Genomic DNA, 72,089 nt, shown 5'->3' on the forward strand with positions numbered 1-72,089 from the left:
AAAACGAGCACGAATAAGAAGTGCTTGTCCCAATTTAAAACAGGCAGGAGAAGAAAGTGCATGGAACAAGTGCCCTCGGAACAAATCTGATAAGAAGAAAACAAAGAAAAGCAAATGCTGTGTGAGATTGTTAGCTCGTAATACAACACATGGGGAGTGCACAGAACAGGCGCCCTCGGAACACACAGAGAAATGCAAATGCCCTGTATGTTAGCTTGAAAGCTAAACGTCAACAAAAAAAAGTGCCCACAAGTTATCATACATAAAATGATGAGTACAAGCACAAGTAACAAGGGCAATCCTCATGGGAGGTTACAAGTCCAAAAGGAGAGACTACTAAGTCTATTTACCAATCAAAAGCTGGCATTTACAAATGACAGCAAGAGGAACCAATGGAAAAGTTAGGCAGTTGTTGAAGCCCATATTCTAGATACAGCATGTCTCGAAGAGAGAGCACATGCACTACCTAGGGGAGAAATAAAAAGGATGTCAATTTTCAGAACTGGGGAGCTGATGTTTGGAGAAAAAATATATATTTAAAGCTGACAAACAGTAAGAGGAATTTAAAATTAAAACTGGCAGCTCTTTTTAGCACATTATTGCTGGTGACTTGGCCTTAAGTACTGAGGTACATTTCAGATTCATATACAGACGCTGTGTTAAATTTTGGATGGTTTTGCTAATTTGCATATCTTTGTGTACTGAAATTTGCTACATTTTGTATGAGGCACAATGTGCAGGCCACTTAATGATGAGGAATGGTAAAAGGAGGGGACAGTATATATATATATATGTATATATATATATAAATGTTAACGAAACGATGCTTCAGCTCTACGTACTCTCATCTTTAAGTACTGGTATGTATATGTATAAAGTTCCACACACTAGTCAATCAGTCAGACTTTGTTTTGCTATATTTCATAGCATAATATCTACAAAAAATTCATCAAATATATTTTCCAATGCATATGATATTAATAAAACCAATACAATTCTGTTCTAAATAGGAGCAGAGCAATTAATGGGCACATATAAAATCTTAGCATCATATTAAAAAACTGTCCAATACTTAAATCATGTCATTGGGTCCATATCCACAATAACTCCTGAAATAACGGTCAGGCTGTTGGGAAACTGCCTTTACTCCAAAGTTTTTACTTCTTAGTACATTTTCCACGCATTTTTTAGATAGTAAAGACTGTTGGCACGAAAGTCTTTACAATGCAAGACAAAACCACGCATTTGAGGATAATTAAAAAAAGAGTGCGGGGGGGATCTCCCCCAAAAAAGGGCGGGGTGGGGCGTCTCCCCCCAAAAATGTAAAGTTAAATTACTAACAAATGAGTAAAGGAACAAGCATTTTCAATGCAATAGGTCTCGCATTTACTAGAGTTTGAGCTATTGGCATTGTAAATGACAATGCCTTTTATTTACTTGTTGATTTTTAACACATAAATAAAATGCATTGTTATTTACAATGTCAATAGCTTAAACTCTCACAAATGCGAGACCTATTGCATTGCAAATGCTTGTTTTGGGGGTAGGCACGGGGAGATTAAGTGATTTGCCCAGAATCACAGGATGTGGAGTCGACCCGAGGTTCGAAACTTGGTTTTCTAGCTCCAAAGTCCAAAGCCTAGCGTGACACCACATTCTTGTCTCCCCAAATGCTATCCATTTCCCAGTGATTAATCAAACAGCATTTGTAGAGCACTGCACTGTCAACCCCAGGGGTATCTGGGCGCTGTGTCTCCATCAAAGAGCCAGGTCTTGAGCACCCTCTGAAGTCTGCCAGCGAGGGTGTTGTACGGATCTGGAAGGGAAGGTCGTTCCAGGTCTTGGCAGTGATGTAGAAGGAGTTGCCACAGGGCTGGAAGGGATGCAGGGGTATGTGCAAGGGCGAGTGAAGAGGAGCGCAGGTGTCTGGTGGGTTGGTGGAAGTTCAGTGGATGGATGAGATAGGCAGGTCCTAGGTCGGAGGGCTTTGCAGGCGTGTGTAAGGAGTTTGCACTGGCATGTTTCCTGGATGGGGAGTAATTAATCTTGAATTTGGAAATAAGGTCTCCTGTCTATCTTCGGTTGGGTGACATATCCTATATCCTTGTGGTCAGGCATCTGTGTGTTTAGCACCTGGTTTACCGGGTTAATTAAGTGGAAGGCAGTAGTGATAAACCAGAGGTATCTGACAAAAAATAGCAGAATCCTAGAAAGGTTCATATCTCTCCCTCGAAGTTCCTGGCGGGCACAAAGGCTGTCTGTCCATTGACTTGGAGCTGTGAGCTCACCAATGGGCCGAGCAGTCAGACTACACTTGCTGGCAACTAAGCAAAACTCCTAGTAAGGTAAACGCTATTGTATGTTACTGTGGTGTTTCCATAGTGCTCGTCTTCCACCGATAGGGTCTTCAAGCGCTAAATAATTCGATGTCTGGAAACCTGCACCACCTTGAAAACAAGTGATTTCCGGCCACGCAGAAGTATTTCCGGATGAATAACTCTAGTCTGCCCCAATAATGCACAGGGAACCGGGGGGAGTTTATTGTCTTGGAACATTGCTGGCCTGAATTCCAAACTGGAATCAGCAGATTGGATTGGTTTTGTTAACAATCATGACCTTTGTATTTTTCAGGAGACATGGTCATGTGAACCTTGTTTTGTTCAGGGATTTTTGAACTACTCTGTGCCGGCTTCTAAGGGCCCTAGGGGCAGACCCATGGGAGGATTAACAATATGGGTTCGCCAGTGTCTTAGGCTGGTTATTAAAGTTATTGACACTAAGAACCAAGATATTCAATTGATCAGACTGGCAACAGATAAATCAGGTATACTGGATATTTACAACGTTTATGTCCGGAGCAATAAGGGGAGAAGGTCTGATATCTTAGGTGCGTTAAGTAGTTTAATAGATACTAACTCTCCAAACAACAATATCATTATTGCGGGTGACTTTAATAGAACATTCAAACCCCTATTGAATAACGATGACTTATTTGATGATGAAGAGGATCGGCAATGGGGTGTTCCTAAATTAGAGCTCCCACCAGTTTTGCGATGGACGGCAGATATTATAGCCCTAAACACTTTATGCTACGAAAAGGGCCTTAGAGCTCTAAATGGCAGGACCATTGGCGACAGGAATGGGTCAAGCACATTTGATAATGGCCGGCATAACACTAGAATTGATTATGTGATCTGTAGTCTAAAATTATGGCCTTTGATCTGTGACATGGAGGTTGTAAAGAGGATCGAGAGTGATCACAATCCCCTGTGTGCTACTCACAAATGGTGGCTCTATACCACTTTATCGTCTTGCCTCTCTGTGACTGCTCCTCCCCGGGTCATCCCCACAAATAACATGCGGAGATTAAGGTGGGAAAAGGTAGCTACTAACCACCAGGCCGTTGCCGAGATTAATTCTCGGGTGGACACTGCAATATCAGATATAAAACTCCTTAATTCACTTGGGACTGGCTTAGGTGAGGTTGAAGGATTACACAATTCTCTCTTTTGTAAAATTAAGGAGTATTTCTTCAAACCTGTAAAAAATAAAGATAATAGAGTTCCTAAGCCAGCCAATTGGTATAACGAACAATGCAGAAAATCACGATTAACCCTGGGTGAAGCTATCAAGGGGGGGCAATCTATTCTAATTCAAGCCGCTAGAAAGAATTATAAAATAAGTACATCTAAGGCTAAAAAAGATTGGGATGAAGAACACTGGTCTGAGCTAAAGGCAGCCAGTGATAGTAGGGACTCCCGGTTATTTTGGCATATTGTTAGATGGGGTAAAACTGGTTCTCCAGGGTCCCCAAATAACAATGTGCCTGAAGAGGAATGGATAAAAAAATTTAAAAATCAGTATGCTGCCCCAAATAATAATGATAGCACGGCTCAGGAGCTTAGGTTAGACCTTCCCAAAGTGAACCTCTTCGACATAGCTGAAATCATGTCTGCCCTGAACACGGTTGCCTGTGGTCGTGCGCCTGGTCTCGATGGTGTCCCAGCAGATTTATTTGTAAATGATAAGGACCGTTGGTGCCAGTATATTCTTCTCCTCATTAATGCTATTGCTCTGGGTGCTGCGGTCCCAAAATCCTGGCAGGGTGCAGTCATTATTCCTATTTTCAAGAAAGGCGATCGATCCCTGCCAGGCAACTACAGGCCAATAAGCCTTATTGATACCATCCAAAAGGTCGTGGGACGTGTGATCGTCAATAGGCTCCTGGAAGGGGCGGATGAGACCAACGCTCTCTCACCATTCCAGGCTGGCTTCCGACGGTCCACAAGTACGGTGGACCAGGCATTCCGCTTTACCCTAATACAATGGAAGACGGTGACGTTGGGCAAAGGCAGCTTGTATGCGGCCTTTGTCGATCTACGGGCCGCTTTCGACCTTGTTCCCCGTTCCAAGCTCTGGATGGTTCTAAACAAGCAGGGCCTTCCTAGCGATTTACTGTCTTTGATTATGAGGTTGCATGAATCTAATTACGCCAGAATCCAGTGGGGAAGACTCGGTTCGGTAACCACGGACTTCCCTGTTGAAAGGGGAGTGCGGCAGGGATGCTCGATGGCTCCTGTTCTTTTCACCCTATATATTAATGATGCTGTTGCCCGCATGACCTCTGCTCAAGTGGACGCTCCTTTTTTAGCTGGGATTAAAATCCCCATTTTAATGTTTGCTGATGACACGCTCATCCTATCTAAAACTCCGAGTGGACTTCAGCGTGCCTTATCTATCTTTGACCAATTCTGTAGGGAGTATGGATTAGAAATTAACACTGCCAAAACAAAGTTAATGATATTCAATCCTCACTGTAGCTTTAAATCAAAAATTATTTTGAATGATCGCCCGCTAGAAGTAGTGAACACCTTTACGTACTTGGGCATGCATATCTCTAGCGAGCAAAACTGGCGGCATCACACTGATATTGCTACACTTAGGCATAGGCAATTGGCAGGCGCTATTTCCTCAGAGCATAGAAAATCATTGACCAAACCTATAAAACCGGTTCTACAGGTGTACGAAGCCAAAGCTATAGGCTCCGCCTTATATGGTGCTGAGCTCTGGGGCTTTGAGAAGGTTGCTGCTCTTCAAATCTCAGAAAATAAATTTTTAAGGGCAATAACAGGTCTACCTAAAAGCACCCCATTGTTGCCCCTTAAATATGACCTGGGCAGAAAAGCAATCTCAGATTTGGTACAACTGCGCCCTATTTTGTATTGGCGCAGGATATGGACAACTCCTGCCCTTTCTCACTATGTAGATGGTTTTTTAGATATTATAAGGTCTGATGCTTTCCATAAAATAGAATGGTTAAAGGCACTTAGGACATCTCTGTTTAAACTTGGTTTGCGCACACTTTGGGATGACCCGGCGAGAGCCAGCTTTCCATCTAAAAGCACCTTAAAGAACATTTATTGGGAGTCGGTTGCTAGACGGAACTGGAACAGCTTGTGTGCTGGTTCCATGACTGCAGACTTTATGGAGGTTAAGATGTATCCTTGTCTGGAACCATATTGGGATATCATAACAAGGCCCTTGGAAAGAAAGCTCCTTTTCCAACTGAGAGTAGGTGCTCTTCCCCTCAAATCTTTGACATCTAAGTGGGAAGGGGGTTCGTGTGATGGATGTCCTGTATGTGGTCCAGACAAGGAAACTATTGGACACTTTTTATTTGTCTGCAAGTTTTACGCGGCCCCAAGGCGTAACTGGTTGTCTCCGATGTGCAAAAATTTAGGAACAACCAGTGGCATAGTGGCCCTGCGTATAATACGTACTAATACTTTGCCATGGATTACAGTAGCCACTGCAAAATATCTAGGCTGGGCGTGGACAATCAGACAGAGATTGCTAGTCATTTGACTACTCTCATGATCTAGGAGAGACTGCTAGTCCTTTGATTATTCTCTCTTATGTTTTATGTTTTTTAAAACTACTTTTTAACTCTTTACCGCCTAAGAAAAACATGTTATATGGTCATGTATAAGATATGTGTATGCTTTGTATATATCGATCTTAATTTAATTCCTTTTTAACCATGTATGAAATTGTTATTGTAAAATGTTTCTTGCTTTTATGAATAATATTCGAATAAAACATACTTTGACTGACTTGACTGAATAACTCTAGTTAGAGTTCAGTTGCGGATGGGGACACGCCTTTCTGTGTGCGCACCTGCACTTTGCTTATGAGGGGTGAAAGCACGTTTCCACTGGATAATCGTAATTACGTTAGATTGTTTGGAACGCAAGTGTTAAATCATGAGAAACAGTGAAACTTTGAGCGAATGCCCTTCAATTGTATCTTAAAAAGGAGCCCAGCCCATTACTTTTCACACAAACACATTTTGAAAGTTCACCCCACATATGCCAAACACAACCTTCGTCTTACTGGGAAGTGATGGCTTTATTAGTGCCTTTTTAAGGCCTAGGAAAGATGGCTGCTACTTGGCATGGTGTTGTTTTCATACCCCCACCAATGTATGGGGGCAGATAGGTAGTGTTCCACTTCCCATCCCAGAAAGCAATTTTCTGTGGTTCTTGAAAGAAGTAAATCTACTATTTCAAAGTTGCCTTTCATTAGTACCTGAATTTAGCAGTCAGGAACTGAAAGGTCACTTGTCAGCCTTTGGAAGGGGCCTCCCACTGCGAGGGCCCACATTAATGTGCTTTTTAGTGACATTTCAACTGTTTGTGCTAGAAAAATTTTTATGAACCCTGCAAAGTAAGCAGAACATTATGGGTTATCCATAATTATGCGGAAAATGACACAACTGCGTGACTAGCATAATTCCAGCGACTATATATATTCAGGTTGACTTGTATGCCAGTAATTGTATATATTCTGTGAGTTAACAGCGGGCAACAGGGGGATGTGTATGCAGCTTTCATGCCCTAAATTCAAATATGGTTGGCTGACTTCTTGGCCGTTAATCCTTCCAAGCCCGAGATGGATATATTGAGAACCTTCTGCTATCCCAGTGCTGCAGAATCTTGTAAGGCCTTATTTCGGTACATCTAGGAACTTTTTTACTAGACACTGTGCTATTCTGGACTAAAATAATTACGGACTCAGTGATCTGAACGCTCGCCGCTGACAAATGTGGTGATCTGGAGGTCAAGAGTATGAATTCTGGCCAGGCACGCATCCTTTCAAGATGGTATATTGAGTACAATTAATGTGTAATATTCACAGCTGATATTTAGAGCGGTTTGAAACGGCAGAACAGCACTAACTGGCGCTATGAGATCTAGAAACACAACACTAACAATTATTTTTTAAGGCATGTATCATTAAAGCCATTATGAAATGTGGCAGGTGGTGTTTCGCTGTCAGGGTCCATAATATAGATTGTGTTTCTTCCATCTCTCTCTTCACACAAAATAGAACACGTCACTCCATTTCTCATTCGCTCTCTGTCGCCCCCTGTCTCTTGTAATTCTCTCAAAAACCTCTGTAGGTAAGGCTCTCTTCGTCTGGGAACAGTCGATTTGATGTATTAATTTCTCCTCCGCAATTCCCTGGTACCATGAAGCCTTGCTTGGATGTGACTTTAAAAATATATATATATATATAATCGCAGTCGCTTAAAATCGATCATGTTTGTCGGGCACCCAGTGTTCACTGATGCCGTTTGCCCACCTCAAGGCACTAGATGGATGCCTGCACTGCTCCGTGTTTACCACTAGTGCCATCTAGGAGTCGGTGACTCATATTCCAAGGCCGCGCAAGCTGTACACAGTGTTATTGATATTTTCTTCTGCCTCGTTTGAAGTAACCGGACAGCTACACTTGTAAATAACTCATTTTATGGTCTTCCATCGCTTCTTGGTAAATATCGGTTTAACGGCATTAATTTTCAATGAACTTTAGGCATCGAATTATCGATAAGGCGCTGGTATATATATATATATATATATATATATATATATATATATGAGCTGCCAATATGGAGATCTGTACAGTCCTAAACGGGAGGATTGGAGCAGCTAATTTAAGACCTTGAAATGAGGGCAATAAATGTGGTTATATGTTTATTGACCATCTCTGGGCCTGCTCGTTCTGTGGGAAGAGGTCTGGACCTTTGATCTTCAGATTATGCCAGCACAGATGCCAGGCGCACCGAAGCAGTACACATCTGAAAGGGGGGCCTCGGAGTTGAAAGCTTGTTGAAATGCGGCACCGATGGCCTCCAGACCAGTTCTCTGTCTTTCTAATGAGAGCAAGAAGCACAGATCAGATCCTATCAGACTTCTGAAAAACTACTAGATTAACTGCAGCAGGAATCGTTTGCAAGCAATGTGTGTCCATAAAATAGATACAACATAACTGGGAGCCGCGGATTAAGACCCCATAATACCCTCGAGTGGATGAGAAATCATTCACTAAGTCAAAAGTACACATCGTACTAAAGTGCCTCTATATAGAATTTACGTTCCCGACGAGGCGCTAGAGTGCTTTAACAAATCTTATCGAGAGTTCAAATGGGAACGAGATAAGTGCTACTCGCGCCGCTGCCTTTACTGTGGCACACAAACTCGACTGGTCATGCACAAGGACATTTTGGCCCATTCTGAAATGTTTGTTGTCCACAACATGTTGTTTGGGTTTTGCCTCAACTTTGCAGCGACACACTCCACGAGGCGAATTTTTCACATGCTTGCAAACCGAGTACATTTAGATGCACACAAGCGTGAGAAGCGAAGTTATGAGGCGCGTGTAAAAGAAACCAAGTATGTGAGGTGCAAAGCGAGATGCACGGTGTGTGTGGGAGAACCTTACAAATGCGAAAAGCTTGCAGCGTGCCAGATGCTAGGATGCGCGCGCGTGTGATACAGGTACACGCGCGAGAAGCCCGATGTGGAGCGGGAAATGCATACGGATGATGAGCGGTTAGATGTACAGTACGAGATGGATGTGTGTGGGTGGTACTCAGAAGTGTGGTGTTTGTGATAAACACAACACGAGAGACCGAGGGAGATACTTGCAAATGAGTACGCTGCACGCGGTCACAAAAGAGCAGTGTATGAGATGCGCGCAAGCACAACAAACAACAAGCTGTCGCCATTGTGAGGGAAGTGGGATAAGGGAGGGGGTGGCAAATGGTGAGCACTTTCCGGCCGCTTTGATGTTCTCATCAAAGCGGCCGCGAAATGAGCTTTTGTAAACGGGGGATTTGAAATTGCAAACTAGTGCTTTCAGGCTGCCAAATGGTGTGCGCGCCCGGCGCACATGCACTGTATTTGGAGGCCTGAAAAGCACTAGTTTGCACTTTCAGATCCCCCTTTTACAAAAGCTCTCGCGAGAGCAGCGCTAAAGCGCTGGCTCAGGCGAGACCTAAAAAAGGGATTATGGAGGAGATATCGAATTAAAGGTTTAAATGCGCATATCAGCTCTGTGGAGTAAAAAAACACAATTCGCCTGTTTCCCACGGTGGGTTATAGTAGCGCGCCTTTCAACCAGGGATGTGTGTTTGTTTTTGCAAGATGACGTGTTTAAATAAAAGCCAGGCTGGTCTCTTCGCCCAGCTTCACCTCTTCTCCCCAGGGCTCGCACCTTCTTTCCAAAAGCCATTGCTCTGCGTGAATAGTGAGCAGGAGGATGGCTGGAAGGTAATACAGCCAAAATGCTCTCCTGACACATTTCAAAGAGAAGATGCGCTGCGAAAAGAAACACCTTTTCCGAGGTTGGCACTTCAGCCAAATGACCCCTAATTAACCGTAACGAGATGTCTGATTTCAAGCCTTCTGCTCCCACCGTCGAACGGGGTGTTTGATGTGAAGTGTGGAGCCTGTCCCTTTAACTCATGCAACCACCCTCCCCCACCCCCCCACCTCACTCCGACTTTTCAACGGGCAGGAAACATTCCCCAGGAACAATAAGGCGCAACAAAAATAGACCCTTCCGTCCTCAAAAGGCATCGCAGTTTGGTGTGCTGCCTGCAGGGACCTAGCCGTTTGCTTCTGGGGTCGTCCAACTATTTAGTCGCAGAGACGGGGCATGTGGGGTTCACAGGGTGTCACAGCAATCCCTGTACCCTGCAAGGTAAAGAGTAGAAAGAGATAGTTTGTGCGGCATTACACTTTTAACCAACATTCCCCCTCACAAACGGGGGTCGTTTCGTCTGAAGCTTGTGATATGTCACAATTTTGTATAGTTTCTGCTTCGTAAGATACCCGTCTAACGATTCAAGTAAATGAACAAATAATTGATGACACCATTTCTGCAGTGAAACTAGCAGCTCGTGAGCTCCCCGAAATTGGCATTCACCCTTCTTGGCACTGTGAGGTATGTCTTAGCTTCTGTGTCAGGACAAGACCTATATACACTTTGTGGGCTCATTCATGGAGGGAGAGGTGCAGACAAAGAGCATTGGTAAATGTTGGCAGAGTGTCTCTCAAAGGCGCCAGTTATGTTGTAAGAACAACTCCTGAAATGTTTTGAGAATAAAAGTATAAAATAAAATGACGGCTTTCTTGTATTATCTCTTGGATTCATCTCTTCAGTGTCCCTGGCCTGGTAACTTGGTCGCGTGTAAAGCACTCTGTTGCCCTGTGTGTCTGGGCGGCGCTATAGAAAACTGTTGATAAATACAGCTAATCTCTAGCACAGAGGCAGCAGTCCCACGCAAGACAACGTGAGAGAAAATGCGGATGCTGTCTGCCGTGCTGTGTTTTTAACATCAAAGCGGAAGTGAAAGCAAATGGTGTGCAGGCTGCCAAATGGTGCGCGCGCCCGGCACACATGCACTGTATTTGGAGGCCTGAAAGCACTCGTTTGCACTTCTGGATCCCCCATTTACAAAAGCTCTCGCGAGAGCAACGCTAAAGCGCTAGCTCAGGCGAGACCTAAAAATGAAATTTAAAAATGTATTGAGTTTATGTATACATTTTGAACACTAGGTGGCAGTGTTACACTGCGATAGATTTTTTCAGAGGCAGTAAGTGTAGTAAAAGTATGCGTGGTAGTGGAATACGTGAAGGTGTTTGTAATGTGAATTAATGTAAATGGGTGGTAGTGGTATGTGTTGCGAAATGTGCGATGTAAAGACGTGCGTGATGAAGGAAGGCGTGGCCATACAACGTCATACAACCTCGAATTAGTTGGGCTCTCCTGTCCTTCATTGCAGCCCAAAAGAATTAAGTTAAAGAGAAATAAACTAAAGGATCCTTTGGAGACAATAAAGGGCAGGGTGGCAACGTCTACATTTTTATTTTTTTCAGGATTGGAATTATAAAAACTGGCTTCACGAGACCAATCCATCATAACACCCATTCTTGAAAAATGTGTGCAGTTTGACATTAGCTGTCAGTCATGCTGGCGTTTAAGGCCCTCTTTGGGTGTAGTGACTCAGATATGGACTGCCCCCCCAATTTCCCCGGAGTTTAGACAGCGAGTCAGGGGGCAGATACCCACGGATAACAACAGCCTTGATCGGCAGACTCGAACCAAGCCGCGCCATCGTCAGCTTCAGAGACAGACGACGAGAATACCGAACAGATGCTGCGGTGCTCGCATCCCACTAAGATCTGCACGGATATACGCGAGCGACAACTGGAGGCTCTCTAGACATGCGAGAATGACCCGGTGTCCAGCCAGCATAGGTGCCAGTTTCCCTGAATTTAGGAATTGTGAAGGTGCTTTCGAGTTCCTAGCCTGCCTTATTTGACCCCGCTGATACATCATACTGTATTGCAACAGGTTCTCCATTTGGAGGCCAAGAATAATCAGCAGCAGCAGGTACCACGTAACAAGTGCGAACACAGGCATATCACTTTCAGGGGGTTTCTTTTTTTCCGCTCTCGTGTGTTGTGTCAGCGTAGTTATTGACACAACAGATTGGCGATGAGTGCTCAATCCCTAAGCCAAAGATCAAGGCATCAGCCTGAACTGTATACTGTTACGGTAATTGCATCGTCAACAATAATGTGAAGCGTGGCTACTGTTTCTGCTACTTTTGACTTTAATCGCTGCATCAGCCTTTATGCTATAGGTGCGCGGTAATTAAGGTGTACAACCATTTGAAGCCACGAGTGCCAACCATTATATTTGAAAAGCCTGACGAATACCTATTGGGAAAACGTCACTAACTCAAACCTCTGCGCACATCACCATTCCTTTGTTCGAGCGCCTAGCAGCTCTATCTTCTTTGCGCCTTGTGCTGCAGCGCGAGCATACCTGGCAGCGCGTCTTGAATGTCCACGCTCTTGGAATTGAAGGCAGGACATAAACATACGATGCACTCTTAGTACAGCCAAATTGGCTCAGTCTCATTGTTTAATTTATCGCATCGGAGTTCGCCTGCGGTGACACGCACACCTATTGGTAAACACGTGTTGTATGGCATATTACTTTGTTGAGCAACAAGAGTAATTACAAAGGATTCTGCAGCGATATGCACATTTCTTGCGTTACCTAGATTTCAGAAATTAGTGACACGAACACCTACTGTGAAAAATATGGTATCTATTTCCTTAGAATGGTACATATTGGTTTAATGCACACATTGATTTCTGGATAGGTTCCTTACATCTAATTGAGGTAATATTAGTAAATACTAGTGTGAATTTAACTTTTCGCATTTATATCGAGGTCTATTATTAAACACTATATAACAGTAGTGTTTTTAACTTTAGATTGGACCACCATTTATATATACATCGTAAAAAGGAAGTGCAATCTACTATCCTGATTGATCTATAACCATTATATCCTGGTTGGATCGACTCATAGCTAATAAGGTATAGATCACAATACTTTAGATGGTTGAACTACGAATTATTGGATTAAAATTATCATTCATATAAACATATGTTCTATATCATTAGGTTTCCATCCCTTGGGGACATTTTAAGTTTACCGAACTCTTAGCAATTCCACTCTGGAGCACAGGTACATATATAGAGAACAGGTTTTAGATCACTTATCACCGACGGCTTGGGAAGAATCATCGTGGGTCGCTTGGTATCTGCTATCTCACTCTTTTCCTCTTTTCTACTCCCACCTCTATCTGATGAAGTAGTCAACCCTGTTCTTTTCAAATGTATCTATAAATGTATTTGCATGCTTCTTTACTCCTTTATTTTAGGATACATCTAGTAAATGTTCTTTCTGAAGAATGGTATAAGCACTCCTATAAATATGTAATGAATACATACCATAAATTAGTTAAAAATATGTCAGTCAAATAGCTAGAATGTAATATTAGAAATATGTTTTGAAGTGTGGCTTACGACTTTTTTAATTACAGAAAATTGTGGCTTTTTCCTGACGAAGGCGTAATTCACGCCAAAACGCGTGTCGAAAAGCAGTCTTGCCACAGAATGGTCTACTTTTTTATATAAATATTAATTTTTATGATCGTAATGATTTTATTGTATATTTGTGTAGAATAATTGCTTTAATTTTTCCTGCTAGTCACATTTAACAAGTGAATAAATTAATAAAAAAATACATGTTTTATATTTTATATCTCACTAGTTGATTTAAGGTATTTTGATTGAGACAGATTTAGCAATTGCTTTTATTCTTGATGATTGCCTAGGTTGTTACTTTTCAATGTATATTACCCTGCCCTAGGAATCGGAATTACCAGGGGGTCCTTGTTATTTTGGAATACATATTGGTTTAATGTTCCGACAGTGCTTGGTGGCTTAACAGTGATACGCACACATCCTGTAGTGTGCTACTGAGATTTCAGTAGATTTTCACCTTTCGTCCAGCACCACATCAGTAAAATTACAGGACAATATACATTTCTGTTTTTCTCCAACTTTCTTCAATCAACCTGCGCTTTGATAGGTCAATAAAGGCGCTACCTACCCCAGCATAGTCCCAGCACTTGGCCCGACCCACGAGGTCAAACACACTCGAAAGGTCCACGTAAGTTGTAGTGAGCCTGCAGGAGCAGGTTAAGGACTGCTCCACTATGCTCAGGCCCAGTCGAAACTTTAACTGCACATTGGATAAAAACCCTTTTCTTCTTCTAGTTATTGAAGAATCACCCTACCAAGGATTTTTGAGTCAGCAAGGGAGCCCAAATGTTTTGCCTAAAAACATCAATTGGGACCGCGTCTGGGTCCAGTGCCCTAACAGGGGCACTCTTGAAAAGGAAATGACCAGTGAGAGACAAAAGTTAAATTTTTTCTTGGGAGAAACAAGAGAAATATCTCTAGCTTAGGGGGTAATGGGAAGGCCAGGGGGGATATTGGATGACCTATCCTCAGAGTGAATAAATGGGACAGCCAGACTTCATATGAGACATAGCAATCTTCAAAATGTTCTCATCTGAGGAAAATAAGTTGTATATCGCACTCCAAAAGGCTTTAGCATACCAGAATTTTACAGCAGCAAGTAATTACTCCAAAGCCTTCTCTCTAATTTCCCTCCTCGGCTTGCCAATATCTGCAATGTTTCTGGGAATAGTGTTAATAGCAGTTTAAAATAATTAGAGGAGACCGAGCAGGCGTGATTAAGCCATCAATGGGTAGAAAGTTCAATGCAAGTTTTCTTTAGAGGTCATCAAGCTAGACATTGATTACCACAAATTATTAAAACAGCCCAGAAGTAATTGTTGCTCAGCTAACCCCGAAAGTCAATACATCACATCCTATCTCCCATCAATTACATGGTCAGTGAAAAACTTTTCTGGATCTGAATCTTTCCATTTCATACATATTTTGTTTTTGCTATGTTGTAAGATGGCAGGGCAGACTGTAGTGGGCAATTCGATAAATTCCCCCCCTTCCAATTATTTAAGCCATAAACACTGTCTCCCAGTAGAGGACATTTTGATATATTAAAATCTCCCAACCAGATGATAGTCACCCTCAGGGGAACTCTTAAGAAACCATAAATATATTTAAGGCTCCGTTTTTATTGACTTTTACAGATACAGAAAGCCATTTCTTTTCTCGTCTGTATTTTTTTTTTTTTTAATGTGGATGAAAACCGAAATTGGGAGCCTTTGAAGTGACTCTAAATAACTTTACCATGACTGCCAGGCCAATAACGATGTGGATAGGCAAGTGGGGGAAAAAAATCATTTTACTAAAGAGGCCTAAACAGAAGTAGATATGCACAGGGCTGATACTGAAATGTGCAAATTTTCATACAAATACATTGATTTATCTTCTGCAGGCGTTTGTAAGGCATTCAAGCATGACCGCATATTTACTGGTTAGTGAAATGTGAAAATATTCCAGTTTCAGCTTTATTTTTTTAATGATAAATATGGATAAATACAGATAAAGTTGACAAAAAAATAAACATGGATACAGATGGAAATGTCAAAAAAATAAATGCTATAAAACCGGGAGCCCTATATTTATTCCATTTGATCCGGTAGTTGCCCCGATGGAAATAATGGGCGATAGAAAAAGAAACCGTGGGGGTTTACAAATTTTAGCCAGGCCAGTAACTAGATAAGTGATAGACGGTATCACCGAGTTAGCAAACAGTAACAACATTGAGAGAACGAATTGATGAAAAAATTAGATCTAACAGATTGGCTTGGTGCGATTCAACAGAGTACAGCCCTTTTGGGGGGGTAGAAAACTCCCCATAAAAAAAAATGCGGATTGGTTAACCAAAACCAAGATCGATTAGTCACCTGTAAAATAGAGGAACCGGTTGGACATAAAACAGACATGATACATTGCATGGAACCAAAAGTTAATCTCAAAGCAGGGGAAGGTTTGAAGGTGAAAAAGGAAGACTGGTTAAGAAGGGGGAAATTAAGTAACCATTTGGCATGCTGAAAAGTGCGATTATGGGAAGATGGGAAATTTTATGTAGAACCTAGATAGATGCATTATCCCACAGGCCTGGACAATTATAGACCCTTCCATAGGACATCATCTGATTTAGGAATGTGTGGGTGAGAAATGGAGGTGTGACGGGGGGGCGTTTACTAACAGCACAGGAGGTTAACAGGTCAGGTAGAATAACAATGAAGCTTAGTCACTACGATTATGTAGCAGCTAGCACCAGCATGTAATGTATATTGTTGCTACCAGCATGGACAGTTTAAGGGCAGGTTCTGCATTTAATTCATGCTGAATGAAACTGCAGCTCAAATTAGGTTATAACTGCACTTTCAGTATGTTTAATAGTGTGTTATACTGGTAGTATCCCATGTGCTGTTGCATAGCTGTTCTTATAACTTTTTTGTAATGGTTTTCCTAAAATTAATCAAAATTGTAAAAGGGGGGGGTATTTTATCTTGTATCTCCGGTGTGGAAGTATTCTCGAATATATATTGAATACAAGTGCTCTGGAATGGGATGAGTTCATTGGGCTGTATAGGACAGGGCAGGGCGAGCTGTACTTATGGGAGACGATTGGAATTGCATGGACAGATGATGCTATGTGATTTGAGTTCAACAATAAAACAAGCATTAAAAATGCAATGTCTCGCCTTTCATTAAGTTAAAGCCATTTGCTTAGCTACGCTACACAATACCATTAGCAAAGCAAATGGCTTTAACTTAATCAAAGGCAAGACCTATTGCATTTTCAATGCTTGTTTAAGATCTGCATTCAGACTCCGGTCCAGCTGTGATTAACCTTGTTGGTGCGGCCTTTCCTTTTAGCTTTGTTAAGTGATATTGATTATAATGCTCTATTCCTTGTATCTTGCTGGAATTTTTACCGTTTGTTCTGATTAATTGACTTTTATGGTTTTACCGTGGAAAAAAACAAATAAAATTGATTGGTAAGTGATTACTGCTTTAAAATGCGAAGTGGGTCGCACACCGCTCGTCATACTAGCAAATAGCCCCATAGGATTCTGGGCTATTGGGTTGACGAGCCCGGATCCCGCACCCGCGCGCCTTGAGAGGTACTATACCTGATTTTATTTTTTGGCAGTCTACTTGGCACCCCGCATACGGTCCTGCTCCCTGCTGACGAGAGGCAATTACCTCGAAACACGTGTCCAGGGATGGCATTTTAAACTTTACACTCGTGGCATAGGTGTACCCGCCGCTGTCACTACATTCTCCAGAATCCTATGGGGCTATTTGCTAGTATGACGAGCGGTGTGCGACCCACTTCGCATTTTGATTACTGCTTTAAGTCTAATGGGGTGGTGAGAGTTAAACTTACAGGACTTAGGCCTCCACTTCAAAATGTGCAACTCTCATGCCCCAATTCAAAAATCAAGACTTCAATGAAAGTTATTAAATTTTTAAAGAAGCTGAAGGAAGCACCAAACCCAAGAGGGCCGATTTAAAGTATGGCAGCATTTAGATTTCCTGGACTGTCTCATGTTTGCGCAGTATAATTGTGCTTTTCTTAGACACAACGGCAGAGCTTTCTCTCCCTACACCACATTGGGCCTATAACAGTCACTGCATTTGCAAAAATTACTGGAAACATTTTTTTTAGTGTCGCAAAAACACAACCTCTCTAGGGAGACAAGTTTCTGAAAAGGCCCACTTTTAGGTAGATGTGGAACTTAAAACGCCACCGCACTTTCCAAGTCTGCGGAGGAGGAGATTAAACAGGCACTCGAGCATAGCAGTATTTGCCCCCCACTCTTCCATAATATTCGAAATCTTTTGCTGTAAGAAGACCAATTTTTTGGGCTTGCATGGTTTCAATGCGGATCGTAATTACATACGTGAGTGTTAAACTACATTTTTATCTAGCCTTGCCACATATAATTAAAGATTTCTAAATCATAATCAACGTGTCGCCATTAATGCATTCTTACACTACAAGCCTTAACAATTCTGTTGCACGAGTAAGCAAATCATAAAGGGCGTTAATTCAGTGAGATACAACCAATGGGACATGTTTTAATCAATGTTTATCTAATACAGTAAGTAAAAATCAGTCCGGTGTTCGGAACGACTAATACACATGGAAATAATCTGCATTGAAATTCACTGCATGCAAACTTCTCTCAAACTTATGTATTATGCATATTCTCAAAACCTGACTGGATTCAGTTGCTCAAAAAGCTCGGCCCTATTTTCACCCATTTCTTGACTCCACTTCAAACGCAGATGTGTCCCCTTTCGCCGGTTTGGTTGAATCAAATGCGGATTTAAACTGACACAAACAATGACGTGTGTAAAATCAGATATTGATCCCACAAGAGTGTTGGCCTTTAACAATATTACACAGCCAGAGGTAAAGTTGTGGAGGAGGGTCGAAGGCAGAAAGACATGTATGCAAATATTAAGCAGGATGGGAAGAAAAGATTGCCGCCCCCGAGCACTGCATGGATAGCCGGATTCTGCAAATTTCCCTAATTCTGTTCCACAAATGCGGTACTGATCATTCCATTCACAATAGGGGGCGAGGCACATGCGCTTTCAAGAGGGTGTGAAGTAGCACTCTTGCATGCCTCCGAATTAGTCCCAAAATGAATAACTTCCAATTAGTAAAGGTGCCACAAGTGCAGTCCTTCCCGTTTGTTTCAACGGTCTAGGGACATTCTAGAGGTTTTTGGAAATGAAAAGCATGCAAAGTACATTAAAAAGGAATTCATATCGTACTCCAAAACGCCGCGGTGAACAGATCCCAATGTGCTCAAACTGTCAGTGGTACTGATCCTTCAAAGCAGGTACAGCCCATCAACGCACCACCATGAACTTGTGAAGGACTAACTGGGTTCTTCACTAGGGAAAACTAAGATGCTTGAACGTCCGATCAATCTTAGGACATGCATTCAAAAAACTAAAAACGGGTGCAGAGACTTAACACCAGCTCACTAACCACTCTGAAACCTGCTGCAATTCATGCTACGAAATGAAAAGCAAGCTCTACACGACCGTAGTGATCTCCTGCTCGTCAGAAAAAACAGTCACAGTCCGTTTGAGATAGCACATCTATGCCATTATAGGTGCTCATCTGTGTCCTGCCAAGTGAGACCACCGGGCACATTCAGATGGATGGCTCCTAGAAAACAGGAGACTCAAAAATTAGCAATATTGTACCAGAAAATAGACCCTAACCAGAAACGCTGCGCCACAAAAATAGTCGGCGCAGTTAACAAATCTGTTTAGGCTACAAGACAGGGAAACAATCTGTGTAGGGTGGAAGACCCATCATCCTTACAAAACACAACCTTAGAAATACTTACCAGGGGACCTTAAGACCGGAACCTGCAGGAACTTAAATATACACTGAAGAGTTACAGTTTAGTCTAAAAGGTCTCAAGTCACACCACCAGCCAATCCCCCACCCCCCTTTTTTAGGTCAAGCCTAGCAGTGCATGCGCTGCTCACTTTGCGAGGCATGCAGTATTCAGTATAGCATGGATGCTCCACCCATCTTTATTGGCTTAGGTCCTAAATGCTGCCTTCTGATTGTTTTTAGACTTGTTAGACCACCAGTGGGGTCATAGACCTAGTCCCTCCCAAACAAAACAAAAAAAAGAAAAGAACCATTCCATCGAAAACTTGGTTTAACTCTGATCTCAATGACGAAAGGCGATCTCTTTGACTGAAAGATCTTGGAGACAACACCCCTCCGCCGCCCACCTTGCCCGTCTCAGAGCCACTAGATCATCCTATAAAAAAAATCATCTTCAAAGAAAAGGCATCCTTTTTCCGAATACAACTCGAACGGGCAAAAAAACCAGACCCAGAGAACTATTTAACATTATTGGCAACCAAACATCCACAGCCCCCACCAAACTTACTTCCTCAACAAATAGATGCGGAAATTGCAAACTTCTCGGATAAATTTGCAAAAAATAGAGCACTCCTTTATATCTGAGATCACACCCAATTCCCCCTAGTCGCTGACAATACACTCAACGATCCCCCGTATTGACTGTCTCCTTACCCATCCACCACTCCTCTACTACCCCTCCAGATCCCAGCCTCCCTCTCCCCCCCCCCCCCCCCCCTGCAACTAAAAAACAAAAAAGGCATCTTGGTCTAAATTCCACCTCGTGACTGAGCTTTAAGTCTTTAGACTAACCAAACTTAAACCGTCCTCACACACACCAAAGACCTAACCCCTCCAGTCTTATCCAGAATCTCAACCACATCATTGACCCTTACTGGACCATCAACACCTTCGCCACAGGTTGTGTCCCGGACTCACTTCAACTTGGTCAAATCACACCTATCCCTAAAAACCCCACCTCAGACTCAGATGCCCTGAACAACCTACGCCCCATCTCACACCTCCCCCCTTCCAAAGCCCTGGAGCAATGTGCTCTGCTTTAACTATTTAACTTAAACCTTCTTGACCCCTTGCAATCCGGCTTCAGAAAAGGCTGCAGCACTGAAACCACCATGCTAAATATAAACAATCACATTTCCCATGACAACAGTGATTCCTGCCTACTCATTCTCCTTGAACTCTTGGCTGCCTTTGATAGTCAACCACAACTCCCTTCTTAACTCTCTCAAGTCCCGCTTTGGCCTGAACGGTCAGGTCCTTAAATGGTTCACCTCATTTCTCCAACACAAGTCAAAATGGACTGTCTATCCAACCCCTCTCCGGTTTCCCTAGGCGTCCAATTTTCCATTCTACCCCTCACTCTTTAACCTCTTTATGGAACCTCTTACCCTCATCCTGAAACAAGCAGGAATCAACTACCACCTATGCCGGCGACAACTGTACTATAAGAATAGGTCCCACACCGATGTGCTTCATCCTAACCATACCCTCAACAAGATCCCAACACTGGTTCCACTCCAACCATCTCACTCAATCCCAATAAAACTGAAATCATCCTTTTCTACCCAAAAAAAACAACAGACACCCCATCCAAAACTGGATCTTCGACCTCAATGCACTAGACTGCTCGCTCTTTGTCCAACTGCGTGAAATCTCTTGGTTTTACTGTAACAAAAATCTAACCCTTAGCGAGCGCATAAAAAAAAATCTAACCCTTAGCGAGCGCATAAAAAAATGCTTAAGGAGCTCTCTTCACTGTCACCTGAAGAAAATCAAACACTTCATCCCACCGGAAGACTCCAAATGGATCATCCAATCCCTGGTAATCAAAAAAAGACTAGGGGAATGCAATCCTCACAGGAACCCTTTAAGTCCACCTAGCCCCACTCAGATCTGTTCCACCTAGCAGCCAGGCTCATCACTGGCTACAAACGTTTTGATCACATCTCCCCAGCCCTGAAGGCTCTCAACTGGCTGCCCATTGATGGTAGATCCTCCTACAAGACCACATGCATCACACAAAGCCTTACACCAGAATGCCCCGCTGTACCACAAAGTTCAGAGCAGGCAGCTCCAGAACGATGAGGAGCACTAACTTTCCTCCTCATCCCCCCCTCCCCCCACTCAAAAAGAAAACCAGTCGAAAACCAGTCTCGCTCCTCTGGAAATGCGCCCATCGTCTGGAATGCCCTACTAAAGGAATTGCGCTGCAACCCCTCCTACATTGCCTTTAAAAAAGACCTTACACTACACTTCCTCTGCAAATACTGGGGTTCCTAAATCTTACCTCTAGCCTCAGATGATCCTATCCTTTACTACACTCCCTCCTTTTCACCTCTTCCACCCCCCTTCTATCTCCACATCCTATGTAAAAATGTATGCAACTGTATTTGCTCTTGCTAGGACTGTTTCAGACCTCAATTGAATGTTTTTTTATTTATTTGTTTCATACCCTGCTTTTTTGAGCAACTCCTGTCATCTTGTTTTTCGCACATGTAAAGCGCTCCGATACCCCCGGGTCTAGCCAGTGTTATATAAAACCTTTCAAATACTTAATGAAACTGGGCAAAAACTGGTTTCAGGTTTGCATGAACTAGCACTCTAGATCAATTCTAGCCTAACAGAGTGGCAGTGGAACCTTGGAGTGACCATCTCTGGGAGAAATGGATAAAGGATTCAACGTAAAACATTTGAAATCGCGCCTAAGGAAAGTAATCATGGCAGGTCATAGTCCATGTCCAAGGCTCAGCACTGAGGCAGGTAGCCACCAACGGATGAGGCACAATTTCCTATAAGCTCAGAAAGAATAACTAATCGCGACATGGCTTACTAGCTACAGGAGGCTTCATTGAAGGACAGGCAAATCAAAACCTACTGGCGTGTCAGTTTGTACCCCTACACCAGTGAGAATTTGCCAAGCTACGTCAACCATGAGGAGTACAATAGCAGCAATTAAGAAAGAGTTCATGAGGCGTGTAACTGTGACCGGGCTATGGAGGCTGTAGAATAATGACAGACACCATGCATAAAATCACAGTATTACTGTTGGCCCATTTTTAAAACCTGAAGTGCTGCACAAATAAACAGTCTTCAGAAACCACTGGGCACGAAGTTACCAATACCATAGTTAATTGAAATGATGTGTATCTGTAATAAAAACCAGAAGGTCTTTAAACAAGACAGTAAAAAACGCACATACTGAAGGGGACTGACCAGCATAAAGTGCCAGAGTGAAAGGGCACAGTTGGGGGAAAGGTTAACGTACATCACGAAAAGCAAAAGCCAGATAAAAGCTAGAATCTTTGGGTGCACAGCATGAGCATCCGCACCCTTTGTACATCACCTACAGTAAGGACACTGGCATCAAGGCAGCGCAGCAAGTGAATAGCAGTCGAAAGGCGGCGTAGCAATCCAAAAGGGGACAAACACCCGATTTGAACCTTGCCATCCGTAAGCAAACGGGCCAAATTTCTAGGTAGTAAGTTCAAAAGGTAAGCTGTGGCACAATACATTTTTTTAAATGTCTGGAGGCCAAGACTAAAACGGTACAAAAGCACCCACATGCTAAACCACAAATGTCCACTATAAAATACACTTAACTAATAGTTCAGAAAAGACAAGCCATCGAATGTCGTGTTAAAAGATCTTGATTTTACTGAAATGTTATGTAATATACTTGCTTATAGGGACAGTCACTAGCCCTCTTGACTAAGGTATGCTGCTGTAATTCACATTTTCTACTGCCCCTTACAGTATGGGGCAGTAGGTCAGCCTTCAGTCATTGAACAACTTTACTGCGAGCTAGGCATGAGGTTCCTACAGTGCCAAGGACTACCATGGCAATGTGAACTTTTAGAAGCAAAAAAGGTTTTGCTTTTCTTCCCAAGTTTATTTTTATTTGGGAGGGTTAGTCAGCTGTCACCTAAAAAAAGTGTTCTGAAAACCAAAACAAGCATCGACAGTTGATAAGAGTTCAAACCAACCATTGTTTTTTGCAAATCAAAAAATTATACAAGTGTAATACTCCAAAACCAGTTTTATTTCTGTACACTCCTGAATGCCCTCTAAGTAGAGGGAGTAGATGGTTTAATCTTCCTCCTCTTCATCTGCACCGCCACCACCACCTTGTCCCTTCTTGGCATTCTTTCGCTTGACACGGCCAGGGCGACCACCTCCATATGGTGAGCGCAGAGAGAAGTCAATGTGCTTCTGGGAGTCCAGGCGCACGATGAATGATGGGATGTTCACTACCTGTTTACGGACACTGCAGGGAGACAGAAGGTTTGCATCAGAAATAAGCATTCAGGGTGCCCCTGCTCAAGCACCCACTTTGTCCAATAGAACTAAACTTTAAGGAACGCAGGGAAGACCAACAAAAATCTCCATGGGTTCATGAGATGTCCAAGTAACGACCCTTACAACCATTCTATAGTAAACAGCTCTGCGCACCAGGTCATCTTGCTAAAGACATCAGCATATAATCAGCTCAGTGAAATATGTACAGTTCTACTGTACCAAACACCTCCCAAGTCCACATGGGAAAGTGGACATCAAAGGCTAATCTAAGATTATGGGCATTTCAATTACCGTAGTAGCAAGCAGTTCATCATCTTGCTGCCATGAGGTGTGGTGCCCAGGTAGCAGCCAGGGAATGGACACTCAAGCTCAGGAGATGCATTTTTTGGATGGCTATGGTTTGAGGCAGCAGAACATGTGGCATTACACACCACCTAATAATTCCCAGTGCATGCATTGACTCCTATCTACCCTTTAGTTTCTCCTCCATCACTCGCTTCTTGGTTTACATTTGTAAACTGAGGCTTTGCGCCTTGCTACCTCTCTTCCACCTGCCCAGCAAAAATCACTTCACTAAACAAATCTAGTCAAATTGCCAGTTCACATCAACCCTTCGGCCCCTTAAACTCGAAATTGTTATGACATTCCGTGTCCATGTTTTTTTCGTGCCTCAATTCTACGGTGACTCACCCTCACTCACCACATTAAAATCCTATAATTAATGCAATTTACAATACACTAGAGAAGGTGCTTTATGAATGCCCATTGTCCACAATCTGTTTAACGTTAAATAACCTTCCATATCATGGGCAGTTGCGTTTAGTCTTAACGTCTGCTGCCCCTCACAGCTTAGGTGGCATCTGGTTACCTGTACTGCATGTAGAGTCCCCAAGGCGTTGTGATCCGAAGAGGAGCGCACAGATTACTCTTCACAAGGTGTACGGCCAGCGCCGAAGTGACCTTGCAGAATCTAAGCGCCACATTTCCTAGCGCATTCAGCGAGTTTATCTGCTAGAAGCTCCAATCAGCATCACCGGAAGCACAATGCATCACTGCTGTATAACAGACCCGCTCCAGAACGTGACAGGTGATCTCACTTCCATGTGCTATGTAAAATGCACAATGCAAAGCTTTAGGTCTGAACAAGGGAGAACACCATAAACTGGGCAAATGTGGCTCAAATCACCACACTAGTTGACTATGCAGTACAGGACAAGTTTGAGAACAATCCCAAAGCCCCAGGAAGAAAAAAAAGGAATATGCTACTTACCAGTATGCATCTGTTCTTGGCATGTAGAGCTGCAGAGTTGTACACTTAGCATAGGTCGCCATCTGGTGTTGGGCCCGGATGTTTGCAGTTTGTTTTTCTTCTTGGACCGTCTTTGGAAGTCACGAGTTTGGTGACTCCTCCTTCGGTCCGTACTGCGCATGGGCTTCGGCTCCATCCTCAGATTGTTTTTCGCCAACAGGGAAATGATGGAGCGTAGTAATAACAGTGAGAAACCCATGTGTGTTGTATCTAAATAAGATGGACTGGAACGGATACAGGTAGCCGGGGAGGCGGGTGGGCGTGTACAACTCTGCAGCTCTACATGCCAAGAACAGATGCATACTGGTAAGTAGCATATTCCGTTCGAGGCATATGAGCTGCAGATTGTACACTTAGCATAGATTATATAGCAGTACCCAACCTTAGCGGCGACCACCGGTATCCGTTGCAGCTGTTTGAAAGAGTGTTTTTAGTACAGCCTGGCCCACCCTAGCTTGCTGCTGGGAATGCACATCTACACAGTAGTGTTTTGTGAATGTGTGCGGTGTAGACCATGTGGCTGCCTTGCATATGTCTTCTAAGGGTATATTCCCTAGAAAGGCCATAGAAGCCCCTAACTTTCTTGTAGAGTGGGCTTTAGGGGGAACAGATAATGTTCTCTTTGCCTTCTGATAGCAAATTTGTATGCATTTTACAATCCACCTAGCTATCCCTGATTTTGAGATGGGGTTGCCTTTATGTGGTGGAGAAAAGGAAACGAACAACTGTTTGGTCTTCCTGAAGGGTTGCGTTCTTTGTATGTAATATAGCAACGCTCTTTTCACATCTAGTGTGTGTAAGGCCCTTTCCGCAACAGATTGGGGTTGCGAAAAGAAGACAGGTAATTCCACTGATTGATTGAGGTGGAAGGGGGTAATGACTTTGGGCAGGAACTTCGGATTAGTTCGAAGTATGACCTTGCTGTGATGCATTTGTATGTAAGGTTCCTGTATGGTGAACGCTTGTATTTCACCAACCCTTCTAAGGGAAGTGATAGCTACAAGGAAAGCTGTTTTCCAGGTGAGAAATTGTAGCTCACATTTGTGCATTGGTTCGAAGGGCGGACCCATTAGTCGTGTAAGGACCAAATTTAGATTCCATACAGGGGAGGGTGGTGCCCTGGGAGGAATTACTCGTTTAAGGCCTTCCATGAAGGCTTTAATAGCGGGCACTCTGAAGAGTGACAAATGCTGTCTGTTTTGTAGATAGGCAGCGATCGCTGCTAGGTGTAGGCGTATGGATGAATACGCCAGGTTACACCTGTGAAGATGGAGCAGATAGCATATGATGTGTTGTATGGATGCATCTAGAGGGTTGATTGTATTGTTACGGCAGTACATTACAAATCTTTTCCACTTTGCGGCATAGCATGCTCTAGTGGTAGGACGTCTGGCTTCCATGATGATGTTCATGCAATCAGGGGGAAGGTTAAGGTATCCGAATTCTAGGATTTCAGGAGCCAGATCGCCAGGTTGAGCTGAGCTGGGTCCGGGTGCCTGATTTCTCCATGGTTCTGGGTTAGGAGGCATGGGGATAGATGCAGTTTTTGATGTGGTACCACTGACAGTTGTAGTAGCGTGGTGTACCACGGCTGCCTGGCCCACGTCGGAGCTACCAGAATGAGTGTGAGGGAGTGCTGTTGTAGCTTCCTGACCACTAATGGAATTAGTGGGAGAGGTGGAAAGGCGTATGCAAATCTGCCTGACCAGTTCATCCATATCGCATTGCCCTTGGACAATGGGTGTGGGTATCTGGCGGCGAAGCTTGGGCATTTTTTGTTTTCGTGGGTGGCGAAGAGGTCTATCTGAGGATGCCCCCACTGTTGGAAGAATGGGTGAAGAACTTGTGGATGCAGTTCCCATTCGTGTAGTTGTTGTGTTTGTCTGCTGAGCAGATCTGCCATGGTGTTTTGTACGCCTGGAACATGTTGTGCCAGGAGAAAGATGTTTTGGGGAATTGCCCATCTCCATATGCTCTGGGCTAAGCGGGAGAGCTGGGGAGAGTGTGTCCCCCCCTGTTTTTGTATATAATACATCGCAGTCATATTGTCTGTGCGAATGAGGACTGCTTTGCCTGAAATCTGCTTTTGGAAAGATTTTAGGGCTAGAAAGATCGCCAAAAGCTCCAGATGGTTGATGTGGAGCGTTTTTTGCTGTGGCGTCCATAGACCTTGCATTGTGAGGTGTAAGAGGTGCGCTCCCCAGCCGGAGAGCGATGCGTCCGCTGTTAGAGTCACTTGGGGAACCGGGTCCAGGAACGGCCGTCCCTTGGAAAGGTTTGTGGTGTTCCACCACTGCAGAGAGTGATGTGTGCGGCCGTCCACCAACACCAGATCCGTCAGCTGACCCTGGGCCTGGTTCCACTGTTGTGCTAGGCACTCCTGAAGTGGACGCATGTGGAGTCTTGCATGGGGCACTATGAGAATGCAAGACGCCATCATCCCTATGAGCTTCATAAACACTCTTGCTGGTAGAGAGTGTTGAGGAAGGAATATTTTGCGTAAGGCTAGAATGCTTGTGATTCTGGCTGAGTTTGGATAGGCAATACCTTTTGAGGTGTCTATGGTGGCCCCGAGATATTGCTTTGTGTGAGATGGTATGAGGTGGGACTTTTGGTAGTTCACCGTGAAGCCTAGCTGATGAAGCAGTTGGATGGTGCTGTTTGTATGTTGCACGCATTGGTGGTAGGACGCGGCTTTTATGAGCCAGTCGTCTAAGTAAGGGAAGACGTGAACATGTTGACGTCTGAGGTGTGCTGCTACTACTGCTAGGCATTTGGTAAACACCCGTGGTGCAGTGGTGACCCCGAAGGGGAGAACCTTGAATTGGTAATGTTGCCCGTCCACCACGAACCTGAGGTATTTTCTGTGAGAGGGGTGTATTGGAATGTGAAAGTACGCGTCTTTCAGATCCAGTGTTGTGAGAAAGTCTCCCTGGCAGAGGAGTGGGAGGACTTGTTGTAAGGTGACCATGTGAAAGTGGTCTGAATGTATGTAGGCATTTAGAGGCCGGAGATCCAGAATGGGTCTGAGGGTCTCGTCTTTCTTTGGGATTAAGAAATATAGGGAGTAGACCCCTAGATTTCGTTGATTGTCGGGTACCTGCTCTATGGCGTGTTTCTGGAGGAGCGAGAGTACCTCTTGTTTGAGCAGTGTGGAATGCTCTTGGGACATTGGACGGTGCCTTGGTGGGATATTGGGTGGGGTAGATGTTAGCTCGAGGCAGTACCCTGACCGAATGATTTGGGTCACCCATTTGTCCGATGTTATGGACTCCCATACGTGGATAAAATCTTGTAGTCTGCCCCCGACCGGAGTGGAATGGTCTGGGGGGAGCGAAGGGGAGTCATTGTGCGGGTGGGGTGGCAGAACGGGTATTGTTGGTTTTGCCCCTGCCCTTATTGTTGTTGCCTCTGTAACCACCTCTTTGGTTGCCCTTTGAAAAGGTATTTTGAGGAGGGGATTTGTAGGAGGTAGAGGCATTATCGGTGGAGGAGCCTCTACCTGTGCCACGAAAGGACGAGCGTGGAAAGGAACGCTTAGAGGCTTGGGTCTGGAGCGCTCCCATAGACTTCGCTGTGTCTGTATCTTTCTTCATTTTTTCGAGCGCTTCGTCTACCTTTGGGCCAAAGAGTGTTTGCTGGTCAAAGGTGTGATTAAGTATTGATGTCTGGACCTCAGGCTTGAACCCTGATATCCTGAGCCAGGCATGGCGTCGAAGCAGGACACTGGTGTTTATGGCTCTAGAAGCAGTGTCTGCTGCATCGAGGGCACACTTAATGGAGGTGTTTGTGATTAGTTTGCCCTCCTGTATCAGGTCATGAGCTTGGCGTTTGTATTTCTCTGGAAGGTGCTGCATAAGAGCCTCTAATTCATCATAGTGTGCTCTATCATATCGCGCAAGCAGTGCTTGTGTATTTGCAATGCGCCACATGTTTGCAGCCTGGTAGGCGGTGCGTTTACCAGACGCGTCCAGAAGTTTAGATTCCTTGTCTGGTGGTGGGGCATCTCCTGAGGATTGGGAGTTAGCCCTCTTTCTAGCTGTGGAGACAACTAGGGAATCTAGAGGAGCAGGGCCCTTGATGTATGCAGGGTCTGTGGGTGCCGCCTTGTACTTCTTCTCTATTCTAGGGTTTAGTACTCTGGCTCTGACAGGGTCTTTGAATACCTCTGTAGCGTGCTTGGTGACACCCTTAAGCATGGGTAAAATAGCAGTGGAACGATCTTGTAAATCAAATGTATCCAGTAGGAAGTCTTCTTCCACTGGTTCCGTGTGCATGTCCACCCCATGATAGTGTGCTGCTCTCTGCACTAAATGGTGAAACCCTAAAGAGTCCTCTGGAGGAGACGGCCTTGATGGGTATAGGTCGTCTTGAGGTACATTGGGTACATCAGGGTTATTATAATCCTCCCATGGATCTGGGGTCCCTGGTGGAGTGGGATCCATTGGGGCGTCCCCTGGGTCATTGTCCGGGTCCCCGTCATCCGGGTCTGGGGATGGGGCCGGATCGTAGTGAGGTAAAGGTGGAGGGGGTGGTGGTGGGAGGGGGGGTGGCAGTGGGGAGGGTACTCTAAGGGGAGAAGTAGCTGAGTCCCTCTTTTTGGGTGGAGGAGGAGGAGCCGGAGCCTCAAGGCGACGCTTCTTAGTAATCACAGTCAAAAGGCCAGTCTTTGGATCTCTGGACAAAGTCTTTTGTAAAGGGTCTGGTGTAAACAGAGCCAATGGCGCCGAGTCGTCTGTCGGCACCGGCGATTTCGGAACCGGAGGTTTCGATGTTCTGTGTACGCCCTGCTTTTTGGAGGTCTCCGTGTGTTTCGGCGTCGAATGCTGTTTCGGCGCCGGAGCGTCGGTGCCGACCGATTTCTGTTTGTGTTTGGTCGGCGCCGAGTGTCCAGGCTTCGGCACCGGTGGTTTCGGAGTCGAGCTGGATTTTGCAGGCTTCGGTGCCGAGTGGTGTTTATCGGCACCGGGCGTCGGCTGGCTCGATCCCGAGCTGCCGTGAGACTTTGAGTGCTTCGACACCGGGCCCGAAGGTGGGGTGATCGAGGCTTTGGTTTTGGTTTTGCCCAGGCCGGCAGGCGAGGGAGTAACCGGAGTCTCTTTGGTTTTCGGTGCGGGGCTGGGAGGGGGCATTGTACTCACGGCCCGCTGTCCTGGTGTTACGTCCTCCAGGTCGGAGTCGTCGGCCTCGGAAGCGCTGACGATGTCTTCTCCCAGTTCGGTGTGTGTCTGCCCCGAAGCTTCGGCGTCGTCTCCGAAGATGTCCGGTGGAACTGTCGAGGATGAGTGCGCCATGGTGCGTCGAGCCCTTCGATCTCGGATCGTTTTCTTCGATCGAAAAGACTTGCAGGCGGGGCAGTCTCGAGCCTCGTGTTCCGGAGAGAGGCAAAGGTTACACACCTGATGGAGGTCGGTGTGGGGAAATTTAGACCCACATTTTGGGCACTTTTTAAACGGAGTCCTTTCCATCGGCCGGGACCGGAGTCGCGGAGGGCCCGAAGGCCGGTGTCGATGTACGGGATGGAAAAAGTGCCGCTTCGAGAGATGAAGATGATGAAGGAACTCGAAGAATCGAGGATTTTCCGTCGAGGCTGGAACCGTAGAAGTTCGAAGCCGGAGTACGAAGTATCACATCCGAGCCCGATGGCGGAAAAAAACAATCTGAGGATGGAGCCGAAGCCCATGCGCAGTACGGACCGAAGGAGGAGTCACCAAACTCGTGACTTCCAAAGACGGTCCAAGAAGAAAAACAAACTGCAAACATCCGGGCCCAACACCAGATGGCGACCTATGCTAAGTGTACAATCTGCAGCTCATATGCCTCGAACAAAATGTTTGTTGCCTCCCCCTCACTGCAGGCCAGCTGCGGGTAGAATTGTTTTTAAAAAATACACCTACTACATAGGGGGGCTTGGCTGCATATAAAAGCTAAACAAGTTCACAACAACGTTCAAACATGTGAATGCCCGAGTTAAGGGCATTCTACAGTCTTCGTTTAACCAATTGAACAAGACAGATAGACTGTCACAAAACTGAGCAGCATCACAGCCACCGACATTAAAAGCCATTCAATAGCTTACAAAGCGTTAAATACTCAGAAGAAAAGCAAACACCAGGGAATTCATTCATGCAAAAAGAAATATATGTGCGCGTGGAAAATGGTAGTGTTTGCATCATTAATACATACCGGATGTGACGCTGGCGAATGAGTACACGAGCATGGTGAATTGACTTTGCAAGGCCAAGCTTGAAGACTTGCGTCTGCAGGCGTCGTTCCAAGAAATCCTCAATTTTCAGACCCAGGATGTAATCCAACTTCATCTTGCCTTCATCCAGTACACCGATACGCACCAGCCTTCTCAGCAGGGCGTTACCTGTGGGTGCAAGAAACTTATAAGGAGAGGACTCCAAGCATGCTCAAATTCTAAATATTAAATGAAATGGCGAGTATTGCTCCAAGACAGGAGCTGGCAACTACAATATCTGGCTGTTATATACCAACTCGTGTAAACAGGCTTTCACAAATGCTCTTAATGTTGCATTCATAAATTAAGAACAAAAAATGATTAACATTAAAAATGTTAATAAATCTATTGGATTGAAGATTAACATTAAAAATGTTTTTAAATCTATTGGATTAAAAAATACAAATGTATGGTGACGGCATCAAAATGCAAAATATTTTATAACATCAAAAATTAGTACCGTTATAATTAAGTTCTGCTAAAATTTTGCTGCATTCAGCCAATATAGAGCACGTTTTAAGAAGGTACCAACAGCAATACAAACTGGCAGCTCAGATGGCATTCGAAGAAGGAAAAAGGCCGGGCTGTATTAGCATAAACAGTTCTGAGAATGGACAACCAGTATCTACCTCAAAACAGGGGATAATTTGTACAAAACAGAAGTGCTCCAACGTTCGGGGGGGGGGGGTATTACCATCACGTGGGCAAGGAAGCATGAGGGTTGGATCAAACTGGCAAGCAGAAATGGTGGGTTCTAACAGAGCCCATTTGGAATTTTATCAGGTTTTTCATGGATTCGTCAAAAGTGAACGATAAGGCTCAGGCCTGTCACATGTTTTAATGACTTGAGCGATTCCTCAGTTTAAGTTCCCAGGGCCTCTGGCTTTTGCAGCACGCATAACAAATAACTCCCTGATCTTTGCGTACCTCCCCCCCACTCAGTGCTTATAGGAAGTATCCAACTCGCTTTTGAACATTTAATTGTGGAGCTTTTACTGTGGGAGAGCCTCATAAGTTGGGACTCACCCACAGTGAACTCATGATGACAGCATGTGGATTTAACTGGTGTCCCCCTGGTGAAAGTAGGCCACTGCGCTGCAGCAGGAGTAAGGGGCACCAGGCTGGTTACATGCAGACACTTGTGTAAATGTGTGCACACGTGTAGGGGCTGTGCAGGGGAGACTCCTGGTGTGCACAGCCTAGGAGCAGGTACAGATTGAATGGTGTGGCAGGAATTATGTAGAGCTGGGTGGAATAGGAGTAAGGGGCACCAGGCTGGTTACATGCAGACACGTGTGTGCAAGCATGTGCACACGTGTAGGGGCGACTCCTGGTGTGCACAGCCTAGGAGCAGGTACAGATTGAATGGTGTGGCAGGAATTAAGCAGAGCTGGGTGGAATAGGCTTCACTAAAGTCCATTGTAACTTAGATGAGAAGAAGTAATCGGCCAAGTCTAAAACCATATATGAACTGCTTATGGGTCATCCAGAAATGTCCGATTCCTGACTCCGCTCATAACTGGAGCCTGGCTGATGCTGACCCTGCCAGGCTGGATTAATGACCTTCCTCCCCAAGCTGTAGAATCAGAGACCTGGCCCTTCACAGCAAGCATGCCAAGGACTAAGGTTTCTTCTCCAAGAGGGAGATAAGGTGGGTGGAACTACACAGTTATCCATCAGCAGCACTCACCTGGTGGCAGGCACCAAGCTGCTCTGGAGAGAAGGCAGCCGGGGGAGGGAGGGTGCTTTTCAGAGACCATGTGGCACGAGACCCCTGGAAGACGCCATTTTGAGCTATCCCAGAGGCCTGGGCAGAGAGGTGAAGTGTCGCTGCCTGATAGGTCAAGAAGAGCATTCTTGCCAGCCCCCTCCACATTTTTTAAAGAGCTTGCACAGGAAAAGCTCTCTGGGGTGTGGTCTCCTGAAGACCGGAGCTGGAACCTGGCGCAGACTGTCCCAGGATCCTGAATTGCGCCACTTCCTGTGTAGTATCAGGGGTCCAGGACCCCAACTCTGGCCCCGAACCTATGGGCAAAGTCAGGGAGCACCTTCATGCTCCCCGTAAAGACAGCCCAGGTGGGTGGGCCCGGGATCCCCAACTCCGGGCCCCGATGCGAAGAAACCTTGTCGGGGAGCCCGGGATCCTTAACTCCAGGTCCCCATGTGTTGGGGGAGTGACACGCACTCCCCCCGAAGAGGCCGCTCCATGTCTGCTCATTTGGAGCGGGTAGACCAAAACAGGCGCTGACGCACATGAGGGTGGGGGAGCTGGCGGGAGCCACTGGGAGTGGGGTCCCCAGGGGGCTCTCCAACACTTTGACATGAAGTGCAAGGGGCCCTAGAAAAGCCACAATTCTCACCTGGCGTGAGGGGTCAGGGCGTGACCGGCCCCAACCAGCCTGAAGATGTGGCATGAGGCCGCAAGTAGGGCGTTACGGCTCTCCGCTGCTCTATTCATTGGGCTGAAGAGAATCAGCCCATGTCGCAGTCCTGGACCGGCCTGCAAGGAAAGGCTGATGGTGCTCTGCCTGGGGTGGCCACTGGAGGAGGGGGTCACCGCCAAATGCCTGCACAAGTGCAGGGGGAGCAGCAGGAGCAACTCAGTCTCCCACAGCAGGAAGATGAAGTCTCCTCAGTTTCTGGGGGACTTACAAGAAGGAATCTGAAGTAATTCAGTCCACAGCGAGGTTGAATTCCAAGTGTGTATTAATGTAAAAGGCACCGACAGAGCACACCACCTTCAGTCCTTCTCCCTGGCTAACAGATCAGAATACCGGTTGCCAGGATGAGCGACTGAAGAATGGTACATTACTTTTAAAGGCAAACATGGTGAAACATTCCTTGCGCATAGGCACGAGGTACAAAATAAATCTACAATTAACTTAAAGGGACACAAGAGAATCCCTCAATGGTTAACTATTGTTTTTAAAGCTTCATTAACGCTGGAACTTTAGTTCAGCAGCTGAAAGTTGACGCTTGAGACTTCACTACAGAGTGAAAGGTTAAACCTGGAGGGTCATTGAGGGGACTCCCCCTAGAGGTGGAAAGGTGAATTTGCACAATGGTGCATCTACGTGATATGGTTTCTTGTTGGGACTGTAAATCACACGAGTAATGTGAAGTCATAAGCAAAGTGGGGTTATGTTGCTGGACATGCCTGCTAGGGTGTCTGGCTGTATATACTTAATCCTTTAATTATAACTGATGGCTTTTAGGGGCTGTGATTGCAATGCATTATAGGTGCTGTGATTGCAATGCATTATAACTTATCAGTTATGATAAGTACCTCATTTAAAGTGCTGTCTAAACATTTATTTTGCTGCTGCGTCCGGGGAAGAACAACACAGACTGTTAGCCCCTAAGATGTAGAGGTGTATACTGTATGCTCAGTATGAGATGCTCAGTCAGGGTAATGTGTCACCATTGCAGGTTTGCCCTTTTAAATGTCTGTTGAGATAAAGGGGGTGAGTTGCCACTGGGATGGTGCCAGTGAGCAAGGCCCTCACTCCAGGTTATGTTCAACCCACTACGTTAGCGGGCAAGATGATGTGCATACATGGGAGTGGTGGTACTAGAAACCCCCTCTTGCAGGAGGGTTGGGAAGGTTATGCAATGTCTACAAATCTTCATAAGCTGTTGAAATTACTTAAAGTGGTGAATAGTTTTGAGAAGTGTGTGCGTGTTTAATAAATGTACTCTTCCTTTGATAAAGCCAAGTACAGACTGGACAATCAATTATGGGGTGTTATTTCTGCGTACTGGTAAATCGCAATTACTAGCTCACACCAACTCCCTTGAGTAAGCCTTAGATTTCTCTGCAATGGTACCCTCTGAGAGTCAAGCTCTACAATGGGGTGTTTGGTTCCCAGTGAAGGACAAATGTAGTCATGTTATTTGTGCAGGCCTCACAGATACTGCCTCGTTTTCCAACACCGGGAATTTGACTTTTCCGTGAATTGTAACAGCAGCATTTAAAATACTGGTAATAAGAGGGGCCCATAGCGGATTGTTAGTCTTACACAAGTCCATGGGCACCCCATCCAGCCAAAGGGCCTTATTGTCTGGGCTGGCCATGATAGCACGAGTGTCTTCTGCATTATCAAAGGAGATTTCCAGAGGATACTGTGACGGCTCCTAAGCAAGCTTCCCCCATAGGGCCAAGTGTTGATGAGCAGATCTGTATGAATGAGTCACCCATATTTCTGGATTATTAGACAGTAGGTCATCGGATTTAGGAAAGCCTGCTTACCTTTAACAGTCTCCCATAACCCCCCTTGAATCTGTCTCTACGTGCGAGAAAAAAAGGCGTTCTCATCTTTGTTCCTCCAGTGCAAGTTGCTTTTCTTAATGGTCCTTTAATAATTAGTCTTGCTGCCATGATACTCTGATCTCTCAGCTTATCATTCAGAAGTCCGAAGACTAGTTAGTGACTCTACACTTCATTGAACCCACCCAGCTAACATGACCCTCTCGAGCCTGAACGTTTTAACAAGATTGCCCTGGCAGAGATAGTTAAGACTTGCGAACGCCTCTAAAATGTCAATGGCCAATTGTTTCCTATTAACAAATGAGCCAGTTGGGTGTATCAACTGCTCTCCACTACCCATAAGCCCTTATCCTTCTGGTTAAGGCCTATTATCCCACGAGTAACAGGCGAGCAGGGGCAAACTGGTGCAGAGAAAATCCAATATGGTAATGATCACTGCAGCAATTTTCTATGAGCCAAAGCTTGCTTTATGGGCATGGCCAAAGGTTATTAAAAAGCAGGCGAAAGGACTGCTTTGTGAATAAAATGTATTGAGAAGTCTAATTGAACGTTAAACCCGCATGATGACTGGCCATAATTTCAACTATCACAGACCCTTGCATACCAGTGGAAGCAATTCCTGGAAGGGGGAGTGGGTGGGGGGCGGACATCAAAAAACAGCTGGGGGTGCATGGCCTAAGTGTCTAGAAGACAGACAAAACTACATTTAGCCTTTGAGTGCGTCAATAAGCGGACATGCGAAGGAAAACAAGCTTCCTTTTCAGATTTCCAAATTAATATCATGCTGTCCATTAACTCCCCCTACTGCTTGGGAAAGTGAACCCCTTTGTGCACTGCATACCTAGTACAGACAACTAATCCCTACAGGCACTGGTTACATAATTGTCAGGCAGATTTTATACTGATTGCAACAGGCAAAGATCATCAATGAGGCTTCTCTAATTTTAGTGAGGCAAGAAAATATGAAACTTTTGCATTTTCCAAGCGGTATACCTTCAAAAAGACGCTTGGCATCCTTTTCGTCCAGTGTCAGCAACTCTCTGGCTGCTTTGCGGATTTTGGCAAGTGTGAATTTCACCCTCCACACTTCACGCTTATTACGAAGACCATATTCACCTGTAATAAAACAAAAGATTAAAATGCTACATGTGAAAGCAAAATAAAATACCAGCCAATCAAAATGCAGTCCATGTATAGCACAACAGCTCATCTGGCAATTACTGGTTCGCTGGGATTGATAAGGCAAACAAGCCATCATTAAAGCATCCAAGAAATATCAACTCACCAATAAGTTTTAACTCCTGGTCCAAGCGAGATTTCTCGAATGGACGGCGGGGAGTCACATAGGTCTTCCGACACACCCAGCTTCTGGCAACGGGCATCTTGGCTTAAACGCCTATTTTTGAAAAAGGTAACTCATTTAGCAACAGAAAAAATATGAGCCACCTATTCACCACAAAATACTGGTCTAGATTAAGGTCTATTCGTTAAGGGCTGCCCACAGGTTTAAACATGCATATCTCACTGACAACCCTCTACAAAATCTAGTTAATGCGTCTGGAAAATATGAATTTACCTTTTGGGATGCACCACCTACGTTTCATCAGAGATCAAAGGAGGGGAGAAGATGCTGGGCACATTGTGCCCAATATGTTAATTGGTCACTTCAGCTCATAACTTCAGATATACGATGGGGTGCAAACCAACAAATGAAAACTACCCTTAATACTTTTAATCTGTGAACATTAGAAAACCAGTGTGTCACGGGAGCAATGTAAGCATTTTGCAATTACTGCACTGGCTTACGACAAAACAAATGGCTGAGGGAGCCATAAAAAAATACTGCTCTTTTGAAGCTTGCTACGGCTAGCTGCGACTGTTCGCTGCAGGCAGCAATGTATCCTACACCTTTTTATTCACGCAAGGTTTTGTTTATCATTGGCCATTTGATCTGAAAGCAATGCTTGTAAATAGTTACTTTCCTTACTACGGATTTTTTGCCCAGTTTTAAGAGTATATTTTTAAGGATTATTTTGCATTAGATATGCGGTATCTTTCCACACCTGCCGTAATGAGACAATGTTCTTACCACATGTACTTATTACAACGCTACTTCCATTTTGTTTGCAGCAGGAACAATGCTGGGCCTGCAGTACATACATCTCAGGTACTGGAGAATACAATAGCTCGGCCGTTTAGAGCTACGACCGTTTGGGCTTTGCAAGCCTGTAACTAGAATTTACTCTGCCAATTTAACTACCTGTACGAAACACATTAACACAAAGCTTACATAATGTTGAATTCAAAGTATATTTACTCAGTGCAATTCGCACAGTAACCACCCTTTTCCATAACTAAAAAAAAATGTAGTCTTTACGAAAATCCATTTTATTTCCATAGCAACGTAATGCCAATTGTAACAATTTCTTATAGAAATCTACAGATCATAGAACAACTTCAAAATGTCGGGGGGGGAATTAGTATGAGACTCGATAAAATGAACCCGACATCTATGTCAAAAGGACGGAGGCAAAAATATTAATGTTCCAAATTAAATGGACAAACAAGTACTGTATGTCACGTTATATTTGGGTTTTATCTAGCACTGGAATGGAACCCAACTGCCCAGTAAAATGACAGCAGGTTACGAACAGTGCATAAATGTATGCATTTGACAACCGCAGAACAACTTAACAGCATCAACACAGCCAGACGAGAATGAATCAATGTCACACCCGAAAAATAAATGTAAAAAACTTTTTTCCTATTTTCACTTTTTACAATATGGGTATTGGGATACAACTGCCATAATTTGCATCCAAATTATGGTAAAAGCGAAATTGATATCGCCTATCAGGTGGCGATTTATCGACTTTCCATGTTCAAGTACTGGACAAAACACTTACGTAAACTTATCCGGTGTGGTAACACTAATAGGCATGCCACGTGTAACAGTTAAATCATCGCACATATATAAAGATAAATACGCACCCATGTTTCCGCGAAAAGTTACAATAAAGTCTTACACATTTGAAAATACCACTTAATTCGCTTTAAAAAGTGCGAATCTTAATTTGGATAGATATATAGGGACTATCCTCAGCGTGGGAGGGCCAGTCGCTTACTTTCAGGTTGTCTTTCTGTCACCAAGGACGTACACAGGAAAACATAACGATTAAAGACGTGGGAGGCAAAGCGCACCTACGAGTTCCCTAAATGGGGAGCTATCCATCCCATCGGAAAAATCCAACTTCACCGAATTTTATTGGGTGCGATAACTACCACTCAAGAATGACTTTTAGGACGAACATGAAGGTTTTGGGAATACCAGAATCGCATATGCAAGTAAAAATAAGGTATTTTATTTCCGAATGGCATTTGTAGGTAAGGTTTCTAGTGCCGAAAGTCATGACAAAACCTATAACTGCGACATATGCAGTAACAGGATTTACTGCACGGACCAACAGGCCAGATCACAACGAGGCGTCTAAGAGCTGTGGTGCGGCCAAACACGCCTGCTTAAAAAACATTAGGGTGCGGGAGAATGTTGACTGCTAAAACATAACTTCACATAGGGAACAAAAAATACATCTGTAAATATGACCAAATAGCTTAGAGACCTGGCCACTACGAGCTACGCTCACCCTTCCAAAACCCTCTTACCTCGCAGGCCGCAGCGAGGAAAAAGACAATCATGCGTCAGAGAGGGCTTTTTATAGCCTCTTGTGTGCGTCTCTGAATGTTCTGCGTTGCAACCAATTAAAATCCGAGAAGCAAAAAACCATGGCCAATAGAACAACAACATTTCTTGCACCGGGACTATGAAGGATCACTTCCGGGGTCACAAATACGCCAATTTTCTCAAATTCTATCTCGGACTAAATTGCTCAATGCAGCCCGTTTGTTTTTCGTGGATATCAACAAATAACCTCAGTTAAACGATTAGCAGTGTAATTATTAAACACAGAGCCTTCCTTTCTTACGAAAGGCAGTTTTGCTTGAAGTAGATATAAAAGAAGGACTTTTTCGTACCCCACGCTGATGTTCATTTGCCCAAAAGTAGCGGCCATATTGGGCAAGTAACCTTTCTTTTTCATCAAAGACAAACAGCGGACTGACGGGAACCTTTCGCATCTGATAATATAGGATTCACTCATTCAGATTAACAGTATATATTTAAGTTATAAGAATCTTGTTATGTCTTTACACTTGCGTGATCCTTATTTCTCCGTATTAGCTTAAATTGCACCGACCCTATTCCAGCTAGCCCTAGTGGAGACGCATTCATTGCATCAGCATAAGTGAAGTAAACGGATGTCTGTGTGTTTTCAAAGTCCAACAAGATATTATCACTACCTTTATTCTAGGTCAGGACCGGAGGCGAGGATTATGCATCAATTTTATTCCTTTTAATTAGAGTAGCATTCCGTTCACAATGCATTCCTTTAATAAACTTGAAAACTACACTTACCATGAAACCTTGGGAATAATAAGCATTGGCATAGCCAATAGGTCTCGCATTTGGGACCTTATAAGTTTTTAGCTATGCAATAGTTGATGTTACTGCACCAAGGATATTGTGCTGCAAAACTAAATACTTATAAGGTCCCAAAAGCGAGACCTATTGGCTATGCCAATGCTTGTTTCAACTTGCGCCCCTTTAAACAATAAAAAGTCTTACAATAAAAGAAACGCCTTCTGCTGACAGGGGCGACCTTCTCACGCAACTGGAGTAAAAAGCATCCTTCAAACATCAAACATGGCAGCTATCCCGGGGGTCGCATACTCCGGGGCAGACAGTGTTTGCGGTGGGGTGGGGGGTTACATTGACGTATATGGGCGCTCTTCGTTGAAGAAGACTGCGGAAGGGGCAGTTCACTAAGGTAGCCTGGTTCTCTGGGCATGCTTTCTCTGGCACGCGCAGTCTGTACGAAGGGGCAGCAGTGGGGCTATTTTTGGACAGTTCTAAAGTAGTGGATGTCACAAGCTTTGTTCTTGCCTGGTGGTCCCGGGCAGGGCATGGCTGTGCCTGCCGCAACTGGCACGGTGTGCGCAGAGGCAGTGGCATATTTTTGGGGCAGGGTTGTAAAGGAGTCCTGAGTTTTGGGGCTGCCCTGTGCGCTGCTGCTCTCGGGCAGCGCAATGGGCCTGGCCTGCATGCTTTTCCTGGGTCGGTGTGTGCGGACGGGCAGTGCTCCCTGGGGCAGACACTGCTGGGCCCTGTCTTTGTTACACAGATAGGGCACAGCCCTGCTCGGCGAAGAGCCTGAAGGGGTGGCAGGTAAAAGCCACTTCAGAAGCACCTGAATCGATTATTTAAAGGGGATGGGGGCACTGTTAAAATACCTCCCTGCCCCCAAAGCCCAGGTCATAACAATAACAACGAGAGAGCGCCTTTAAGCCCAGCTGGCCCATGCAGGGCTCGGATTGTTCCGTTTTACCACACAACTCCTGTAACATGCGTGGATCAAAACCTTGTGTACAGAAAGGGGGCTACAGCCTCTGTCATATATCGAAGCAATTATAGATGCATGCCATGATGATATGGGGGTGCAGGTTTGCGTCCCCCCACGAAAACGCGCCTTGCATGGAATGAATTGTGACTCCCCAAATATCAGTGCATGCGGAGTAAAGTGACAAACACTGCTTGCTAAGAGCTGATCCCGGCGCATGCTGCGAGCACTTCCATTCCATGTGACGTCCATGTTCTCCATCGGCAATAAACGTGCGGCCTGTTGCGCCATAGTTAATTCTCTAATTACTGACGAAATTGTACTCATTAGTGTGAATTAAGGGGCACTAAACACATTTGATAGGAACCTTGCGCCGGCCCACCGAACTGCATGTAACCCCCTCAGCAAGAAGGCACTGTTAGCAGTACAGCTGCGGCCCAGGACCACACAGCGCGTCTGCCAGGGCTCTGCGGACCCCATATGAATACACACGTGACGCTAGCCCCGTGCATCGTGGGTGTTTGTCAACAGCAGGACTGGACGAAGGAACGCACTATAACCTCGCAGGGCTGGTGGTAAACCAGCGTGCCCACTGCCTTCGAAAAGGGCCTCCCAGAGAGGTGTCTGCACAGATGTGAGTTCGGCACGGGGGAGGGGAAGGAGAGGTCTGCAGCAGCCCGTGGTACGCTGGGAGTGAAAGGGCACGGAGTGTTCAGTTAACCACCACTCCCTCTCAAACAAGACAAGCACGGCGAAGCGTGGCGCGCGCGCTTGGCGGGGGCGGGGGAGCGCATTCCAGGCGGGGGAGCGGACCCTTAGAAATTTGATGCCGAGGGCGCCAGTGGGCTGAAGCGCTTCCCCAAAAGTGGATTGCATGGTGGCACGATGCACATGATTGTGCGCGTGCTCGCCATGCAATCCACTTTTGGGAGCACTTTGAAATGCCCCTTTACTAAAGTCTCGCATAGCAATTGCTATCGCAATAGCTAGGCGAGACCTAAAAAGTAACAGTGTCCAAATGTCCACCAATCACTAACTGTTGTGACTTAACTGTTGCATTCCTTTTCCTTTGCTACACCTTCCCCACTGCTCAGCCAGGATGAGTGCTGGAGTGTTTAATGCATCTTAAAGGTTTGAGAGGATGCAGGTGAGATTATAGGATTTCATTTATAGCATAGGAAAGAGTAATGTTATGGCAGCTTTTTTTTTGTCTAGGTTGCCAGTTGACATTCAAGAGTGTGACAAAAGTGAACGGAATGGAGTATTAAATTGCATTATTTAACGACCAAAGTGTACCATTAAGGGATGAGGTGAAATGGAAGAATGAATATAGGAAACATGTTGTTTTATGAGAACCTATGCTCTTGATAGAGCTAGGCTCGATGGAAAACTCTAAGCTTACTCCCAAATTAAAATAGCTTTGTGAATTTAGTAAATAATTGCATGCAGTAAAGGATCTAGTTATGAGAGGTGACATAGTAGTTTCACCTGGTACCATGAGAGGTACAGTTCTTAAGTTTTGTAAACTATGTCATGAAGGCCATAGCTGTGTTCTAAAAACGAAACCGAACATGAAGCAGTAGTATTGGTGACCAGGATTATATAATTTTATAGAAAGGATAGTGAGCAATTGTGTGGTGTGTGCAAATTGAGACAAGTACCTGAAGACATTAAGACCCAACATGTGTGAACATTTAGTCCCAAAGAAACTCTGGGAAACTGTTGCATTTGACAATATGCGGCCAGTAGGTTTCCAGTCCAAATATATAATTCCAATGATTGATGTATTTTCAAGATGGACAATGGTCAAAAGTGTGGATATTGTGGATACCGATGCTGTGTTAAATTTTATTGATCAAGTATTTATGGACAAATGGTTGCCGGTTCAAATAATAATAATACATTCAGATGAGGTGAAGACTAGCAGGATCTACTACGGACCCGTGTCCTCTCGTGGTCTACTTTTCGTTACCTAGTAAACCCGTTCAAGTGGTCGGGTCGTATTTCCTCTTCTATGTGGTACTCCACCCCACCCCTAGGAGGTGGAACGTCAAGTCCAGAACCCTAAATTTAGGGTCGTGACTCGGGTGATCACATCCCCAGACTGACCATTCAAGGTCAGTACATACTGGTCCTTAAGAAGTGTCGCTCTATCTCGGAGCACCAGACACGAAACATGTTGACCCAAATCAACTAAAGGCTATCTGAATACCTTTGCTCATTAACGTAGCCTCACTGTTTTTTAATTAGTCCCTACCTTGAATACTTATTAAAGTGAATCTACAAGGTTAGGGCCTATTTTAAATCACTTTCCACACACATTAGAAGACATTGTTTTCTTATTGCCCCACACACCTCACTCACAATACGGCGTTCTCAGATCAAAAAGATCTCCGATAAAGATGCCACCAGGCCCGTTGGAAATTGCAGCGCCGGTCCGACGAGGAGCGCCCAATTATGAAGCATGACACCCTAACAGGTGTGTGAGGGCATTATGATCTGAATTTTCAGATCCCCCCAGATACCGTCTACAATTGTGTAGAAAGCCATTGACACTCTCTACCCAGACCCCAAGAGAAGAACTGTTCCCTTCTGATATTCATTGATGCACCGAGGAGCATAGGAACAGGACCTCTATAAATAACCTGCTCTGACGTCCCCCTTCTGATTATATGCCGGTTCAAATAATCAGTGATAATGGAGTTCACTTAACCTCCAGTAAGGCTAAAAACTATTTTGAAAGAGTAGGTATCAAATACCGGACTACCTCATTATTGCATAATCATAATAGCAATGGAACGATAGTAAGGTTTAACAGAGTGAACAAGAATGCTGTGCAATTGGCAGTGAAGAACAATGAAGACTGGGAAATACATGTTTATAAAGCGGTAGGGTTGTACAAGACAACCCTTCATGATTCTTTGGATGTGTCTGATTTTGAGGTCATAAGAGAAAGGGGCACAAGAACAAAAGGAAATTGTGAGTGGGTTATATTGCGGATGTGAGGAGGAAGATTATTGATACTAATTTGAGATACAAAGATTCATATGACTCTATGAAAGGGTCCAGAAATGATGTGGTCAAGGGAAGCACGGGGTCAAGTTTAAAATACCTTGGAAGATAAGGAAAGTAGAGAGTCAGTTCTTGGAACCTTTGAGAGTGACGAAAGACCCAATGCATTCCATTTGAGTAATGGCAAGGTTTGGAATCTCAAAAGGTTTGCAGTTTTAAATAGCACAGTATTCAAAATGAGCTTCTCAAGAGTAGCACACTGCTCTGCTTTCTTTAGCACACTTCTAAAACGCTCAACGAGTCCTTTGGCCTGCTGCAACCACAAAGGTGTGCTCTTAGGATGCTTTATAGTCAAATCCTCCAAGAAATCTTTAAACTCTTGACCTTTGAAAGACAGGACATTGTCATTCTTCACAATGGCTGGAATGCCCCATGTCGCAAATATGTCATCTAGTCTTTCCATGACTCGCTCTTGAGTAGTAGATGAAAGATTGTAAATTAATGGAAATCATGAGTATTCGTCCGTAATGACCCACAAGGGATTTCCTTTGTGTAGTGGACCAAATAACTCAATGGCTATTCTCTCCCATACATGCTTTGGGAGTTTTGACAAGTTTAGGGTGTGGTGAGTTGTTTTTGTAGAAAGGCAGTTACATCAATGACAAGCCTTCAATTCCTTTTCAACCCTGTCATCAAGATAAGGAAACCAGACTCAGTCTTGGAGAGCTCATTTTGTTGCAACAATTCTACAGTGCCCTTCATTGGCCACTTCAATTATTTTCTGTCGCAGGCTCTCCGGAATCATAATTCTCGACTCTCATCGTATAACTTCTTCCTGACTTATGGGCAGTTCATCCTTGACATTTTTGTATTTTGATATTCACCATCACTGGTGAGTGGTCAAGTGTGTTGGTCCCATGACTGATGTGTAATTATATCCTTCAACACTACCATGTCACTATCATGGCTCGTCGCAGTAATAATCGGGGCTAACAAAATGGCAGCTGGTGTGTTTGATTTTATAATGAAGTTGATATAGGCTTCTGCCGTCTGGGATGGAGTACCGTGTATAGGCACTCTGGAAAAGTAGTCAGCAGGGTTCTGATACTTCCCTGCACAATGAACAATGGTATAATTATACTCTTCTAACTGCAGGCCCCATTGGAGGCATTTTGGCATTTGAATTGACAAATATAGGGCCTGATTTAGATCTTGGCGGGACTACCGTCGCCCTGCGGCGGTTCCAAGTACTCCGTCAAAATGACAGCGGTCCGTCCGCCGTATTTAGTTGGTGCATCAACAGACTGTGTTCCGCCATGGCAGCTGTCTTCTCTGCTGACTAACAGTACTCCGTCACCGTCAGGCTGGTGGGTTCATACCAAACTGATTTAGATGTTCCTGTTGTGCTGGTTGAGTTCTGCTGGAGTCAGGCCATCCATGGTGGTGTCGAGACAGGTAAGTACTACTTACCTTCAGTTCACTGCACATATATGTTGTTAATCTGTCAATACGTATATGTAGGTACTGTATAATGCAATTCATTCCACATATAGCTTTGCAAATCAACAACATACACACCCTAATGTATGTACACCCACAGTCAACACAAGCAGATCACCCACAGCCACCACTACCACTAAATAAATATGTTTTTTTATATGTCACTACAGGTTTGTACATTTTATCACAAGAAGTCGTAATATGGACACTTATGCATGATACATGCAAAAATTGCATGTATGAGTAATGTCAAAATACACAAGGTGAAAGCTAATGTTTTCACGTGATTCATAATGAGACAAGTGACACAACAGCCTACCTTAGATTCCGGTGACTATGGGGTTGCTGAGCGTCATGGTCAAGTAGCAGCAGCACAGTGAGGACCTGGACAATGGCATTCAAGATGGAAATGAAAGTGGGAACCCGAAAAAAGGCATGTTTTCACCTCTTTTTCCTCATTTCTACCAACCCAAGTTTGGAGGATTCCCCACCCCAGTAGCATCGACGGAAAGGCCCATTGTGATTGACTTGGCGGTATTCTTGAAAGGACTCTCTCCGACAGCTGTTTCTGCCTATGATGCCATTGAGGCAGGAGGAAGATTCTGTCAGAGACGGCGGGACTCCAACAGTCTTCCCTCAAAGGACCCACCAACATCTACATACAGCAGGTGGACCACCAGGCTGGCGGCGGGGATGCTGTTGGAAAACCGATGGTGGGACTAGATACGCCAACATTTAAATCCGGTCCATATACCATAACGTTTGATGTTCAGTTACCAGCGTAAAAGGTTTTCCATACAGGAATACATGGAAATGTTCACAAGCCCATACCATGGCAAAGCTTACTTTTTCAGGTTGTAAGTGCATTCTCTTTGGGACCAACTTCTACTTGCATATTCCACAACATGCATTCAAGCATTCAGGTGTCCGCTGTGCTGTGCAAGGATAGCATCTAACCCAACTGGGCTAGCATCAACAACAACTTCTGTATGAAGCTTCGGATTGAAGTATGCCATTTCAGTAGCATTCTCAATGGTTTGTTTAATTCTTTTAAAGCTTTTCTCATATTCATGTGACCAATGAAATTAAACATTCTTTTTCGTCAAGTCTCTCAACGGAGCACTTACAGCAGCAAATAATTGTATGTATCTGTAACTGTAATTGGCCATGCCAATAAATGAATGCACCATTGAAACATCTTGTGGGGAATCAGCATATAACAGCACATGTACTTCAGCAGGATCTGTTGTCTTACCCCCAGCAGAAAAGATAAGGCCAAAGAAATTTAGCTTTGTCTTATGGAACTAACATTTGTCTGCATTGAATGTCAAACTTGCTTCAACACGTAAATGACATACTTGGTTAAGAGCTTTATCGTGTTCTTTTTGTGTAGCTCTGTAAACCAATATGTCATCGCTGTAATAGAATGCATTAATGACAGGCTGTATGATACATCGAATGACGTCTTGAAACAGTTCTGCAGCAGATGATACACCAAAACGTAGTCTTTTGTATTGAAACAGACCATCATGTGTAGAAAAGGTTGTTATGTACCTTCAGTCTTCTTCAAATTCTACCTGATGATAACCTTTATTAAATCAAGGCGAAAAAAAAGACATTTGCACCACTTAATTGCGTTATAATGTCAACAGTGCGTGGACCTGAATGCCATTCTCGTTCTATTGTCTTGTTTGCCTGATACATGTCAATGCATCTACGTACAGCTCCTTCACTGTCCTTTTTAGACACCACTACTAGGGGAGAAACCCATGGTGGGACCAGTTAAACGCTCAATAATAACATGCTTAAATAATGCTTCAAGTTCTTTTTCAACAGCTTCTTGCAACTGAAAAGCATTTCATCTATGTCTCTGAGCAACAGGACGTCCTCATTAATATGCAACTTTACTTTCATAGTCTTAAGCTTTCCCAAACCATGAAATAACGTAGGGAACTGACTTACTGCTTCGTGGTGAGCATTCATCTTGCAATTCAAAGAAATCAGTCCCATATCAGCGGCTGTGCTGAAGTAGAGTAGACAGGCACTTGACGCTGTGCCTTGAAGCACATGAATGAGTGCTTGCACCTTCACTTTCTTGTGTTTCATCGCCACTACAAATGAACCATGACCTTGTAAGGGCCTCGATGCAGCCCATGCATACATTTGGTTTTCGATGGCATAAGTTGCGGAAATAGAGATACTTCATTCTGTTTCTCCTTAGGCATAATGTTTATCGGGGCACCGTAGATAATTAAAGGTATCGAACAACCATTTACTTTCAGTGTAATCTTCGGACAATGTTTGAATGGCTTTGGTGCTTTGGCATGTTGCTTTTTCTTTGTCTGACATTTTTCTTCACAAGCGGCCAAACCAACATGAACATGCTTTTCTGAGGTAAACATCGACATGGCACAATCATTTTCATCACTTTTCCTTGACACTGATACAAAAGAACTGTTTGACGATTGACTTAGCTCTGTGTTGATTTGTTCTAACTGTTGTCGCTGCTTGGGCTTGTGGATGTGCATCAAACATTGATTCTGGAACATTCTGGTGGCCATATTGTCTTCACGCCATGACAAACTTACTTTTTCCTTTGCTTTGCAAACCATCGCAAAATGGTTCTCCTTCCCACTGCCATTGCACATCGGTCCTAGAGCGGGACATTTACCTTTGTGTGGAAACAAAAATCCACACCTAAAACACAACTTCTTTCTATGGGTAGACATCACTTTGTGTCCTTCAGTCTATTGATTTGACTTACTTTTCACACTCATGACAGATTCATTCTGGGCACCTCTAGTTTCCATGCCAGCAGCTTGTCAATCAGCACTCTCTTCAGCTCTGGCAGCCATTAACACTCACTCCAGACTAAGAGTTTCTCTCAGCATTCATCTTCTGAATGAATCTGATAAGCATCCATCAATAACTCTCAGGACACATAGCTTCTTCATTATTAAATTGATTGAACTTACAATGTCTGATGAGTGTGTTGAGTCTCTCCAGAAATTTATCAATGGTTTCACCAACTTTCTGATGTTTTTGTTTAATGATGTACCTTGGTTAAAGATCGTTCATACAATTTGGCATTTGATAAAATTTGAGATTCAACACTTCTTTAGTCTGACGATATGTGACTTCTTCATCAGTTCATGGCATTTTCCTGATGACTTCTTTAACCCCATCACCAGCAAGAATTTTGAGATACTTGATAATCTTTTTATCAGTCTCGTCAAGTGCATCAATGAAATCATCAAATGTCTCTAACCAAGCAGGCCATCTATTTCCAATATTCCGTTTTTGGTGCTATTTAATGGTGGTGGTGGTTTCAGGAAGGCAGTGGCACCATAACCATTTGCGGGATTGGTGGATACTAAGAGTAAAAGTCTCTCCAAAATAGCTGCTGCACGTTAAGACCTGCTCCATGCATACCATCTCTAAGGCATTGTGCTGTTCTGGCCTCTGGGTCATTTTGGCCAGTCAATAGAACTATGACCTCCCTATTGGTCCCCATGGGAGCCCTTCACTTTTCTGGAGACTTCTGGAGTTGTTCTGGGCCGCCACACAGCAACTTTGATGGCATGCTGTTTCAGGTATGAACATATGCATAAATACAACCCGGGCACTTCTTCTGGGGCTACTCTGCCCAACGCTGTGGCATGACTCTCATTATTCAGCTTTGGTAAGCAGATGACCACTTCTTGTATTTGACTTGCTTTGTTTTTAGGCATCTCTTTGTACTGTGTGACACCTGATTGATCTATCTCCCTCGCAGCGCTTTCGATCGCAGCGTTATCTTGCAATTTGCTGTCGCTATTTGCTGCCCTTTCAAAACCTGGTTGCATCCGCCTTTCGCGTTATCACTCAGTTTTATGTGTCATTGTACGTAGCAGTGCTGTACCTTTTATGTATGGTCTGATCAACAGTTTCTCGGTCACCTATATGTAGATTTACTTGCAATGATTTTGTTTTTTTCCACTTCTTCACAGCAGCTGGAGTTGCGTTTTGACTACACTTGCATTAAGCGTCAGTTCCCTACTTCGACTGCAACACACGTGACACGCTCGAGCAGTTTGCTTGGTCAACGGCAAACTCACTGGAAAAGCACTGTCGACCTTTAGGTTACTTAGCCCCTTACTGGTCACCAGTTCTTGCGTCTACCCCTGCCTGGGTACTCGCCAATGACTGCGCCACAGACTATGCTTAGTATTGCATGTCTTTTTTTGTCTGCGTGTAACTGCAAACCTATTATTCTAAACCAACCTTCATCATATTCCACTATAATACTTATGTCACGTTTCTACAGAGTCCATCAGGAGTCAAAAGGGTTTCATCATTTCTAACTCGCAAGACACCACATCATCGTCGATGCAGGCAATTTTTCTGGTTCCCCCTTCATTACAAGGAGAGCACCCATAGGTTTGCAAACTATTGGATGGCATTCTTCTGTCCAAGGCTCCTCAACCCAGGTACTTAATCTTGTGAGGGTGTGAACCTGGTTCTAAATATGCTTCCAGCAAGATAATCAATTCCTTTCCAGAAAGGAACTGTCAGCAAAACAGCAAAACTCACTATTTTTTCTCGCTTCGATTTCATGCAAGAGGGTATCCTATTTCAGGGCCCTGGACATCTCTAATAGGATGTTCAGACCGGACATGTTAACCTCTATTTTGAACCAGAAGGACCAAAACCAACACAAGGTTAGTGTGTACCCAGCATTTCCGGAAAAGGCAAAATTATATGTGGTCAGATGCCTTAAGGCAAAAGAAAACATGACTGACAGAGGTAAGACCACTGGGAGAAAACAATTTCTTACAGCTGTGAGCAAAACATTCAAGGCGGTGTCTTCTCTATGGATTGCCAGGTGGGTAAGGTGCAATGGCTGCTCCTCCGCTAAGGCGGAGGAGCATCGCCCCACTGCTTTACAGCAGTGCAAACAAAAATAAAATGATAACAACACAATGTTATTTTCTTTCTCCGTGCTGAAGCAGGTTCTGGGGTGGGCTGGGCTTGGCTGTCATCACAGACAGCAAGAAAAGGAGAAAATATGTGCACTTAAGTGTGCATGACTGTTTGGTCGGCCATCTGGGCCGGCCAAACAGTCATGCACACTTAGCGTTTTCTCCACCGGGCTGTAGTACACAGCCTGGGTGGAGAACATGCACAGGTTCCCAATCCCCGTCTGAACGCCAAACCACGGCGCTCAGACCAAGCACAACGCTGCATTGCAGCATTCTGATTGCCTATGGGGAGCCTGTGTGCTTCCTGACTCCGAACCGGAAAAGAAGTGGACATAGACGACGATGGAGGAGAGTCAGCGGCCTTACACAGGTAAGTGAGATTTATTTTTTTCAAAAACCCCCCTTGTTCAGTACCAGCCGCCACTGGTAAGGTGGATTATGCAAGAAGCAGGAATCTATATAACACAGTTTCGAGCCCATGGAACCAGAGAAGCTATGGTCTCTATAGTGATCGTAGTTGAAAATAGACTAGAAAGTATCATGAATGCTGCTGACTGGTCATCTTACTCAATCTTTAAGAAGTTCAATTTTAAACCCATTTCAGAGGCATTGGTGGTAAGTAAGCTTTAAATATGCAGAATCTTTGTCTCCAGTCCTGACAAAGAATATAACATTTCATAGCTATTGAGAAGGAAAGATTCATTTCTATTAAGGACACAAAGGCAAGGACTATCCCACCCACGAGCATTTCAGGGAAATCGCTCTCCCTCCCTTTTTCTAGGAAGACTTTTAAGTGTAAGTAAAATGCTCATAAATTACTAGAAAAAATTGTTTTATTGTTTGTTCGGAAAACTATTGTGGTTAATGTTAACTATGCATTTCTGATTGAAAGAATGAATACAGAGCTTATATTGTCATTGAGATGTGTAAGTCTACCAGTTTATAAACTGCAAAGATTTCATGGGTGATTATGAATGGGATAATACTCTTTTCATTGTTTTTGTTGCATGCACAGTTCAGAAACAGGACATTTAAAAATGCAACGGCTGAGATCTCCACATGAAGAAAGAGGAAAAGGAAGCATGTCAATATCAGTTATCCTGTGTTGGGTTACGTGATTTGTGGATATTTGGACCCTTTGGTAATTTTCATACCCAAAATTTCATGTGAAGTGTAGTATTCAGGTTTGTTAAAGGAATGGACTGTGAAGTGACTGCTAATCCAATAGAAATGAAGAAAGTAATGCATTATTGTTGGACTTGGCCTTCTCTGCAGGGTCACCCCAGACATTTTGCCTTCACACCTCCTGTTTTCTGATTTCGTTTTTTTTTTGGCTTTAATACTCTGTGCAATTTACCACTAGAAACCAGTGCTGAAGTGCTAGTGCTCATTCCTTAAAACGTGGTAAAATTGGCCAATGCCAGACTTGCACATGTAATTTACTTATACGTTCCTAGTAAAGTGGTGCAACATGTACCCATGCCCTATAAATTTAATGCTACTAGTGGGTCCGCAGCACTTGTTGTGCCTCCCACCTAAGTAGCTCTTTAAAACATACATCAGGCCTTCCATTACAGCCTGTGTGCAATTTATACTGACAATTCCACTTGGCAACACAAACCTCTTGCTAGGCTAAATCTCCCTTTTTAATAAATAAAAGTTCCCCCTAAGGTGGGCCCTAAACAGCCCATAGGGTAAGGTACAGTGTATTTAAAAAGTGGGGCACATACCTTTAAGTTTTATGTGTCCAGGTAGTGAAATTGAAAAACTCCCAAATTCAGGCGTCACTACTGTGAGGCCTACCTTTCCAGTAGGATAACATTTGGTTACCTTATTAAATTTAATAAGCGCTCACTTTTGATTTGTAACAGGTAGAATTGTCATATTTGGTCTCAAAAGATTTGTAAAATCTTTTAAATCCTCTTTGATGGTAAAGTTGGATTTTAAATCGCTGTTCGGAAAACGTTACTTTTATAAATTTGGCATTTTCTTGTCCAGCGCAACTAGGGAATTACCGCCCCATATCATTGCTGCAGTCCGTGGGCAAATTATTGGAAAAACATGTCCATAAATCATTGGCTGAGTTCTTGGAAACAAACCACTTTCTCCATTCCACCCAGATGGGATTCCGTGCACAACACCGCACTGAGCCCGCTCTGTTGACGGTGGTGGAGGAACTCAGATCATTGTTAGATCGAGGAAGCTCAGCAGCCTTACGCCTCTTGGACCTGAGTGCTGCTTTCGACACAGTGGAACACCACATTCTGCGAGGCAGACTCTCGGCCATTGGGGTACAAGGCACGACGCTACAGTGGCTGGCCTCGTTCCTGCAGGGAAGAACTTTCCAAGTTTTGGAAAACACCACCTTCTCTGAAACAATGTCATTAACATGTGGGGTGCAGCAGGGCTCCTCGCTGAGCCCCATGCTGTTTAATGTCTACATGTAGCCACTATCTAGGATTGCCCAAGGCTTCGATATCGCTATGACGTCCTACGCTGACAATACGCAGTTGGTGATCTTGATAGAGATCAGGGTGTGTATAATATCCCCACTACCACGGATAAAGTAATCTCACAGTTACACGCACATGCATACATCATACGCTAGGGCCCATTTCACTAACATACACTCAAATACTCTACCAGCAATAAACCTGTGGAAGGAAAACACTCCTGAACACCCCGCATCTATATCGAGGTCGATAAGACCTGGTTTTTGTGACTGTCCCTAAGCATAACCTATACAATATATACAACAATAATCAATAATGCAAACCCAATAATTGACAAGAAAGAATATCCAACACCATGTTTAAAATTATATTGCTTTATCTAAAATTAGTCAAAGAAAATCAATCAGAGTAAATCATATCTCATAGTTACCTATTCTAGCTAAATGTCAGAACGGGTCAGGACAAGTCTCTCGGTAAATGTCTCTCAAGACGAAGTCCCTTCAGCATCAATCCTCAGCAACGCAGATTCGGTACGCGGCAAAGGCAAAATGGCAAGTGGCAAGTGGCAAATGGCAAAAACCCTCTCTAGGCTAACATCTCTTATAGTTTCTAAACAATAGAAAGATACATTGGGAACATAGAAAAAACCATAATGTCCGCCGGACTTGCTGAGCAGAGCGAGAAGGAAAGGATGTAACATCGCTACATTTGAGAATCTCCGCTCAGGAAAAGTACACATAACGAAGACTACGGAACAGGAACCAAGAAAATAAAACATGTATCATATTAATCCTGCTTCTCCTCGGCTATCGAGCCACAGTTCAGAGCTTCTCTCTAAGGCTCCTTTGTTTCCCAAGGCTGCCAAGGACACTTTCATTTCTCTTGGAGACTTCCCAAAAACTGCTGCTGTCCTCATGGAAAGTTTTTCAAGCAAGGACCATGGTCAGTTAGCTTCAGGACCATTTCCAGCAGGGGTCTCCCTCGTCACAGTTTTCATATTATAAATCACAGCCAGGCTCGCAAGTCGGCCATCTTTTCTTAGGCCAACATAGGCCTCAATAGACCATCTTAATTAAAAGAGACAAAACAACGTTACCACAGCATAGTGATTAAACAGTGTTAACCCCACTAATACCCTTATGTGTATTCATTTATCTAGCACTTGCAACATAGAAAAGCATTAATTCGGAAAGCGTTTTGTGCTCAAAAATAAACAGCACATAGCAACCTTTAAACATGAAAACACGCACGTTATTTTTTAAACAGCATATTTATGCACACCCACGTGTAACTCTCTCTTCTCTTGTTAGGACAAATGGATTGATTAATATAAACGCACTTGCACAAGACAAATAATTAATTATTAATTATTAATAAATTAGTACAACGAATAGACATGCCAGAGCTTCAAAAGCCCCAGAATTTTCAAACTGAAAACTCTGCTCCAGCAATCCCCCCTTTGGTGATTTTATCACCAAATAAACCCAAAAAAAAAAAAATTTGTGAAAATTTAGTCCCATTTTAGGAGAAATCGGAAATGTCTTTTCTCCTTTACACAACATTAGACACCAGTCACTCTTTCATCATCCCTTTTTGTCTCTAAGTAAACACTCTCCCTCAATTCTTCTAGTTCAATTTCTTGAGGTTCTCTTTTCAACCTCTTGTTTTTCTTTTCTTTATTCAATTTCTTCCTTCCTCCCCTGTTTTTACAACACACACACACCAATCTTATTATTAATAAAGCAACAATTATACAAGTTAAAGGAAACAGTATTCTACCTATAATAGTACTACCTATTTTTGCAATAAAATCCTTAACAGCTATCATTTTATTAGCTATTTTAGTCCATAAACTCTCAGCTTCAAGTGGTACTAATTCTTCATGCAAATCAGTAATATTTTTGATATAGACCTTCAGGTCTTTGCTTTCGTCTGGAATGTAAGTGCAACAATGTTGAACTTTCAGCATTCCACAGACTCCACCCTCCTTGGCCAATAGAATATCAAGGGCAAGTCGATTTTGCATAGACATGGCACGTACGGCACTTACTTCCGTATTCACCAAAAGAAACCCTCCAGCGGTATTTGTCGATAAGCGATCAACCACTGTGGACAGTTTCCGAATTCCATAAGCATTCAAAGAAATTCCCACTGCTGGAATCAAAACCCCAAAAATATATCCCACTATTTCAGACCAGGTTTCTCTCTTAAAACGCATTAGTAAGTTAATATGTTCTACATCTGTTACTTTATCTATATGAAAAATCTTTGGAAAAACTAGGCCCACATAACACGTGCCATACCAATGGTCAGGCAACTTGTAATAAGCCTTATTCCCACAAACATAATATACTCCTGGAAAAATTGTATCTTCTCCACCTCTGAAACCCCAACCTGTTGCAATGAAGTATGTATCATGGCACTCACTAGTCCCGACAAAATATGTATCATATTGGGATTTCCTTCTTGTAATACAAAGTTTACCCTTCTGTGGTGCATCTAGAGCTAAAGTTGGACTAGCCCCATTCTTCAACTCTTTTCCCATCTCAATATCCCAAATTGTCTCACTCACTTTATATTTTCCTGCTTTCTCATGCATGTTCAATCTCCTTTCTTCCACCATATCCAGGAAAGCTTTCTCTTCTCCTTTCAAACTACAAGTTAAATTATTCTTAAAAATGTAATCTAATGTTAATCCTTTTTCTTCAATAAAAATCTCACCAAAAGTGTTAGCTTCTTTAGCTGGATTCAGTTCTTTGTTCATTGGCAAATGCCCAAAAATACTATCTCTGTTAGACATCTTATAATCTACTCTCCCTAACAAATAAAAAACACTACTTAAAATACTACAGGAAATACCATATGTAGCTGGTAAATGATGATAAGTAACACCCTCTGAAACGGATGCAGGTAATTGCATACAGACGTAGCAATCCCAAACTTCCATTGTCTTCACATATTCATATAACAGTTTCGAAAAAACATTACTAGAAAAGTTATTAATTGACCTATCTTTGTGTATGTAAGTATTACTAATTCTAATTGGAACTACTCTTTGCGAATTCTTCTCTACATTTGTCACATTCTCTGTATGCATCTCAAACTCTACTTTAAAAGTCACTAATAAAACTAAAACACCCCATAGAAGCATTAATAATCCAGTACAGCAGCAGCACATCCTACACGACCTCTTAAAGAAGGCACATCTATTTCTATTATCCTCTATGTTAGCCATTTTAGTTTAGCCTCTACTACTCCACTACTGTTTGAACTTTTTCAATTTCAATTCTTCAGCAATTCTTCAGCTTTCAGTTTATCCAAATGATCTCTTCGTTCACTTAATCCAAGTGAATCTTTCCTTTATTCAGTTTGGATACTTGTCATTTTTCATTTCAATTTCTTCAACATCAAATTGTATTAGATCTCCAACATCAAAATCTTCAGTACTCGACTCTTCTCCAATGTCAGTCAAGAGTACTTTCAGAATTTCACCAGTATCTTCCTCAACCACTTCTCTCAAGATCTCTTCCGGATTATCTCGAGTCACTGCTTCTTCTTTTCCTCCTTCAGACAGTGCCACATAAGACCATTCCGGCGATCCACTTGTTCAGCTTTCGATGTATTTGCTCTTATTATTCTGTATCTCAGCCTCTTAACTCTGTTGTTAGGCCAACGATCTCCTCTTAACACCTTTTTCGGCTTTATTTCTTTATTACTTCTTTCTCCAATCCAAGTTCTCTTTCTCAGAACTCGACCCTCTGTTTGTTCATCCTCATCATCTGTTTCAAGTGCCTCTTGTTTCCGTTTTCCAGCAGCTCTCTTCTTTTCCACAGATTTTCTCACCACTGTTTGAGACTTCCCTACTCCTGTCCCTCCTCGGATCTCCGACACGCAATCTTCTTGCTGTCTACTTGTCCCTTCACCTGGCTCATCAAGAATGTTCCCTACACCTCCTCGGGGTTCTTCCGCAATCTGTCCCTCTCTATCTTCTTCTGACCCTACTTCTTCAAGTATAATCTCAAGTGGTTCTTCAATCTCCTCCTCTTCTGATTCAGGAGTAGTCTCTGTGTGATTTCTCTTTTCTTTTCTTTTTCCTTCACTGCTGTTTGAAACTTCAGGCTCTCTTACAGAATTTGATCTCTTCTCTGATACTCGCAGTGGTTCATTCGAAGCTCTTCCTACTTCTTTCCCCACTGATTCTGTATCTTCATCATCACTGGAATCTGACTCTTCAAAATACTCTTTACCAGTCCCTTCTTTTGGGTTTGGAACTCTCAGAGTATGACTTGCATGTACCCAGTGCTTCACTCCATCACACTTTACTGCAGCCGTCGTAGTCAGAATAACTTGTCTCGGCCTTCCCCACCTTGGAATCAAGCAATTTCTTCTTCTGTGAACTTTTATCCTCACCCAGTCTCCTGGACTCAGATCATGGGCTTGCTTCTTCTCAAGTGTGGTAGCTTCTTCTCCAACCTTGTGAAACACAGAATGAACTGCGTCAGCCAGGCCTTTACAGTAATCCAAAATCATGTCATCAGTTATTGTCACCAATTTATTGACAGGCACGAATGCATGGCGCATTGCACGTCCCATGATTATCTCGTGCGGACTCAAACCAGTAGTTCTATCTGGAGTAGATCTCATAGTCATCAGAACTAGAGGTAAAACATCTGGCCATTTCATGCCAGTGGCTAAGCACATTTTTCCAATTCTATTCTTGATTGTGCCATTAATCTGCTCAACCACACCAGAAGCCTCTGGTCGGTATGCACAATGTAGCTTCTGCTGTATTTTCAATGCTTCACAAATCAAAGCCATGAGCTCATTTTGAAAATGTCCACCTCTATCAGACTCAACTGTTACTGGAAACCCGTACCTAGGAATCAACTCCCTTAACAGTAACTTTGCCACTGTTAATCCATCATTTCTTCTAGTCGGGTAAGCTTCCACCCACCTTGAAAACAAACAGACTACCACTAGAACATACCTCAGTCTGTTTACTTGGGGCATCTCAATTAAATCAATCTGCATTCTTGTAAAAGGACCTCCTTCTCTGCCTATTGTCCCCAGACTCACCACTGTCTTTTTCCCAGTGTTAAATTGCTGACAAACTAAACACCTCTGACAGATGCTTTCTGTAATTGTCCTGAACTTTGCATTGTACCAGGTTTGCTTGAACGACCTAACCATCGCGTCCCTCCCCAAATGTCCCTGGCCATGATACATCCTTGCCATTGACGACAAGATGGAGTTGGGCATCACTGGTCTGCCATCTCTGTAGACCCAAACATGGTCTGTTTCTCTTGGAGCACATCCTGCCTTAATCCAATCTTTTTTCTCTTCCTCTCCTGTCTCATCTTGCAACTGTTTCACTTCATCCCAGGTCTCTAAGACATTAGTAAACATCACAGAGAGTAAAGACATTTCCCCTTCTCAGTCCCTGTTGATGGATTGATTTGTTTTGGCACAATATTGTGCAACATCGTTCGCATAACGGTTTCCGACCGTTATAAAATCCTCCCCTAGTCCATGGGCAGCACATTTTACAACTGCTAACTCCTTAGGCAGCTGTATCGCCTCAAGCAATTTACCAATCATTTCAGCATTCTTTATTGGAGTTCCACTCGATGTCAAGAAACCTCTTTGTAGCCAAAGTTGGCCAAAATCATGCACCACTCCAAATCCATACTGACTATCAGTCAATACAGTCGTCCTCAAATCTTTCCCAATTTCGCAAGCTTTTGTCAATGCTATCAATTCAGCAACTTGCGCAGATTTCACCCCTTTCAATGGTGATGCTTCCATGACCTCTGAAACTTTGCATACCGCATATGCTGCACATAGCACACCATCATCATTTCTCAGGCATGATCCATCCACAAACAACACATGATCACTCTCATTCAAGGGTAGATCCCTTATGTCTGGTCTTGGTTTTGTACAGTACTCAAGCACATCCAAACAATCATGATCATCTTCCATCTTCACACCCACATTTTCAATATCTGGTAAAAGTGTCGCTGGATTCACATTCACACATCTCTCAAGAGTCACATTTGATGCTCCCAGAATCACTTTTTCATATTTAGTCAATCGACTATGTGACATGTACTGAGTTCTGCTTCTTGTCAAAAGAATTGCCACATTGTGAGGTACGAATACCCTTACAGGATATCCCATTATGATTCCTTCACTCTGTTCCAGACTCCTGCATGTTGCAGCCACAGATTTCAGACAACCTGGTAAACCCACAGCTACAGGGTCAAGTGTCGATGAGAAGTACGCAATAGGCCTTCTCAGTAATCCATGCTTCTGAATTAACACTGAAAGTGCACATCCATTTCTTTCACTGCAGTACAGCTCAAATTCTTTCTCATAGTCAGGCATACCCAAAGCTGGAGCCTCACACATTTTACTTTTGAGCTCTTCAAATGCTGCCATTTGTTCTGCATCTAGATCCAATGGATCTGTCATTTCACTTTTTGTCAGTTTAATCAGTGGCTTTGCTATCAAGGAAAAATTAATTATCCACTGACGACAATAACCCACCATGCTCAGGAACATTCTCACTTCTCTCTGGGTTTTTGGAGCTTTCATTTCTCTGATTATTCTGATCCTGTCAGTAGTCACTTTTCTCAGACCCTTTTCAATATTGTGTCCAAGATAATGCACCTCTTTCTTGCAAAACTGTAATTTGGCTGGAGATACCTTTAACCCTCCATCTGCCAGATGATTCAGTAAAGCTATGGTATCTACTTCACAAGCTTCACGTGTTTTTGATGCCACCAGTAGGTCATCAATGTACTGCACTAGCACTGAACTCTCAGGCATGATCAAACTTTCCAACGATTTCTTCAATAACTGATTGAATATCGAAGGACTCTCCGTATACCCCTGTGGGATTCGACACCATGCTAAGATACGCTGGCCAAACCTAAATGCAAAAATCGGCTGGCTATCATGATGCAATGGAATTGAAAAGAACGCATGACACAAATCAATCACTGTATACCACTCAGCATCATGTGGAATTTGATACAGGATCACTGATGGATTTGGCACAATAGGACAACATGCCACCACAATTTGATTAACTTTTCTCAAATCCTGTACGATCCTAAATTTCCCATTGGGCTTTTTTAGTCCCATTATCGGTGAATTACACGGACTACTCAGTAGTTCTCTCAGGACTCCTTGCTGAATCATTTTCTCAACTATAGGAGTTATCCCTTCAATTATTTCTGGTGTCATTTTGTATTGAGGAATGTTAGGATATGTGATTCCCTCTTTTACTGCAATTTTCACTGGATCTACATTATTCATCAATCCCACATCCTCTCCAGTAAAATCCCAAACTGTCCTTTTCACTGTGTCTCTCAGCTCTCGAGGCAAATCCTCCGGATCAAACACAGCAAATGCACCAATTAACTCACTTTCTCTATTTTCTAGAGTCACTCGGTACAAAGCATCTTCATCTGGTGTCTCAAAGGCTATTCCATCCGGTGTACAAAAAATTGTGCAGTTCATTTTGCACAACAAGTCCCTACCCAATAGGTTCACTGGACTCGTGTCACAGACAATGAATCTGTGCATGTCTGAAAATTTCCCTATCTGTACTCTTACAGGTTCAGTAAGACGTGTTTTGATTTGTGTATTGGCTACACCAACTACTTGGATTGCTTCATCCGAGAGAGGAAGATTTCTAACATCTGTTGACCTGACAGTTGATCTTGTCGCACCTGTGTCTACCAAAAAAGTAACACTCTCTTCATTTATTTTCCCATCCACAAATGGTCCTGCCTGGTCTATTTCTAGAGTTGCACCAAGTATGCACTCTTCTTCCTCTCCTCGGCACCGTCAATAATCACCCTCAGACTCACTCCCTTCACTCTTTAACAAGTACTGCTGTACTTTGTTAGAACGTCTTGGTTTGTTTACCTGCTCATCATTGTAGAATCCTGAATCCTGATTATACTTTTGTAACCCTCTATTCTGCGGCAAGGGCGGTTTTGGCTCTTGACTCTGCTGTCTCACAACTTTCTGTTGTTGCTGCTGTTGATTATTTCCTTCATTCTGCACCTGTTGATTTAAGGATTTGTTTTCATTACTTACTAATGGTGGATTAGGACACTCCGATCTCCAATGCCCCAATTGGCCACAGTTGTGACAAGGAAACTTTTTCTTTGCTTCCTCAAGACTTCCTTTTCCTTTCCCTGCATATCTAGGTCTATTCCCTGCATTATTTCCTGGATTATTCGCTTGTTCCACTAACTGTGCTTCCTGTATCTCCGCAACTTTCACTTGTGCCCACATTGCTTTCTCTTTCAGCTTTCTTTGTTTTGCTTCAATTTCATCACTGAAGTATTTTGCATGCCTCAGAATCTCATCTACTTTCTTACTCTGCCAATCCACTGTGTGCTCACGAATTCTCTCACCAATTTCAGGTCTAAGGCCATATACAAATCTGTATACAAAATGACTCAAATCTTTGTCACCCAGGTGTTCATCTCCACTGAATTGTTTAAATGCCAGTATCAGCCTCTCGTAAAAAGCATGAACTGATTCTTTCGCTTCCTGTTGTGTTCGATCTATCTTTACCCAGTCTGTCTCTTTTGCAGGTACTTTACTCTTCAGGTATACCATCACCTGATCATACTTCCTCATTACCTCTGGATCTGGTGCCCCTGTTCTTGGGTCTCTTGGATATTCCTCAGTAGGCCAACTCACAAATATTTTACACTCAGTCCACAAGTCTGCTGGAACAATTATATCAAACAGACTATTCAGGTCAACCCACAGCACTTTTGACAATTTCACAAACCTATCTACCTGCCTATACCACTCGACGGGCTTTTCTCTCAATCGAGGGAAATCATTCGTAAATGATAAAATATCCTGTCTGGTCCATGGAACATGAACATATCCTCCTCCAGGTATTTCTCTCATAGGATAATTATCCACTGGTTTCTCCTTTTCTCTCACTGGAAATGCTGAATAAGTTGTTCTATCTTCAGCCTCATCTCTTTTCTTGTACCACCTATCCTTCCACTTTTCTACATCACCCCATCTTCGCAATAATGCTACCATTTCCTTAATCTGTCCTGTTCTACCAGTAGCATTCAAATTTTCAATGTCCTTCTCTGTAAAATCCATCCTGTAAATTCTTTGTAAAGCTTTCACTTTATCGATGTCAACTCCCTGTTCATTTGCTATTGCTCTTAGCCTGTCATGTGTATTTCTTGCTCTCCAGGTAACACTCTTGCACATAAACATTAGTTCACCATCATGATGACTCTTCAGAATCTCTGTTGGAACTGTTCCTGTAACAAGCTCTTCTAGTTCTACTCGTAACTTAGCTACATCAATTACTTGTGAATCTTTATCCTTTTTCTGTAGAACCTTCATCCAATCATTCAAATCATCAACTGTTATTTCAGCCGTTTTTCTCACTGGAACCACTCTCTTTTGCGGTTCTAAAATTGGCATCCCTGAACAACTAGCTTCACTAGCATCCAATATTTCACTACATGTGTCATGTCTTGATTGTCTCAGGTCACTTCTTTCTGCTCTTTTACCTGAATCTCCTGAAGGAACAACTGAATTTGTCAGATTATTTCCAACATATGGAATCACCAGTCCATTCTCACCTGTCCTCTGTTTGTCAAACACAGGCATAACTGGACCTATTGTTACAGGCACCGTAACAGCTTCTAGATTCTTCGTTAACTCCCTAATCTTCTCTGTCAACTCTGTTGTAGTTCTGGCTAATTGTCTGGCATTCTCATCAAGGTAATGATCGTAATGATCACTTCTCACCTCAGGCGTCTCATTTTCCGTCTCACTAACACAAACTGTATCTCTTATCGGAGAAACAACTGGTGTACTTTTGTCCGGTTCTGGTCTATATGGAGGTGGTCTTTTGTAAATCATGTCATTCAAGACCTCATCCTCATACTCATTAACTCCATATTTTCTTATTTCTGACTCAGGAACCCTTTCTGCTCCTCCTTCAACTGTTCTCATCGGATATAATCCCTCTGACATACTAACATCTCGCCACCTTTTCATTCGATCATGATGAGTCTCACGATCATGTCTCCTCCCAAACATATACCTATAGTACCCTCCAGATCTTTGTTTCTCTCTCTCATGTACTTCCTCTTCCCATTCCACTAAAGCCTCGAACTGTGTAGGTCTCGGTTTCGGGTCAAGACATAGCATCTTTTCCCGTAAATTTCTCAACACGGCCAGATTAAATGAACCATGTTCTGGAAATGCTAGAACACCATCTTCTTTAGTATACCTAACCCAATTCTCCAACCATATACAGGTATGAAACCCATGTCTTGCAGCCATGAAGGATGCAGGTGTTTTCGGTGGAGGTAACAACTCGCCCTCTCTTGTTTTAACATCTTTATCCTTGCTAAACCACTTTTTAACTTTACCAAAAAATGTTTTCTTCTTTTTCTCTTCTTGGTAATACATTTTAGCGTTTACAAAGAACTCTCTACTCTTTCCGTATTATAAATATACAATACGAATTTTCAACCAATTGCAGCGCGACTCACACTAACGCACCAATCCTGAAACGTCTACGTCACTAAATAGCCCTTCCAATCCTTGCGCGGCTTACACTAACGCACCAATCCTAGCGCGAGCACTATTCTGATCTACCATCCAATCAGAGCGCGGTCTTTCTGACGTCAACAGTCGCTGACTGCAGCTTCTACTCTGTCTTCTGTCACTCGTCTACCCCTCCTTTACAAAATCTTTTCAGTAGACTTCGTGTCAAAATTTCTACAAAATCTATTAGTTACAACATAAAAACAGCTCCATTGTCTGCTTCGCTAACCACAGAATAGTAAAAGAAAGTCTATTTCATAAGAAACCTTTCATTGACACAGTAGCACTTCTACTACTCTGCCCTACTAACATACATTCATTAACTGTTTCCTCTAGGACTTGTCCAAAGAGTCTTACAATCAACTAAATGTACAAACATTCACGCACATTCATACAAGGAAATATAGTACATACGCACAGAATCCTGCTTCCCGAGAACAGACAATCTGCTCCACTACAGAATTATAACATACATTAACTAAGCAAGCTTTCTTTGCCCAGTTCTTCAAATAAGCTCAGAGAATACCTATTACTCCTCCCGCGATAAGCTTTAACGGAAATCCTTACGGATCCCTGGGACTTAAGACCAGAGTTTCACAGATAACCTTCACTATCATACACACTCCTTATATACCAGAAATATCTAATAGTAACATACGACGATGTCACTGATTCCGAACCCAGACAATGTGACGCGCAACTTCAATTGTCACACGTTATTCCTTACAATTCCGTCTTTCCCGAGTGCAGCATATACTTCCCTCTGCCCTACTACGGAACTGCTACAGCTTCCAAGTTCCAGAAGCACTACATATAACTCAACATTACGACTCTAACATATAGTATTAGTACATATACCAACATGAACCAATAATCAATAATCAATAAAAACAATCTTATCAGATCAAGACAATCATCAAAAACCATCAATCTCTGCTACCAGGAAATTGATAGAGATCAGGGTGTGTATAATATCCCCACTACCACGGATAAAGTAATCTCACAGTTACACGCACATGCATACATCATACGCTAGGGCCCATTTCACTAACATACACTCAAATACTCTACCAGCAATAAACCTGTGGAAGGAAAACACTCCTGAACACCCCGCATCTATATCGAGGTCGATAAGACCTGGTTTTTGTGACTGTCCCTAAGCATAACCTATACAATATATACAACAATAATCAATAATGCAAACCCAATAATTGACAAGAAAGAATATCCAACACCATGTTTAAAATTATATTGCTTTATCTAAAATTAGTCAAAGAAAATCAATCAGAGTAAATCATATCTCATAGTTACCTATTCTAGCTAAATGTCAGAACGGGTCAGGACAAGTCTCTCGGTAAATGTCTCTCAAGACGAAGTCCCTTCAGCATCAATCCTCAGCAACGTAGATTCGGTACGCGGCAAAGGCAAAATGGCAAGTGGCAAGTGGCAAATGGCAAAAACCCTCTCTAGGCTAACATCTCTTATAGTTTCTAAACAATAGAAAGATACATTGGGAACATAGAAAAAACCATAATGTCCGCCGGACTTGCTGAGCAGAGCGAGAAGGAAAGGATGTAACATCGCTACATTTGAGAATCTCCGCTCAGGAAAAGTACACATAACGAAGACTACGGAACAGGAACCAAGAAAATAAAACATGTATCATATTAATCCTGCTTCTCCTCGGCTATCGAGCCACAGTTCAGAGCTTCTCTCTAAGGCTCCTTTGTTTCCCAAGGCTGCCAAGGACACTTTCATTTCTCTTGGAGACTTCCCAAAAACTGCTGCTGTCCTCATGGAAAGTTTTTCAAGCAAGGACCATGGTCAGTTAGCTTCAGGACCATTTCCAGCAGGGGTCTCCCTCGTCACAGTTTTCATATTATAAATCACAGCCAGGCTCGCAAGTCGGCCATCTTTTCTTAGGCCAACATAGGCCTCAATAGACCATCTTAATTAAAAGAGACAAAACAACGTTACCACAGCATAGTGATTAAACAGTGTTAACCCCACTAATACCCTTATGTGTATGCATTTATCTAGCACTTGCAACATAGAAAAGCATTAATTCGGAAAGCGTTTTGTGCTCAAAAATAAACAGCACATAGCAACGTTTAAACATGAAAACACGCACGTTATTTTTTAAACAGCATATTTATGCACACCCACGTGTAACTCTCTCTTCTCTTGTTAGGACAAACGGATTGATTAATATAAACGCACTTGCACAAGACAAATAATTAATTATTAATTATTAATAAATTAGTACAACGAATAGACATGCCAGAGCTTCAAAAGCCCCAGAATTTTCAAACTGAAAACTCTGCTCCAGCAATCTCTCTAGATCCTAGAACCAACGGGGTTATCGCCCTGCATGGAGAAAGTCATGGAATGGATGACTAACAGCTGCCTAAAACTAAATGTGGATAAAACTGAGTTAATGATCCTTGGGAATACGACAATACTCAGGCCACCCAAAAGCTGGCCTGACTGTTTGGGCAGCCCACCCACGCCTAAAGAATCCATCAAGAACCTGGGCTTTTGGCTAGAAAAGGCCCTTTCAATGACCACTCAAGCCAAGAAAGTAGCTGCCACTTGGTTTGAATTACTTAGAAGTCTTTGGAAAATCTTAGATCGGATTCCAATACAGCTTAGGAAGACGGTAGGCCATTCTTTGGTCACATCACGTCTGGATTATGGAAACTCGCAAATTTTACGTGCGCCGAAATACACGACCAACAGACTTCAGGTAGTCCAGAATGCAGCAGCAAGGCTGCTGTGTAAGGCCCCATAGTCAGCCAAAAAGCATCTCAAAAGGCTACATTGGCTCCCGGTGGAGGCCAGAAACAAATTCAAGGCACTGGTCATAACACACAGAGCTTTACCCAACAGGGGCCCTAGAAAAATCAGGAATTTGGTGTCCCCATACGTCCCAAATAGGAATCTGAGATCGAGCTCGGAAGGACTCCTAAAACCAACTGGTGCCAGGAAAGCGAGATGGCGGGTAGACAGATCCTTCTCCCACCTAGCTCCTAAATTCTGGAACTCTCTACCGCGGGAATTTCGACTCTAGAATTTTGAAAATCAATCAAAATGTGGCTGTTCAAGCAGTATCTCTAACTTTTGCCCAGCCTCAAACCTGTTCTTTCTCTCCTAGCGCTGGTAAGCCCCAGGGCAGTGATGCGCTCTACAAACCACAACTAATAATAATAATAATAATAATAATATAAATAATAATCTTGTCCTAGCTGTTTGGTGCTTGTGTCCTGGGTAACGTGACTAGGAATACAGTGGCAGTTGGCCTTTGAGTAATCTTCCCAGACAGTGAGACAAAGGGGCTAGGTGTTGGCAGGATGGGCCATTGCTGCCAGTTCCAAGGACTGCCAGAGTGACTCCAAGGGTCATTTGGCTGACCTCCTGTTCCTCAACCTAGGCCCACACAATTTGAAGCTTAAAATCTTTGAGCAATGGAAATGAAAAGGCAAACGTTTGAATTTAAAATCCTCAGTAGGGCTCATTCATGGAGAAGGTATCAAGAAGAGGAGAGGCAGAGAAAATGGAGGGAGGAAGTCATTGAGGCCGTTGGAGCCTAATCCTTGATAGAAAGCAAAGAGACAGAGAAAGAAAAACCTTAAAGGGAGACACAGAGTGAGGAGGACGTTACCTATATAGAGGAACTCCTCAGCATAAGACCATCCCCATAGAATGCAGCGGTCTCTGCACCAAGTGCTGGAGCCCTGGCTACAACTGGAACCAGAACAGTCGCAAAACCTCTTATAGAAGCTTGCGTACCTTCGAGCTGTACAGAAACTGCTGTCTCACCTCCTGTTCAGATCCCTGCACCTGTAGCAGGCAGCACACAGCCCTTGTCAAGTACTGTAGTCACTTCCCCCATTTGAGGTCCTTGTTAGTAACCCTGGGCGAAGCACTACGCTACGCTCACGTAGTTTGCGCTACTTCGCACTACACGAATTGCACGTAGCACAGTGCAAACACGCATAGTGTAGCGTAGGTCATTTTTTGCTTGCTCAACGTCAAGTTGGCGACCGCAAGCGAGCAAAATGACATCCCGGCGAGACTGTTTCCTCGTTCGCGATCAGCAACATCAAGTTGCCGATCGCGAGCGTGGAAAATAAACCTCCCGGCGAGATTCTTAATGTGGGAGGTCAGGTTTCTCATTGTGAGTGGTCACGTATGCTCGCAGCCGCTCGCAGTGAGAAACTACCAGTCCGCGTTGAGAAAGCTGCAGCTCGAGTAGAAATCTACTCATGCGGCAGAAAACGACCGCTTGCACTGTGCAAGATGCTGTTTGCGATGCTGGCACAGTGCGGACAAGCATCCGGCACTGTGCAAGCATCGCAAACAGCATTTTGCACAGTGCACTACATAGTTTGTGTTGCTACGCGTAGCTCGCGTAGTGCGAAGTGCACTTCGCGTAGCGCTACTACGCAAACTACGCCCAGGGTCACTTGTTAGTACTCTAAGTTCTAAGTCTACTCTAGCACTTAGATTCAGAGAGATGACATTAAGGCCCCTGCATGGGGAATGTTTAACTAGCATTGCAACAAGAGGTCAGACAACTAGTATATCCTTATCAGTTAACTCGCCAATCACAGGGCAAACCCCACAGCAATTTAGCGTCGCCCAGCTAAAAACTGAATTCAAAGAAATCATTCAGGGAAATGTGGGAATGGACTTCCTGGTGCATTACAATGATAGTGAGTTGCTATACATGAGCAAAGAAGCTACTCGGATGGCAAGAGAGGTGCATGCGAGCATGGAAAAGTGGCAGACAAGTAGTGGACTGACATAACAGCGAAAGAAGTAGCTGAAAAATGTTAGGATGACTATGGGTGAAAAGGATTTAGCATTGTTGAAGATGACAAGATAAAGGATGCATGTAAGGGAATTAACTGAGAGCATGAGGGAGTGTAGTGATACTGAAAAATTCAGAGAGTTGTGGTCTAGCAAAGAGAAGGTCAAGGTGAAAACCAAGAAGGAGAGTGCTAAAGGAGATGAGGAGTGAGCCACGGGGGACAGTGAAGGAGTATTCCTTGAGAGAAGTAAAGGAAGATGCATATATCCGTGTCCCGTGGTCACGATCAGATCTTTTGCATTTTACAAACTCTCTCTCGAAACTTAGGAAGAATCCTGATAAGTGGTATCTACAGATGGAACAGATTGTGACCATTTTAAAGGTCTTGTGGGAGTATTAGGACAAGTTAATCGAGGCAGCGGTCCCAAAGGACTTCTGGGCAGAATGCAAGAGAGCAGTTGATTGACCAATACAGGAAGCCCCTACAGTGGTAGGGACGAATGCATCTTCTCCTGTAGTCAAAACCAAATATGAAAAAGTTATAAAACACTTCAAGACAGGGGTTCCCTTAAGGGAAATGAATTGACCCAAAATGTTCCGAACAACTCAAGAACCCAAAGAGACTGTGCATGTTTATTTCAAGAGGTTAATGTAGGTGCACAGGGAGCATAGTGGAATGAAAGATCCACTTGGAGACAATATGAAAGGATTTCTTGCCTCCTCTGTGCAGGGCCATAGGCCTGAAATAAGTAACTAGATTATCCAAGGTGTCCTATGTTGGCAGAGTAGACCAAATTATGAGATCCTACAGTTTGCAAAATATTGTAGTGACATGTTGGAAGCAGAGCGAAAAGGACTTAAAGAGAAGTACATTATATCCCAAACCCAGTTAGCACTGAGTGTGGGAGGGGGGCAAAGGGATTTGAGGTTCATCTGCAAGGCCCTGAAGTGAATCCCAGTTGCAGAATGACAATGCGAGGAGTTTCCACGATGTATGGAGGGAATGCCCCAGTGAAAGGAAGAGGTCGAGGAAGCACCCCCAGAATGAGTATAAGTGCCCTACAGAAGGTCACCCTTTGCGACATTTGTAGCAAGGTTGGGTATTGGAAGCAGGAGTGTCATTATGGCCCAGATCAAGTTAGGATTGGTGCCCAAGCCACAAATCTTGCAGGGCAAGGGGAGCTCCCCCTAATTCCTAGCCCCCCATTCCAAACCCAAACATCCCAAAATCTGGCATGTTAGAGAATTCCCCTGGCCCCATACAGGTGCAGGGAGGAAATCCTCACTTCCAACCAACTCTCATAGTTCCCCAAAACCCATTTGTGCCTCAGAATGGCCTGGTTCCCATGATGTTCGAGATTTCTACAGATTTTGATCAGAGCCAATGATGGTGCCTGTTAGAAATGGGGGTTTCTAGTTGTCAGAGGTAGGTACCGTTGTCCAAGTAGGAACCCTTCTTCCTAGTCAGGGTAAGGGGGATACACTTCTAAAATAATCCCTGCTCACCCCCTTGGTAGCTTGGCACAAGCAGACATGCTCATCTCAGAGGCAGTGTGTAAAGCATTTGTGAACACATATAGTAATACAGTGAAAACACTACAAATGGACACCACATCAGTTTAGCAAAATCTGTAATCTTTATCTGAACCAAAATAAGACCAAACAACAAAAATCGACAATACAGTGATAAAAATATGATTCTTAAAAGGTAGAAATAGTTTTAATACAAGAAAATGTTGGATGCAACACTTTCGCACAAAGTACCGTGGATGTGTCAAAAAATGCAAGCAAAAAGGGTCGCAGGGAAGGTGATGCGTTGGTTCCTTACACTCAGGTCCCTTGCTCCAGGGTAGGTGATGCGTTGGTTCTTTACCGGAGAGGAGGTGATGCGTCGGTTTCTTACTGCATGAGGAGGTCATGCATTGGTTTCTTACTGCGTCCCCCAACAATGCGACAGACTTGATGCTTTGATGCAATGTGTGACAATCCGGTACAATGCGATGCGTAAAGACCCCAGATGCGCTGCGATTACTTCAGCCATGTCCCCTCGATGCGTCGGTTCTTCCACAGCAGAGCCTGCGTCAGAATTGGTGCGGTGATCTCAGACGTCGGAGATCAGTGCACAGGATTCCTCGCACGCAGACACTTCAGCCGCAAGCAGGTGCTGCGTCGATTCTTTGGCGACGTCGATGCGTTGGAAAATTCTTCTTGCACTGTTGTGATGCGTCGGAAACAGGCGATGTGCCGATTTTCACAGTTCTTGCCATTTCCAGTCCCTAAACAACCTCCAAAGGTTCAGAACACTGGCAGGCAGCTCTCAGCAGGTCAGAACTCCTAGCAAAGGAGTTCAGGGGAGACTGCGGGTGAAGTCTTTGTGTCCCTGAGACTTCAGAACAGGAGGCACGCTCTATTTCAAGCCCTTGGAGATCTTCCTCAAGCAGGGGACACAGCACACAGCAAAGTCCTTCTCCTTCCCTTGGCAGAAAGTAACCACTGCAGGCAAACCCCAGACAGCAAACAGCACAGGGGCAGTATTCCTCCTCAGTTTCTCCATCTCTTCTCCATGGCAAAGATTCCTCTCAATTTCCAGAACCTAAAAGTCTGGGGTCTGGGCCCCTCTTTTTATAATACAAAATCATGTGTTCTCTGTAGCATAGAAGCTCAGTCAAAACCAGTTCTATCCTCTCTGGTGAGGCTTCCTGGCAGGTGTGGAGACCGCATTGTCCAAGACAGACCAGGCCCATTCAGGTGTGAAAGAAATCTCCTCCCCTTACTCTGAATGCAGCCCAGGTCTATTCAGCCCAGCCCTGACTCACATTGGAAAGGCAGGACACACCAGCCCCCCCCCGTGGCTGTCTGGACAGAATGCACATCCCCATGGGCAGTAATACTCATAAGATGTTATGAGCAAACTCCCCATTCTATCCTATAGGAACAGAGAGCCTTACAATAGTGAAACACGAAAATGGCAGTATTTCACTGTCAGGACATGCCACACACACCAGGGCATGTCCTACCTTTCACATACACTGCACCCTGCCCACAGGGGTATCTTGGGCCTACCTTAGGGGTGACTCACATGTAAGAAAAGGGAAGGTTAGGGCCTGGCATGTGGGTACACTTGCCAGATTGAAATGGCAGTACTACACTGCACACAGGCACTACACTGGCAGGCCTGAGTTACATTTACAGGCTGCTTATGTGGGTGCACAGCCAGTGCTGCAGGCCCACTAGCAGCAATTGATTTACCGGCCCTGAGCATCCAAAGTGCACTGTACTAGGGACTGACTAGTAAATCAAATATGCCAATCATGGAATCACCAATGCATAACAACAATTTACGGGAGCACTTGCACTTTGGCACTGAACAGCAGTGGCAAAGTGCCCAAAGCATCTAGACCAGCAAAAACGAAGTCCAGCACACAGCAACAGAACAGGAGTTAAAGGCAAAAAATACAGGGGAAACCCATGCCAGCGATCCCAGGTCTAACAGTGCCTGTAGGTGAGTGTGTACTTGATGCTGTCCTGGAAGTGGACCAGAGTCGATCATATGTGGATAGAGAGGTTAACGGGCATCCCGCATCTTTTCTAACAGACACAGGAGCCACTTGGTCGACTGTTAGAACAGTTGAGGTCCCTAACCTACCCTTTTTGGGTAAAGAAGTCCAAGTTGTTTGCACCACCAATCAGCAGCGTACCAACCAAAGTACTGCCTCTGTTCCAGTTTAAATGAGAGACTTCAAGGAACAACACCAGTTTGTAGTGTGTGACTAAAGTCTTGTGAAACAGCTAGGAAGGCATCTTTTTGCAAACTCAACTGCGCCATTTACTGTATGCAGGATGGAGCTGGGATTGAGACCCAAGCAGCCAATGCAGAGTTTAAATTACAAACACCAGAGTTTGTCTTCAGACTGTATCTGTTCATCACCAACGCAGACTTACCAATTGATTTGATGGAGACCATCAGAGAGGATAGCTATGATTTTACTAAGAGAGAAATTGGATTGAT

At 43.7% G+C, this 72,089-nt stretch overlaps 1 protein-coding gene and 2 non-coding genes across 5 annotated transcripts; all 3 read right to left on the reverse strand.

Annotated features, from left to right (window-relative positions):
- Positions 1-22,120: 22,120 nt before the first annotated feature.
- On the reverse strand, positions 22,121-22,255 carry LOC146809530 (small nucleolar RNA SNORA84). Its single transcript, XR_014967165.1, has one exon. It is a non-coding gene; the product is annotated as a small nucleolar RNA SNORA84 (small nucleolar RNA).
- Positions 22,256-23,167: 912 nt separating this feature from the next.
- Positions 23,168-39,008, reverse strand: RPS9 (ribosomal protein S9). 3 transcript variants are annotated; one of them, XM_085616359.1, is made up of 5 exons: positions 38,929-39,008; positions 36,551-36,661; positions 36,259-36,381; positions 30,941-31,127; positions 23,168-23,413 (listed from the first exon to the last, which is right to left on the reverse strand). In XM_085616359.1, the coding sequence occupies exons 2-5, from the start codon at positions 36,645-36,647 to the stop codon at positions 23,236-23,238; spliced, it is 585 nt and encodes a 194-aa protein (XP_085472485.1). In that variant the 5' UTR covers positions 36,648-36,661; positions 38,929-39,008; the 3' UTR covers positions 23,168-23,235. The 3 variants fall into 3 exon arrangements, with proteins under 3 accessions (XP_085472485.1, XP_085472486.1, XP_085472487.1); XM_085616360.1 differs by lacking the exon at positions 38,929-39,008 and adding an exon at positions 37,355-38,143; XM_085616361.1 differs by lacking the exon at positions 38,929-39,008 and adding an exon at positions 36,842-37,132.
- LOC146809532 (small nucleolar RNA SNORA54) lies at positions 37,805-37,924 on the reverse strand. The gene has a single exon (XR_014967101.1). It is a non-coding gene; the product is annotated as a small nucleolar RNA SNORA54 (small nucleolar RNA).
- Positions 39,009-72,089: the final 33,081 nt, after the last annotated feature.

The sequence above is a fragment of the Triturus cristatus genome, chromosome 7 (assembly GCF_964204655.1).
Source record: "Triturus cristatus chromosome 7, aTriCri1.1, whole genome shotgun sequence".
NCBI lineage: Eukaryota > Metazoa > Chordata > Amphibia > Caudata > Salamandridae > Triturus > Triturus cristatus.

What these genes read in the sequence shown, in the direction of transcription:
- RPS9 (XM_085616359.1), bottom strand. Translation starts at nt 36,647, where the DNA reads ATGCCCGTTGCCAGAAGCTGGGTGTGTCGGAAGACCTATGTGACTCCC. An exon ending in TGCCAAGCGTCTTTTTGAAG is followed by an intron (nt 31,128 to 36,258) that starts GTATACCGCTTG and finishes TTGCACCCACAG; the next exon opens with GTAACGCCCTGCTGAGAAGG. An exon ending in ATTCGCCAGCGTCACATCCG is followed by an intron (nt 23,414 to 30,940) that starts GTATGTATTAAT and finishes GTCTCCCTGCAG; the next exon opens with TGTCCGTAAACAGGTAGTGA.